The sequence below is a fragment of the Lacerta agilis genome, chromosome 3, assembly GCF_009819535.1.
Source record: "Lacerta agilis isolate rLacAgi1 chromosome 3, rLacAgi1.pri, whole genome shotgun sequence".
NCBI classification, from domain to species: domain Eukaryota; kingdom Metazoa; phylum Chordata; class Lepidosauria; order Squamata; family Lacertidae; genus Lacerta; species Lacerta agilis.
Genome location: NC_046314.1, coordinates 947,266 through 1,018,829, shown reverse-complemented (window position 1 = coordinate 1,018,829; position 71,564 = coordinate 947,266). Strand labels below are relative to the sequence as shown.

At 44.7% G+C, this 71,564-nt stretch overlaps 2 protein-coding genes across 7 annotated transcripts in view; one reads left to right on the top strand and one right to left on the bottom strand.

Annotated features, from left to right (window-relative positions):
* Positions 1-19,604: 19,604 nt before the first annotated feature.
* Positions 19,605-48,241, bottom strand: TNFRSF21 (TNF receptor superfamily member 21). The gene is made up of 6 exons (XM_033145577.1): positions 48,167-48,241; positions 43,168-43,822; positions 39,705-40,211; positions 35,029-35,294; positions 22,115-22,328; positions 19,605-21,003 (listed from the first exon to the last, which is right to left on the bottom strand). Exons 1-6 carry the CDS (start codon positions 48,206-48,208, stop codon positions 20,774-20,776), a joined length of 1,914 nt encoding a protein of 637 aa, XP_033001468.1. The 5' UTR covers positions 48,209-48,241; the 3' UTR covers positions 19,605-20,773.
* A 5,939-nt stretch (positions 48,242-54,180) lies between these two features.
* CD2AP (CD2 associated protein) overlaps positions 54,181-71,564 on the top strand; it is a 37,468-nt gene continuing 20,084 nt past the window's right edge. For 4 of the 6 annotated variants that reach the window (XM_033145576.1, XM_033145574.1, XM_033145573.1 and 1 more), the window contains exons 1-6: positions 54,181-54,280; positions 59,580-59,740; positions 65,888-66,041; positions 68,052-68,152; positions 71,082-71,202; positions 71,558-71,564. The exon at positions 71,558-71,564 is cut by the window's right edge and continues 181 nt beyond it. In XM_033145576.1, the coding sequence (XP_033001467.1) occupies positions 54,277-54,280; positions 59,580-59,740; positions 65,888-66,041; positions 68,052-68,152; positions 71,082-71,202; positions 71,558-71,564 (548 nt within the window). In that variant the 5' untranslated portion in view covers positions 54,181-54,276. Of the gene's footprint in view, positions 54,281-59,579; positions 59,741-64,926; positions 64,993-65,887; positions 66,042-68,051; positions 68,153-71,081; positions 71,203-71,557 lie in introns of those variants that run through there. The other 2 variants (XM_033145572.1, XM_033145575.1) reach the window with 2 other exon arrangements.

The window sequence follows — 71,564 nt, the reverse complement described above, 5'->3', positions numbered from 1 at the left end:
CAAGCAGCCTGTCCACATCCTCAGAGACAACAGATTGGAATTGATCCTGTGCAACTTGACTAGACAGAACTCTAGCACTCTCCCGCCCCGGCCCTGCTCCCACGGTGGAGTCTACCTCTTCCCGAATCTGAGCGACTTTATCTGCAAAAAAACTTTGCAAAATCATTGCAGGAGATCATGTGGCCCATACTGGGCCCCGATGGAGCAGGTGGTTCCGCTAAATTGTGAACCACCTGAAAAAGTCTGCTGTTTTCTGCAGATGCAATAGAGGCGGTGAAGAAGCTCTTCTTTGCCATCACTGTCGCCACTTGGTAGGCTCGAGGTTGAGCTCTAACCTGTGACCGGTCTGATTCAGAATGAGTTTTCCGCTACCAGTGCTCTAGCCGTCTCAACGATTGTTTCATCACCCTCAGCTCCCGGGAAAACCATGGGGCTGTCTGGGCTCCATGCAATCGGAGAGGGCACTTCAGAACCAAACAGTCAATAGCCCTGGTTAACACCACATTCCAGCGGGCCACCAGGGAATCAGCTGGGTCATCAACATGGGATAAAGCATCCCCTACCACTCTCTGGAAGCCAATTGGATCCATTAAGTGGTGGGGGCTTACCATACGAATCGGTCCCACCTCCCGGCAGAGGGGAAGGGTCGCGGAGAAGTCCAGTTGTACCAGGAAGTGATCTGACCTTTGCACTTCTTTAGTTTGGCTTTTACTTAGTGTCAGATCACCAACATCCATAGAGGTGAACACCAGGTCCAAGGCATGTCTGTGTGGATCTAATGAAGATCCACAAATATCAAGGCTGTCGCTAATACAACAGTCTGGGTTTCTCTATCGCAAGTCATGCCACCCAGTCTTCTCTCTTTTTTAGCAATTAGATTTGTTAGATCAAGGAAGGCTTTTTAAATATCATACCAGCGAGGGCTTTGGCAATGTTCTGTGGGAGACTCTTGTTTACAAAATTGACTTCAGTTCTCCATTTGGGTGAGAGACATGGGCTTCCTGTGAAAAGAAGACAGAGGCTTTGCTTGTTTCAGGCCCAATATCCTCTGCAGTTAGATTGGTACCTGAAAGACTAAGGAGAAGTGCAAGGCCAACAGACGTTATACTGCACTACAGAATCACATCAGCCAACAGGAACATTTTTTTTCATGCCCATAGATTGCAGGTTTTAGCCTTTTATGAAAATTATAACAACTAGAGTGATTATTTTTTTTCTGCCTTCTTAGCAACTGACTGAGCAACTATTGAGAACACACTGGATTCTGAAATTGAGCAAAAAAAAAAAAAAAAAAAAAAAAAACCACAATCCAATATACTGTATTGGAGATGAAACTCATTCTGTTACTTTTAATTCAGTTTTATATACACTTGGTACCCAACATTTAGCAAACAAGTGACAGTTTTCATTTCCTTTGACAGGGGTTTGTCCCACAGAGCATTCCTCTTCCTTGCATACCATTCATCATTGTTATGCAACCCAATCTGTTTCCTTCAGCTTCTGTCTGGAGGGAATCTGTAAAACAACAACAACAACAACAACAACAACAACAATTTATTATTTATATGTCACCCATCTGACTGGTTTGCCCCAGCCACTCTGAGCAGCTTCCAACAAATTTAAACATCAAACCTTAAAAACTTCCCTATATAGCGCTGCTTTCAGATGTCACCCAGAGAAGCTGCTGGTATTATTTAAAAACAAAAGACTACAAAGTTTTTTAGAAATGAAAAGTCTGTGTCAACCAACTTTTCCCAAGTCTGGGAGAAAATGAAATAACTTTAAAGTGGGCACCTAATCTAAGTCCCAACCATCTGAGCAGAGGTTAAGCACTCTTAGAGGGGAAGTAAAGGCTGCTCTGTTTTGATTGTTCTGCCTGCAAAAGAATTACAACCCCCTTCTTCCTTATGTGCTGCTCTTGGGGTTCTCCTGCCACCCAGAGCCAATTGCAGAGGGCAGAGCAGGGCTTCCGTTGATGGGATGTGATCAGTGAATCCTTAAGTCCTTAAGTTCCATTGACCTCAGTGGGAAAATGCAGCAGCATCAGACTGACTCCCTTTTGCCAGGGAGACTTTAAAGATGCTTCATATTTTCCTGTTCAATTCAGACGCTCCAGGGGTTTAGAGAACTGCTCATCCACTCCAGGGTCAGCAAGTGGGCAGCTGTTGAGGTGCTCCCTTGGAATCGTTGGTAGAATCTACACACATACACATATGCTTTAAAAAAAAAAACTTTTTGAAAAATACATTGAATTTTGCCTAGCTCACTGTCGCCATCTAGTGTCACATTTGTATATTGCACTTTCCTCTTCTTCGGCGATCACTCATAGCCAAGTGAGATTGTCTTTCATGAACACGGTTTTAACAGTGAGTCTGTAAGTGACTGTAGGGGCCAATTCTGGATCCACACGTCCTTCCACAGTGGGGGCATAGGTTTCCGGGCAGGAGTTAATCACAGTGTTGATTTGCCAAGCGTGCCTTCCCCTTAGCGCATTTCTCCTTTTTCATCCTGAGTTTGAGCTTCTTCAAAACCCAAGACACCTTTGGTAAAGGCTGATCTCCAACTGGAGCGCTCGCAGGCCAGTGTTTCCCAGTTGTCAGTGTTTATACTACATTTTTAAAGATTTGCCTTGAGAGTCTTTGAACCTCTTTTGTTGACCACCAGCATTACGCTTTCCATTTTTTAAAGTTCAGAGTACAGAAGTTGCTTTGGAAGATGATAATCAGGCATCTGCACAACATGACCAGTCCAACAAAATTGATGTTGAAGAATCATCGCTTCAGCACTGGTGATCTTCGCTTCTTCCAGTACACTGGCATTAGTTTGCCTGTCTTCTCAAGTGATGTGTAAAAATTTCAGAGATACCTATATTTCCTTTAAGTCTGGTGTCAGTGCAATATTTTGTTCCTAAGAAACTTCTCCGAAATCCATTCCTGTTGTACTTTTTGTGAACTTCCCTTTAATTGTTTACAAGCTTAAAAAATTCTCTGCTATAGCCCTCCACTGTGCAACTCCACGGTTGGAACAGGCTCAATATTTCCCTTGCTGTTGTTAATTTGTTTCTAATTCTCAAAAAGTTATAACAGTAATAAGTAAAATATTTAAGTTTGTGTGTGTGTGTGTGTGTGTGCAAAAGAAGCTCTCTATACAGTCATACCTCGGGTTACGGCCGCTTCAGGTTGCGCGATTTCGGGTTGTGCACTGTGCCAAACCCGGAAGTAACGGAATGGGTTACTTCTGGGTTTCAGCACTCGTGCAAGCGCAAAAGCACTAAATCATGCTTTGCACATGTGCAGAAGTGCCAAATCACAACCCATGCATGTGCAGATGTGGCGCTGTGGGTTACGGGTGCTGCAGGGTGCTGCAGGTTGCGAACGCGCCTCCCGCACGGATCGCATTTGCAACCCGAGTATCCACTGTACTATATTTGCACTAGTCTGTCATTGCACTGCTTTTATTGGCTGTTTCCCAAGATCCTAAAGGCTGGAGGGGGGAGAGAAGGAGGAGGGGGCAGGAGGAAAGAGGAGGGCTATTTTGTCTGCAGTAGATGACTTGGGTGGTAAGGGGCGGGGGAGAGAAGGGTCTCTCTCTCTCTCTCTCTCTCTCTCTCTCTCTCTCTCTCTCTCTCTCGTGTGTGTGTGTGTGTGTGTGTGTGTGAGAGAGAGAGAGAGAGAGAGAGAGAGAGAGACTTTAATAAATGACTTCTACTGCACCTATATGTGGATTTGCTTTATTGGTGTAATTTTTTCTACTTATAGAGTTGTCTTCCCTTAGGTGCACCTCTCAGAGTTCTGCTTACAAAATGCATGCCATTTTGAAGTCCCGGGAATTTTAAAGCAATTTCCAAGCAATTCGCAGGAGCCTCATCGTCAGTCATTGCAAGCTCTGCTTCACTGCACTGAGAATAAAAAATAATCAGGAAATAAACTCAAATGTACGATATGATAATAAAGGAATGTCACATTTCAGGGTTTGTTTCTGTGTTTATATTGACATCACAATAGAGCTGGCTGACCTTTTTGTTCTGTGTTTTTCCTGTTCCAGGCTGCCTCCAGATGGGGATAGAAGCTCTTGAGACAGAGACCGAGGCGCTGTTGTCATCTTTCCTCTGAGAACTGAATCAGTCAGAAAATATAAAATAATACATCACTATGTGGTAAGAGCACACACATGAACAGAGTGCATCACGAACTCCAAAACGTTACTTCCTTGACACGAGGGAAGCCATGTTCAGAAGCCCCCTTCACAGTACGTGATAAGAAGGGAAGAGAGTAAAAGGCATATTTTCAGCCCAAACCACATCAAACATGCTCCAACCAGGTTTTTAATTGCAGCTCCCTTCATTAAAGATAACATCTGCATAAGGAGTTTAGCCACTTACCTTTGAAGTGAAGTACCTTTTGAAGTGAATGTGCCTCTTCGGCTTCGTGCTTTGGAGAAAAAGTCCAGCCAATGCCCCCCCACCCCCACCCCACAAGGAAACAATTCTGCTCTAATCTATTCTCTTGATATTACGTTTTAAGGTTCTAATGCCTTTTATCTATTCTGTATGAATGTATTTCATTCACTGCAACATGTATATTTAGTTCCTAAAAAAACCCTTTTCTCTCAGTAAGATTGTATTTCTAGGTCCCGCCGAAATAGATGTAACAAATTGTATCCATGACGAATGTATCTCTTTATAATCTTTGCTAGTAAGTGTGACCAAGCTTGTATTTTCGTGTGCCTTGTGAGAATAAGTATTTCTCTTGTTATACGTAGTTAGAAAAGCGCGGGTCCGGGAATGTATTTACTGCTAGGAAATATAGAAATTTATTCAATGCTTAAAACGTTCTCTTCGTGCCATTTGTCGAAGAACTGTCAAAGGAATTCTCTGCTACTGCAGCGCCACCTACTGGGCCTGCATGAATACACAGCAAAGACCCTTCATGAAGAACAAACCATTTTATTTCATGGGGTACACAAACGTCAAAATCGTCTCCAGCCGATAGCAATGTAAAACTTGGATGTGCCCACTAATTGCTAGACGCTCTAGCTCCATCCTGTAAATCAAATGAAGAACAGAGTTAATTAATCCAAAACAAAACAAACGGAAACCCACTTAACACCCGTTGTCCTATATCTTGGCAAAACTTGACACCCCTACACAACCTTCCAAATACTCCTTTGTTGTTGTTGTTCAGTCGTTCAGTCGTGTCCGACTCTTTGTGACCCCATGGACCAGAGCACGCCAGGCACTCCTGTCTTCCACTGCCTCCCGCAGTTTGGCCAAACTCATGCCAGTTGCTTCGAGAACACTGTCCAACCATCTCATCCTCTGTCGTCCCCTTCTCCTTGTGCCCTCCATCTTTCCCAACATCAGGGTCTTTTCTAGGGAGTCTTCTCTTGTAATGAGGTGACCAAGGTATTGGAGCCTCAACTTCAGGATCTGTCCTTCTAGTGAGCACTCAGGGCTGATTTCCTTGAGAATGGATAGGTTTGATCTTCTTGCAGTCCATGGGACTCTCAAGAGTCTCGTCCAGCACCATAATTCAAAAGCATCAATTCTTTGGCGATCAGCCTTCTTGATGGTCCAGCTCTCACTTCCGTACATTACTACTGGGAAAACCATAGCTTTAACTATACGGACCTTTGTCGGCAATTGTCGTTTTTGACGTTTGTGTACCCCATGAAATAAAATGGTTTGTTCTTCATGAAGGGTGTTTGCTGTGTATTCATGCAGGCCCAGTAGGTGGCGCTGCAGCAGCAGAGAATTCCTTTGACAGTTCTTTGACAGATCGACAAATGGCACGAAGAGAACGTTTTAAGCATTGAATAAAATACTCCTTTACCTTATGCAAATCCTCTCCTTCCGTCATCTCTGCCGCTTCGCGCCTTTTTGTACCATTGACCTGTATGGGAAAGAAACTGTATATAAGTAATCCGCGTCATTTGTTGGGGGTTCTTCACTCCGTTCTGTGTTGAGCCGCTGTTGCAACAGCTTTGGGAAATAAACGGGGGGAAACTGCCTTGCTTCGAAACCTTGGTCTGCTCTCTGTTTCTGTGCATGCCGGTAAGAGCCGAAAAACTGTGCGCTCTTTCCGGGGTTCCCGGACTCCCTTCTAGGACTGAACCCATTTCCTTAACGGTCTTGGGGAGACCCATTTAAATTCCTGTTTCAACTATTTGGTGCTAATTTTTCAATAAACATTTTCTGTGAAGAGAACAGAGAGTGCCTCGTCTAGTAGAGGAGAAAAGCGGAGGCAGACGGGCAGCTCGAAACAGATTTACTTTTCCTTCCCTGGATGAACCCTGAAATTTGTTGAATGCACTACTAGACAGTGTCCGTCCAGCTACACTTCTGTTCCTACTCCCTGGGAAGTTAGCAGGACGGAGCTGAATTCTGAGTAGACACGTAACAGCGGACACGAACGACCCTTCTTGGATCTTGAACTGAAACATTTGTGAATCATGCACTATCTATCGAGCTGTGTGATTGTGGCATAGAAATCTCTCTCTCTTTCTGTATACAGTGGTACCTCTGGTTAAGAATTATTTAATTCGTTCCAGAGGTCCGTTCTTGACCTGAAACTGTTAATGGAGTTTGTAACCTGAAATGTATGTAACCTGAAGCGTCTGTAAACGGAAGTGTATGTAACCCGAGGTACCACTGTACACACACACACACACACACACACACACACACACACGACAACTTGAGGGAAGGTAGCATTCACAGTAAATTAAATGAATATAATGAAAAAGTATCTGCTTTCCTTCATAGCAGTGTAAATGGAACCCTTTGTAGCAAAAGTTCATTTGCTTCCTAGGCTCCTCTGAGGTTATCAGTGAATGGGATACTTCTGTTTGTTCTACCAAGGGGTATGGGGGGGGGTCCCCTTATTCCTCTGCTTAACTGATTTATATTTAGAACCATTTTTAACAGGAAGAAATAATAGTAAAAGATTAGGAAAGAAGATGGAAGACCAAGAAATCAAGATCTGTGCTTGTAACATTGATTAATGCAGAATAATTTTTTTAAACTGTCTGAAAGGTTTCGGAAGAATTGACAATATTGAATTAATGTAAAGAAAACTGATTAATAATTTGTATAGATCATAATTAGAAATAAATCGACTGGTAGGGATATCTAGATTTCAGATTAACTGTAAAATATTTGGGGACGCGGGTGGCGCTGTGGGTTAAACCAGGGCTTGCTGATCAGAAGGTTGGCGGTTCGAATCCCTGTGACGGGGTGAGTACCCATTGCTCGGTCCCTGCTCCTGCCCACCTAGCAGTTCAAAAGCACGTCAAAAGTGCAGGTAGATAAACAGGTACTGCTCCAGTGGGAAGGTAAATGGCATTTCCGTGTGCTGCTCTGGTTCACCAGAAGCGGCTTAATTATGCTGGCCACATGACCCAGAAGCTGTACGCCGGCTCCCTCAGCCAGTAAAGCGAGATGAGCGCCGCAACCCCGGAGTTGTCTGTGACTGGACCTAACGGTCAGGGGTCCCTTTACCTTTATAAAATATTTGAGTATTTTTCATTAAGGATGAAGTACTACAACAGCTGAAATGATAGAATGGAATGTAAGATTGAGGAAAAATTGTAGCTTTAAAGATGGAACTATTAACTAGAATTATTTTTTTCTTTCCAATATATACTTATAGCAGCAACAGAAAAAAGAATGCATGTATGGAGGGGAATAATTGATCATTTTGTTTGATATGACAAGAAGCTGAGGTTAAAATCAAATATATCTAATGGAAGAACAGGCAGGATTTAATAGTAAATTCTCTACTTTTCATGGTTTTGTCTGAAGGGCATAAAGAGATGATTGTCTGCAGCATTTGGGGATTTGAAACCTTGCTTTTGATGCATTGATCATGTTTATTATATGAATAATAAAACAAACTTTTCTACAGCAATCAGGGGGGGAACCTCCTGTCTTACTAAATGCATATGGTATAGTCCTCTTGTTTGCTATTTACTAAGGATATCAAGATAGTCTTACAGAGCTTTTTGGGTACTAAGATGGACCGAGGGGGTCCTCTTGGTAGTTCCTCCCCCCCTCGGAGGTTGGGGGGTGGCCCTGGAGAGGCTGTGGTGGCTCCTAAATTGTGGAACTCACTCTCCACAGGGGTCTGTGCAGCATCTTCACCCAGGAAATGCTGAAGACACAACTCTAGCCCCCGTTTTTGGCACACAAGAAGAAAAGGCTAGGGAGTAAAACCTACACGGTTCTGGAGTGGAGTGGCTGCGTGGTGCCTTATATGCCCCCTTCCAGCAACTCCTGCAGCCAAGCGGGTGCCAAACGCCTTGCTCTGCTCTGCAAGGCCAGGGGGCTTGTCATCTCGGCAGCCCAGGACCCCCAGACACAGGGCCCAGACTTGCACCCCACAGAAGTCACTACAGTGCAAAAACAACACCGGAGGCAGCAGTTACGAGTTGCCGGTCTCTACAGCCGCAGTGGGTGCTGTGATTCTCTGAGAGGGGCTCCCCATTGTCCCTCAAGACAGATGGATGGTGCCAGCAACAAGTTGTTTTAAAATGTTTTTAGTATTGTGCTTTGATTGTAATCCATCTTGGGACATCTGGTTGAAGGTGTGATGATAATGATAAGTTTGAAAAGAGCTGTTACCTTCTTCATAACACAAGTCAAGGCATGTGTGTAATTTTATAAGATCAGTGAAAGAATTCTGTTGGAGAGACTTGATTATTTCACTTACGTTGCTTTTATTTTTACAGTGGTACCTTGGGTTAAGAACTTAATTCGTTCTGGAGGTCCATTCTTGACCTGAAACTGTTCTTAACCCGAAGCACCACTTTAGCTAATGGGGCCTCCCGCTGCTGCTGTGCCGCCAGAGCACAATTTCTGTTCTTATCCTGAAGCAAAGTTCTTAACCTGAAGCGTTATTTCTGGGTTAGCGGAGTCTGTAACCTGAAGCGTCTGTAACCCGAGGTACCACTGTATATGCTTTGTTATAGTTATGAATACTAAAAATAGAAACTGGCATAATGGAATTTTAAATTTGGGTGTGTAACTGGTTGTGCTGTATTTAGTGTTTTATTCATTGAGTAAACTGTTGCTTTAAACTCAGTTGGGCTTTAGTGATGCTCAATTCCTTAAGAGCAGCAGAGGGAGCTCTTGGTGCCCTCAGAATTGTGTGGTGCTGGCAGCCCAGGAGAGCACCTCATCTTTCAGCAACGCTGAAGATACACCTCTCTGTCCTGTTTTCAGGACCCACCCCATGCCTGTGAGTGTAATTTTCATTAAACAGTTTTTAATACTGGAATTTAAATTGTTGTAACCTGTCCTGGGAAAACAACAACAACATATTTATTATTTATTAAATACATTTGTATACTGTCTAGATTTTTATACATCTAGATCTCAAGGCAGTTCGCAGCAATAAAATGCATAATAAAAGCAAGAACATAGAATGCTCAGTTCCCTTATTTTGTATTTTATTGGTGCTTCCATACATGGAATTAAACAAGTACTTGCTAACTTATCATTAACTGTCCTTTCCATACTGAGTGAAAGCCACCCACTCACATTTGGTTAGACCTATTTTAGAACCTGCTATACAGTAGTTCCATTTTTTAAAGCAATTCAGGTAGCCTCAGTTTTGTACTCGCTCCACAATAGGCAGCACTTGTGGTCCTTGCAGTGCTCCAGACTGCTGTGGGAAGTTGTTGCAGGAGTTTACTATGTTCAGGGGAGTCGTGGCCCATCTTGCAACAGTTGCTGCCAGTGCAAATGCAACCTCACAGCAACTTCGCCCTGCGCAGGGAATCAAGTTAAAGGAACTTTGTAAATGACCTGCCTGCTGTCTGTATGGCCATTCGCTGTCAGTGCCATTCTATAGCCCTTAATGTTTTGGTCAATGGCCCAAGCCAAAAATGCCAGGGTCAGATTCTAATATTGTAGATGTCTGGTCCATAAATCTCTCTCTGGATGTTTAAGGTCAGCTTCCAATCCAGATCACCACGACCCACATTCTATTTCTGGAGTCATCAGATTCTATGATGGCGTAGGATAGGCTACTGAGACAAAATCTTCAGCACTTAGTTAGATGCAAGTCAATGCCATCTTGTAGAGGACACATTCCTTCCTTTTCATAATTTTTTAATTAAAAGGGAGGGAGGGAGGGAAAGAAAGGCAGAAAAAAAGAAAAAACGGAAAGAAAGAGGAAAGGAAAGGAAAGGAAAGGAAAGGAGCTTTATCCCTATCCTAAATATCCTTCTACATGGTTGGCTGTGTGCATGCTCTTCATTAAGCTGTTGCCAGGCCTGGCTGGATCCTGAGGCAGAGTCATAGCCACAGGGGGACCAGCCAGGTTTTCTGCCCCAGGTGAAGCCCCCCAAAGGGTGCCATTGGGGCTCCCACCCTGTGTGTATGTGTACGCAAATGTGTGTGCAGGGGTCTTTGACCCAGTTTCGCCCCTGCGTTGAGGAGTCATGCCTGGATACTGAGGAGTGGGCACCACAAGAAGGTGGGGGTCAGGACCAGCTTGGAAGAAGGGGTCGGTGAACTGGGCAGGAGAAGCTGCAGGATTGGAGAGAGTGAGGAACAGGGGCAGGAGGAGTGTGAGATGGGTCTGTGCGTGGAGAGTCAGGGGCTTCTCCACCTCCTCCTTCCCTGCCCCCACCTCTCCTGCTCTACTGCCTCCAAGGGTGGATGGAAGCAGGTGACACGCAGGTGGAGTCTGCACTGCTTGTACACAGCTTGGATGGGGGAGATGCACAAGCCAAGGTCTGGGGCAAGAGCCACTGCCTCACCAGGTGCACACCTAGGAGTAGCTGAGAGATGGAGGACTGAGGGGCATGCCTTTCCCTAACTTGTAAGTTGACTTTCCACAATGAAGACTTGATTCCTCCCTCTGGACATTTCTTACTTGTCAGGGCCATGACTGCTCTATATGCATTTCAGTCATCAGCTGCATCTTCTTTCTCACATTCACAGCAAAAGTGTGCTTTTAGAACTGCCTGAAAGTAACTCATGCATAACTCACATCTAGGATTGCACCCTAAAACACAAATATTTTGGTAAATATGTGAGGATTTAGGCAATATCTATAATGTATTTGACAATAGCATTAGTCTGGAGGAAAATCTTTAGGAGCAAAATTAAACTAGCCCTAATCCAGTGCCACCCTGGCATCTTTCAAGGCCTCTAGATTCAGGTTTATTTATATGTTGTATGGGTATCCGACTCTTCCTCCAAAGAACTTCAGGTCCAAAAGCTAACTCACACGACTAACTCACCACACCTTTCATTTTGTCCTTCAGGATATACAGACCTCATCCAGACCTTTTGCATCTTATCCCGTGTGCTCTGTGCTCATTTCACCATGTTAAGATCAGTTTTGTGAATTTCAGATTCTGATGTACAAGGAGAACGAGGCCGCCTGCCACCCAGAACTGACCAAAGTTGTGTCAACAATACCTTACATTAGCCACCCATATTTCAAACTTTCACCGGTATGTCAACATGCCCTCATTTATTTTGGATCACTTGGTCAGGATCTCTCCATCTGAAGCAAACAAGCTGCTTTTTGTGAGGCAATGACCATGGAAAAATATTGCTGGCAGGTAAAAGCAGCCTTGTTACTTGGCACTAGCTGGACCCTGCAAACAAGAGTTTTCACTTTCCAAGCACTGCCTTGTTTACTGAGAGCTGAACAGTCACTTCCTCAATCAGAATGTTGTGTTTTTAATTCCTCCGGGCTGCTTTTTACTAGCAATCTGCTAGTTATTATATGGTTCCACATGTACAGTGCAAAGACTCCAGCTGCCCCAGTAAATATTAGCATTACTGGCAGACTCCAAAATTAGGTCAAAGTCTGACTAGCCTAGGAGAAAGAAGCCAGGCCTTGTTCCTAGAGGGGGTCCCTTTGGACCAAAGGGGGGGGACCATCATCAAGAGGAGGCCAAAACTCAGTCAGCACTGATACTACCCAATCCGTATGTGGTTGACTTGAGCTGCTTGTAAGTTCCATAGAAGACACAATGCAGTTTCGTGTTGCCCACAGGGATCCATAGGCTGAATCAAACTATTGAGCATAAACAGCATACATCCCAATAATGGATTTTGCATTGACCTGGGCAGGATTCTTCCCATGAGCCCAGGATGGAGCTGATTAACATAACTCTTTTTTTTCACAGCACTTTTGTCATTTTCCCTCTGTCCTAGAGTGAGAATCAACAATAATTATGTCAAATTGTTTAAGGTTGGGGTTTTTTCCCTACTGAATAAGGTTTTTCACCATTGCCAGTGTGTCTACGTGATCCAGTGTCTGCATGGCCCTTGCCATGATCTATGGAATGAGGGATCACAACTGTTTGTAAGACAAAGAACTGACCTTGTAATGTGGATCCATCCCTTTTCTGCCTAGTAATCAAGTTATTAGAAATATATTCACTCTCCTAGGGGCCAAATGTTTCTCTTTCAATTAAAAGTAAAGTATTTTCTTCTCTTTATTCTGGTAAACTTTGTGACCTTTCCAATATTAATGCTCAGGAAGCAGTTTTGAGAAGCAGTGATTGAATAATATCTTCCCTAATTTCTCACCCTGTTGTTTTGTTTTCAACTGAGTATCCTTCCATTTCCTTGTCTGTCTTACTCCCATGGCAGCTGTCTCTGGAGGAGTGCTCTCTCTCCTGCCAGCTTTAATACTCTCAGGAGCAGAAGGTCAATTACTCAGAAGGTAGAAATGGGCAAAGTACCAGTCTGATTCAGTAGCGCTGTGATGACGCCTTTCAGCTGAGCCAGGTGCTGTATTGCTGCGCAGACCTGCGTTGCCGTTAATGAACGGGGCACCTTGTATTAGTTCCCTCTTCCTGAAAGGGATATTCAGTGGAAGAGGGCAGCCGTAGGCAAGCAGGGTGGGAGTTACAGGCAACTATTGAGTGGATGCATGCATTTGAAATAGAAAAAGATTCATCTATGTATCCTGGATCTATATGAGGCCAAACTGATGTTCATGGATGCTGTACATGTACAGCAGTTAAAATTCAGGAAGGAAAGAGGAAATCTCCCAGGTGAGAGACGGGGAGGGAAAAGTTCCCATGGGGGAACTGGCAGGCTCTGTCATTCTTTTGTATGGGGTGGGCAGGTGACATTAAGAGCTAGTATATTAATTTCAAAAATACATAAACTTGGTATGAAAATTTGCTGAAGAAAAGCAATGTTCCAAATCTGTTGAGAACATTTGCCTTCCACAGAATTGAAAATCATAGAGGACTGAATTCATCCACTTGCTGTTTCCTTACCTTCATGGTAGATAATGGACATACACTTGTCATATGTGTTGATACAGGCCACACACAACACCAATCTCTGCCTGGCAGTAGAAAGAGTCCAGGGGTCTTTAGACGTAACCAGGGTTTGCGTTCCTTTGGAATGAGACTGATGTCTTTATGAAATATGGCTCATTTTACACATATTTACACCTGAAACTTGCCGCGGAGGAGGTACAGAATATTACGCCCTGAGAGGCTCTCTCGCTGCTCCTCTCGTAGCTTCAGCCAGTTTGGGTCCAAAGCAGCAGCCAGCCTTGTCCCCGTCGTCCCCCCCATCTCTTGGTAGAGCCTCCTCCAGCCAGCCCCCTTCTTCCTCCCCCTTCCCAGCAGCCTTTGCAGGAAACAAAATCCTCCCCAGTCTGCTGCCAGCATCCTCCCTCTGCTCCTGGTCACTCTGGCATCCTCCGTTTCCAAAGCTTCCTGCAAAAGGCACTTTTTCCTGTGGTGACATCACAGCCCCTGTTGCCCTGGCAACCTCCTCAGCTGGGGAGGGACAGCACCTGCAGGTTCAATTGTTCTCAGTTCTCAGTATATTTCTATACAGCTGTATCATAAAAATGTATCAAAATGGCTTACAACAATATAAAAACATAAAACCAAACAATAAAATTATACAAAGTCTTTTTTTTTTTTAAAAAAAAAAAAACAAGTTAAAAGCAAAAAAAAAAACAATTAAAAGCAAACACCAATAGCATATCCTTGTGTGGGATATACTCTTAATTGCCTAGGCTGGAATAAAGCCCTGATCAGATCAATGGCCCATTTTGTCCAGGGTCCAGTTCCCACAGGGGCCAACCAGAGTCCTGTGGGAAACTCACAGCCAGGATTCAAGCCCAGCTGGCCTCCTGGCCTCCTGCTGCCTCAGACTGCTTTCCTCGGGCCCTTCTATTTTCTCCTCATAGCTTCTCCAAAATAGCTCCTCCTGTGTCTAAATATTGCTCTTTTCATCAGTGTCTTGGACTTTGCCATGACAAGTGAAGAATCTGGGAGTAATGAGGAGAAGGTAACCTGGAGGGGTGGCAGCTGCCGTCTGCATCACTCCCAGAAACTCAAGAAGGGCCCATGGCGTCTGCCTCACCCGTGGGGAGGTATTTCTGGAGCAAGGACCAACCTCCCTTAAAGGTTACAACTAATTGCTGCTGCCTTGATCTTTGCTGAAATGATGAGTCAGCGCTTTGGGTCCCTTTGGATCCCAGAAGAGCTGCTTCATTCTGTGAATATCAGACTGCTGGCAAGAGTTTCACAAACAGTGCAGCTGGAAGGAAGTCTTAAAAGAGGCAACATCTCCATTTGATAGTGAACTTGCCAACTTCTCTGCCAAAAAAGAGGCTTTGCAAGCCCCCTTTATTAACAGCTCCCCCCCCCAGTGTTTAATCAAAGCAGCGACATGCTCCTTAGATCGGAAGGCACAGCTGCAGGGCCAGGTCTTGTCATATTAGTCAATGTGAAGTTTCCACTGAATTTCACCTACAGCACAAGTTGAGGAGATTCCTGTTTGCTCTTAATGTCGAGAGAAACTGAATTTTGATCAAGACCAGAGACACTTCCAGTTGGAGTCCTGCAATATGCACAGAATTACAGCCTGCACCAGCATTTATAATTCTCCTAGTAGAACATTTTAATTTTAACTATGTTTCTAGTCCTTAATATCTCAAAGAAAAAACTGAAACAAAGTATCCACCTATTTAATCTAACCATTATTTAAAAATAAATTCAAACAAATTTCTTACTCTTGTGGGCACTCATTCTATGGACTTCCCTCCAGATTTTAATATTATTAGATTTTATTGTTTTTTATTTTAATTACTGTAAGCCCACAATTTACATAGGAGTTGTGTTTCAGGGATTGTTCCTAAAGCCAAAATCATGCATAGTCCAAACCCACTGGGTCCAATGGCAGGTGGGATTGCGCCCATCCCCTTTCCGCCTCCTTTTAAATGTCTTTAAATTTTGTTCTCAAACACATACAGCCGAATGCTCACAAGTTAAAAGTGCGTAAGTTGTGGGCTTACTGTAGTTTGCAACTGGATTTTAATTAACCATGTTTGGAGCCAGTTTTTGACTAAAAATGGGATAAATACATGAAGATGTGCAAGAATGATTAAGGCTGCAATCCGATGCATACTTGTAGCACTGAAGCAAGTGGAATTTATTTCTGAGTAAACATGTATAGGACTGCTTTGTTGGCAACCTGCCTAACTTGAGCAAATCTGTGGCACACGTAGAAATTGATGTTTCCTAGCACATCATCTCTTCCAGCAGTTACTCAACTAGTGAACTTCTAATGCATTTTTAGTATCTTGAGTTAACAAGAGAACTTTGATCAAATGAAATGAGTTAAGTCTCAAAATTGTACCAATGTGCTATGAAGCAGATTTTTCATGATTTGCTCCTGAGAGCATCTTCCTTAACAGATTAACTTTCCCACTCTACCCCCAAGCATTCATGGCAAGAGATCAACTGCATTTGGTCCTTGAAGAGACAACCCTTTTTGTACTATCTCAGTTGGCTCCTCTGTTACTACTTTTCGGTTTTCTTTGTCTCCATCTAAAATCTTATTTCCTTATCCTGTTCAATAGAGAGGATTAGCCTGGATTAATCATTAGCTTCATAGAAGCCTAGAACAATCTTTGCAGACCTTAATAGGTTTCCTTTACAGGAAGTCACCAGCTACTGTTTTCAAAACTGATACGTCACTTCCTTTCTGCCTTCTGTAGATAATAACAATGATTAGTTACAGGTAGGTAGCCGTGTTGGTCTGCCATAGAATTTTTTTTTTTTTTAAAAAAAATATCCTTCCAGTAGCACCTTAGAGACCAACTAAGTTTGTTCTTACGAAAGCTCATACCAAGGACAAACTTACGGTAGTTGGTCTCTAAGGTGCTACTGGAAGGAATTTTTTATTTTTTATTTTCTTTTAACAATGATTAAAAGCTGAAAAAGATAAACTACAGGTTTGAAATTGTTCTGGTGAGCAGCCCAACATATGAAGCCATTCAAGGTGTCTGAGAAATAAGGCTGGGGTAGTTCAGAAGCATGATATGCAGTGCAAAGAGTTTTATTTTACATAGCACTCGAAACCAAAGTTAAAACTAAACGAAAGTTTAGTTGGATGCAGAGTGAATGCAGAGTCAGAAACAAACCTACTGCTTATGGTTTGTTTGGAGAGAAACAAACTGTGATTTTGGGTTCAGTCATAATGCTAAGCTTTTTTGGGCAGCACAGCAGCAAGGAGGAGGGAAGCTCCTGTGATTTTAGCACAGCCCCATTAAACCATAGTTCGTTTTAACTGTGGTTTCAAGTGATATGCAAACCAGGCCACAGTGTGCCAGCCACAGTGACATTACTTGCATGGTGCAGCATGTTAAAAGCAGACAGCCAGGCTAGATGTATGTAGTTCACTCTCTCTCAACAACCTTGAGGGTAATTTTCAAGGTCATACATCACTGCACAGATGAAATGCAATATGGTATCTGTTAGGGGAAATGTCAGATGAGCAGTTAACGTGCCTAAAACCTGGCCATTGAGCACATTATCTGTCACAAAGAAGCATCTATAATTCCCAAACCTGGTGAAGACAGTACTCACCATGCATAATAGAGGCTGTTTTTCTTAATGTACATGCCAAGATACTAACAGCAATAGAGGCTAAAAGGTTGTTACAGCAACATTAGTACACCCAGGTCAGGTGAGTTCTATTCACCATAGGCAGAGCACAGATAATTTAAGGCTAGTAACAAATTTAGTGGCTTCAAACAATAATTGATATGGCACAGCTGCAATTATGTCTCTTGATGCTGAAAGTTTGGGTTTCCTCCGGATTAGACTATTTTACTTCTACGCTGGACTAAATCACAGATGAGGCCAAATGGCTTTCTCTTGACTGGTTTAGAGATGCAAGGTTTGCATTAGGTTTATATCCATTGGGATGTGCAGTTAGGCACTAAAGACAGGCTGATGGTTTTGTACCTGAATGAGTGGAATTTAAAATAGCCATGCATGCAGATGAAGAGTTTATTAGTAGGCCTGAATCATCTATATCAGAATTTCTGGCTAGGTGATTAATTGGTCAAAATCCAAATTAAAGCCAATGGGCACTATAGAGTTAGCTAGTTTATATTCTAACTGGCAATTCTGTTGGTGCCCAGAGGTGCAAGTGTCTCTTTCTGCTAATACCCTTTCATGGGTAGTCCTGGAGATGACCTACTTGGCAACTCCTTTATGGATGGCATTATATAAATTATGTATGTGATGACCAGTTCCATGTGCACTTACAACAGCTAGGGAGGCCCTGGTTTATAGTATCACATCACTTAGTTTGAGTCACATGCTCATGCCAAATTAATTTCATGGGTAATTCTGATTAGAAAACAGAGAAGCAGCCTTTTGTGCAAGGCGGCGGCTGATTGTAGGATTTATGTCCCATCCATTAACAGAGTCAGATGGAATTTTTGCCATTATGAGTTTTGCTGTTCAGATAATACTTTTCTGCTAACACTGAATGGCAATGCTTTTTGGAGTCTATCTTTAGACTTCTACTGTACCTCTGAGATTCTCGGCATCTCCTATACTGTATTGCTGGAGGAAATCATTAGTTCACAGATTAGATTATAAATACTTATTGGAATACTGTAAAGCTGATGTTCAGGATCTTTGAGATGAACGCAACAGAGTTACAAATGTTTCATTCTGCAAAGTCAGCGGAAAGTTGCTTTTGCATCCACATGTAGTGTCACTTTAGATTTAAAATTGAGTTTGATTCCACAAAAACGGATGTTTTGAGTATATTGTACTCCACAGCAACTTGATCAGAAGAGTATAGCTAGGTTGGCAATGTAACACAGAAAATGCCTTTTGGAGTCTCGGGCTGCCTCTCTGGGCATCCCTGCCTGCCCCCCAACAACTCTTCACTTCTGACACACCAACCAAGTCACCAGTCTTTTTACGTCCACTGAACAGGAATTCACCAGGACTGCAAAAGGCAATCTCTAAAGCAGACGGACACGCCTGGCTACTCTTAGGTTCCCATTGGCGGCAAAATTAATTCAGAGCATGCATGCCTCTCTAATTAATACTCTTGTGGAGCATGTATGAGAATACCTTTATTTTAGAAAGTGCAGGAAAAGCTGTGTTTTCTAGATGGATATGCAGGGCCAGGACAGAATAATGGGGGAAATGAGGAAGCCTGCCAAAAGATCCCTGTGACTCAGACACAGGAAACAATACGGAGACTTTGCCTCCACATTCCTTCCAGTTGTGCTCACTCTGCTCTTTGTTCAAGGATTGCAACATCCATTAAGCCCGCTAGCAGAACCTCCAGTGACACAAAATAGTTCTGGTTTCCTTGCCATGATTAGCAGCACAAAGAATGTGTAACTGCTCAAACCAAATTCAACTAGTTTAGGGCTAACCAGGTATTTGGTTTTTTTTTAATGGATACCTGAACTCATTCATGGTTGCAGATGTAGATAGTCTTCAAGGCACAGCAGAAACATTTCCCAAAGGATCTAAAGCAGGTTGGTCCAATGCAGCCCTTGAGGCCTTTCTGGTGGCCCCCTGCAACATTTGCCCCCCACCCTGGCTTCCCAAAAGCAGATCAGGCGGTGCTGGGCTTGGGGAAGGAGGTGTCTCTGACAGGGTCCTGGAGTCCTCCTGCCTCCTTCCCAAAGTCTAGTTAGCACTATCCCAGCTGTGGGGAGGAGATGAGAGAGCCCCAGGACTCTGCCAGAGCCTCACACCTCCTTCTCAAAGCCCAGGGCCTTGCTTAGCCAGCTTTGGGAAGGCAGCACGAGGGCTGGTGGAAGCGTTGTCAAATTTAGGCCTGTGGGTTCTGCGTCAAAAAACTCTTGCCGCCCACTTGCTATGAAAAGTTGGACCACTTTGATCTAAAGCATCCATTTTCATTCATTTTTGTAAACATTTTCATTCAGAATGGGTTACACCACGCTCAGTGTGGCTTACTGCACAATGAACTGCCGCCATCATGTTCCTATGTTAATTTAAGATGCCATTTTGTGGGAGGTAAAAATCAGAAAATCCAAGGTAATTCCAGTCTTTTTTTTACTACAACCCCCACCTCTCTGTCTTGTGTGGATTCATCACTGACCCAACCACATGCAATCCTACACGTATCTACCCAGAAGTAAGTCTCACTGAGCTCAATGGGGCTTGCTCCTAGGTAAGTGAGTACAGGATTGCAGTCTCAAGACTGGACAAGTTGGGGGGGGGGAACAGGACACATTCAAATCCCAGCCACTGCATTGAGAACGCTGTTTTCAAGGTATTCAACAAAGGATGGTGGTTAAGACAGAAACATCTTCACATAGCAAACACCTATTTATTAATAAATTAGTATACCAGAAGGCAAGTTTCTTTCAACGTCATCCTCTCCTTCCCCTCCCCATGCAAGGTAGGACATTCCACCTTGCAATATCCTCTCCAAAGTAAGCATTACCATGGACTGGTTTATTACTGGCATGGTAGTTGCAAATATAATAGAGGCAGATTTCTTACAATGCAGCATTTTTAATAAAAAGTGATGTCTGTGTGGAGGGGGGAAATGCAAAGACCAACTGAGGTATTTGAAACCTATTGGCCATATCTGTATATATAGATTTTTTTAAAAAACACACACAAAAAAAAGACAAAAAAATTGAAGCACAAATCAATAAGTCTTGTAGAATGAGAAATGTGGCACTGCCAGGGTTCTTGTTTACCTTCCAGAGTCCAGCTCCAGGTGCTACTCCAAAAATGACCCAAATTACCAAGACCACTGAAATCCTAAAATGGCAAGGCAAAGTACTCCTCTTGAGTTGAGTGGACAGAATTACATTCATCTGCAGACCAAAATGTCATTATCTTGAAGGCTGGAGAAGTTACATGTAACATGTTTTGGAGGAGTCACCCACCAATATCTGCTTTGTCCACGTGGAAACCATACAAGGAGCTCAAAAAACATCAACAATTGGAATCATCCAGCAGTAAATGTGCTTTTTCTTTGTATCGTCTTAAGAAAAGCTGATCAAACTGACAACCGTTTTTCACATAAGCCTCCAGTTACGAGCAGGGCAGTAAACGAGAATTAAAATTACCTGCCATGAGAAAAAATATATGTATTTCAAGTTGAAGTTAAAAAAAAAAAAACCACACATACAACATCAAAAGCAGAACAAAAAACACCCCTAACTGATGATGAGATTAGAAGTAGATGAAGCCGGTCCAAATTCAACAGATAAAATTGAAAAGAATATCTGTGGTTGTTGTTTTTAAGTGGTTAGAATGACAGGTTAAAATGTTGTAATTAAGAGGGGGAAACAAGACCTTTTAATTCAGATAATAAACACATTGCCCCTCCCTCCTCCGGCAAGGAAGAAAAAAGCAAAACCTACAAGAAAATACTGGCCACAAGTTCTACAAAATATCCTGCCGGCGAGCGCAAGTAGCAGCCAGAATGTGTGTGCAGCGTGCAACCATTTGGTGGGCCAGCCTAGAGCAGATCAGGCAGGTGGCTATAGACCGAATCCAGGAGAGTCTGGCTTGCTTCCTGGCTCTTGACACCAGCAATTTCGAAAAGCCTGTCCAGCTTATCTTCTGCCTGTGGGATCTCTTCAATGGCAAGCAGCTCTTCCGGGTTCAGTATGTGAAGCATGTCGTCAAAGATGGGCTGCAGGTCACAGGGGTCCAAGCGCACCTGTCGCAGCACAGTATCCTTCTTTTCTGTGGAAAGAAAGAGGGTGCTTTGCTATTAACCCAGGATTTGCCGGAAGTCCCTTGGCCATGGCAACCTCTGCAACTGCAAACTGAAGCCTCAGCACAGAGCCAAACTATAAGTTACACTCCTGAGGTTGGATCCAGGCTCTCAACATGCTTAGAGCAGACACTGTTTAATCAATGGAAATTCTACTATACTATAAAGACTGCCATATTTCTCTTTACACCTGCTTTCTGCCTAACCAGAAATCTGTGTGTAACTGCAGCAACAGGTGGGCATAATGCTTTGAAAAATGGAGACCACCCAGCTCTTGCTTATCCCAGAGTCCTAAGGGCAGCCTGATAGCTGCAAGTACCTAACAGAGGCCAAGGATGAAACAGTAAAACCTCCAATGGCACAACCAAGCAGAACTGAATGGAAGGACACCTCCACTTCGTCCCAAACCCTCCAGTATGGAATAACAAGGGTTTGCAATGATCTGTAAGTCTGGATCCAACCCAACAGGGAAGTCTGCATTCTTGCAGCAAATCAGCCCACCCGATCCCTAAACTTGCTCTGCAAATGCTGCTCATTAATCCATCCATATCTGGTTCATGTAGAATCCTGCTTCCTGCGAACTTAAAGGCCTGTTTGCAAGACCCCGAGCTTCTTCTTATTTCTATCATGTTTTCCTGTCAGCTCAGATTCCAGCATTTTTGTGGCTAAGGTTCTTCCAAGCCCTTCTATCAGGGTAGCTCAGCATCCTCTTGCCTGGCCTACAGAAAATGTTACCCCAGATGACCCACCTGGGCCATACAGGTTTGTTAAGATAAAGTAGTGGGAGGGAATTGTGAATTGCACCTTGAGCGATGACAAGAAAAAATGGAACTAACCATTGCAGTTATTTTAAAATGTTTGGCATAGCATAAAATCAACAACAGAGCTGCTTTGTAGAAAGCTTGCCTTATGGGTGATAATCATCAAAAGAAATGTTTAGAAACAAACACTGCTGTATTTTGGGCAACAAAATCTAAGTCTGCATTCCTAATACGTTACTGTTGTTCCGTTTACTTTGAAATCTGACAAAAAAAACACTACAAGCATGAGATGAGATTTCAGACTGGCAAAATTCAGTACCTTTGGTAATAAAGGAGCCTGTTCGGCTCAGAGCGGAGCAGCCGCTGGAAGTTGAATCACAACGCAGAAGCGGTTCTGACTCATCCACAAAAAAGCACTTGTTCTTCTCCAAGGGAGATGGATCCACAGGGATAATGGCTGTATCTGGCTGTGGAGCTGGGCTAGGACTTAGAGGAGCAGCATTTGCAGGAAGAGCTGATTTGTCAACTTCAAGCTGAAAGACAAGGACGCAAAATGCATTGGACATGAGGAGTCAGCAGTATTACATCTCTGCAGTGCAAGAGGTCCCACCCTGCACGGCTGAGAAGAAGCGCCAGCCAATCCACTTCTAGGGGAACTTGCAGAGAATTATTCGGCATTAACATGAAAAGCTTATTAGCTAAAGAAATTCCCCGCTCCACAACTGAGTGTGGGGCCAATAAAAGGACATTGCCAATCTTTCCTGTACTGGTTTTTTTGGGGGGGAGGGGGGGTTGTTGTTCATTCAGGGGCAGAAAAAATGCGATGATTGATCCTCATGATGAAGCAGTTACAGCAACAGGGCTGACTTCAGAGCATACACACAAGATGAGTCAGTGCAGGTTCTCACTCACTCAGGTTTAAAATCACAGGCCAATAAATACTGGTTTTGGGCAGGAGTGGAGAACTTTTCTGGCCTGGTGGGCCAGGTCATTCTCTGCACCCACCCCCGCGGTCTAACATTCACAGCTGGGTGGAACAACCTTAAGGAGAACCCCTTGCAAAGCTTCACTGCTGAGCATGTGGGCTGGGGGGCTGGGGGCTGCACTCTGCAAGGGCTTCTTGCCCCTCCCCCATGCTGGGAGAGGGAGCGACAGACAACCCTTCGCTTTCTGAAGCTCCCTTCCTGTTGCCTTGTCTGTTGCTGCTGCCTGAGGCAGTTGCTTGACCCTCTTCAGGAGGGCAAAAGCTCTGGTTTCATTGCACTATGAAACTGCATGCCATCTTACAGTAGTTTACAACATTTACTTTTGAATGTACAGGTACTCATTTGGGTTTCCGTTAAACACTAAAACTAATAAATGGCTTTGAGGCATCAGTAACTTGCACAAAAGTGGCCTGTGTTGAATAGTAAGCAGAGGCTGCCCTTTCCCCAAGAAGATACAGTCGTACCTTGGTTGTCAAACGCCCTGGAACTCGAGACATTTTGGCTCCGGAACGCCGTAAACCCGGAATTGATTTTCCGGTTTGAGAACGTTCTTTTGGAACCTGAATGTCCAATGGGGCTTCCATGGCTTCTGATTGGCTGCAGGAGCTTCCTGCAGCGAATCAGAAGCCACAGTTTGGTTTTTAAATGTTCTGGAAGTCGAACGGTCTTCCGGAACAGATTCCGTTCGACTTCCAAGGTACGACTGTACTGTCTTTTAATTGCCTGCAGGCAACATTAAAGGAGGGAAAGGCAAGCACCTCTGAATGCAAGGTTGCTTTCCCATGTATGTGTACAAGGCGGTGGCTCCCCTCCCTCTGCCCCTCCCCCCTCCCCTAGGGCACACGCCGATGGTCCCATGTATGTGGCAGAGAAGAAAAAGGTTTTCCTCCCTCTGGCCTCTTCCCTTCCGCATCTATGCAACAGTCTCTCTGTGTGCACAATCCAGAAGAAAACATTACAGAAGAATGTCAACTATAAGGCAGACATTCAAAACAACATAAGGGTTGCTCATGCAAAAGCTTTCCTGGCATAAGAACCTAAGAAGAGCTGCTGGATCAGGCCAAGGGACCATCCAGTCCAGCATCTTGCTCTCACAGTGGCTGAAGTTGCCCGTCAGAAAGCAGCAAGCAGGATTGGAGCACAACGCTCTCCCTTCCTGCAGTTCCCTGAAGCTGGTCCTCAGAAGCATGGCTGCCACCAGAGCCATCGTGGCTGGCAGCCATAGACCTCTCCTCCTCCTCTTCCAGGAATCTGTGTGATCCGCTGCAACCCTGAATGAAGTCCCCGCTGCTTAGAGACACTTGCACTCTATGGGTGGAAATCGGGAGACAGGTGCATGCGTATGGCTGGGGGGTGGCTACCTGGCGCCACCTTGCTGCTTCCTTCCACCTGGCTCAACACAGAAGAACTCCCCACAAACCCTCAGCAGAGCCTCTCGCAGAGGTGCTGGGATTCAAATCTGCTCTCAGAATCCAGTTCTTCCAGGAATTCTTCCAAGCAAACAACAGAAGTGTTAATGACCAAACCACAACCTTGCTTTTAAAGAAATATACTTTTAAGTGAATTTTTAAAGAAGTGCACACAGCATAAGTTGGGGGGGGGTTAAGCAAAACTGTGAATTATTTAACCACTAGATGGGCAAAGAGCTTCTTAGGATCCTCTGTGGATGCCAGCAACCTGCCTAATGCTCTGACATCAAGAGCAAGTCTATTGCAGCAGGGGCTGAACACTGACTCACTCACAGAGCCTTGCTTTAAAGGGGGGGGAGGGTTCCCAAGAACAAAAGGAGAATAAACACATGCACACACAGAGTGTGCTCAGCTAGCCGATTCAATTCTCAATTTGAACAAAGCGGCATTTATGTAGAAGTGTCTTAAAACTCAAGTGAACTCTGCTGAGCACGTGCAGGTCCCACATGCAAAAAGAGGGAAGCAGAAACAAATTTCCTATACAGCAGCTGTTTGGGCTTTAATATTTGGTAGCTTAGACGATTGGAAGCTCCGTCCTCTTCTTCTTCCCCCTTTGAATGTGCGCCCTTGTGCACGGTTTTGTGCTTGAGCACACGTAATGGAGGCTAGGTCTACAGAGGCAGCAGAATGAGGTGGAAAGGTGGACCAGATCGCAGGAGGGGCTCATAAAATTGGAAATTCCCTTTGTGGGTGGGAAACTGGCATGCTAAAGAATGTGCTAGGCTACAATCTCATTACCTGTTACAGAATACTGTGTGTGAGAGAAGCCATGCTCAGAGACAATGCCAAAGGCTGAGGCTAAAATGCTCCTGCGGCTACATGTACCTCCAGCCATGCTACCAGAGATGTTTTTAATGGAAGGTGTTGGGGGCAATGGATGTCAGCATCAGATATGTGCTTTGCTTCTGAGCTATGGCCAGTATGAATATGGCATGGAAAGAGAATTAATAGGAATTAGAACTGTATTAAACCAAGAAGAAAAGCCACTTGCTCAGGCTCAATCGGGATCAAAGCCTTAAAAATGCATTCCCGCTAAGTAGCTACTGCCTTCCTTGCTGGAAACAGGAATGCACAAGCAACTGAACTGCTCACCCCAAAAGGGGCCATATATTTGTCAGTGTTCAAACAAAACAGTCACACAAAGTTGAAGGACTGCTCCCAAAGCCCAGTACAGTGGTACCTCTGGTTACAAACTTAATTCGTTCTGGAGGTCCGTTCTTAACCTGAAACTGTTCTTAACCTGAGGTACCACTTTAGCTAATGGGGCCTCCCACTGCCGCCACCATGCAATTTCTGTTCTCATCCTGAGGTAAAGTTATTAATCCAAGGTACTACTTCAGGGTTAGCGGAGTATGTAACCCAATGTGTTGGTAACCTGAGGTACCACTGTATTCTGCTGCCCGTCCCTTCCCTAAGGTCCAGGAACTGACACGGGGCAGGGAAGGGAGCAGCAGATACTGGTGGAGGGCCTCTTCCTGCCGGGACCACTAGTCACAGAGCCCCAGGTGGAAATTAACACTATCCATGTCATTTCCACTGGGGAGAATGACATTTGAACCCCAGGTCGCACCCCCAGGAGAAAACTCTGCTCTACTTGGGCTCAGGGAGTATCTGCCCGCCTCCTTTCCATTGAGGGCCTTGCAGTGGTGGGACTCATTAGACCAAGGTGAGCACAGGACTTGCTTGCCTCTCTGCAGCTCGCAAGCATTCCGTCAAGGGTGCTAGGTCTTGCAAACATCCAAATACTTACTGCTTCGCTAACTAGAGATAGCTTGCTACTTTTTTGGTCAACCCAACATTCATAGCTGTGGCGTTCCTGGCAGTTTGAGTAAAGAGAGATTAATAGTGCTAACCACCAGTAAAAAGGCCTCAATACATGGCCCAAACATGAAATGCAAAATCAGTAAATATTCCACAATCAGTCAGAACCATCAATATACAGAATCATTGCTGTTAAAGTGAGTAGGTTTAATGGCAATAAAAACACATTCTGAGCCATTCGTTCAAGCAGTCGGCCCAATCTCCACTGGGCTCAGAAGCAGGTTCCTAAACTGCTTCTCAGCACTGTGGCTTCCCTAAATTGCAGCACGGAGCATCTGGGCCCAGAGCAGAACCGGGTTGGCTTCCTAGTCCTTCCCAAAGAAAGGGTTGGCTCTGTGCAATGTGGCTGACTGGGCTTGTGTCAGGAGCAGCTGGCACTGGCAGGAAATGGGAAATGAAAAGGGGTCATAGGAGGACAGAAGAGGACGCACAAGAGAGCAGATACTGTTACTCTCAGTTACTCAAGGCAATTAGCTCCCATGACTGCTAATAAAATATTTCCATGAACCCAGTATAATCCACCACAGCACTCCAGACTCTGTGTGTCTCCTTCTAGGCAGTCTTTAGGCTAAACAATCAGATCCCAGTCATGCAATTCTCTGCTAAAATCCTGTATTTTAAAAAATATTTTTATTTATGTATTTATTAAATTTGCACACCACCCTTTATCCATAGATCTCAGGGCAGTTCACAACATAAAAAATACAAGATAAAAAACACGAAACACATAATTAAAAATGCGAACAAAAACAAACCAATAACCCCACGAGGGGGTGCCTGGACATGTTTTTGCCTATGCTAATCTTGTACCAAGGTCTTGTCTGGACATGTTTGCCAAGGTTGAATTAGTGTAACCTCTGTCTACCCCTTCACTTTTGTGACATGTCAGTGATGTTAAGGTGATGTATCAATGATGCTGTACAAACTGTATTCTGGGATTTTGTGGGAAGTTTTAAAAGTCAATGTCGCCCCATGCTTGGGGTTCCTTACTCCCGTGGGGACCTGTTGCGCAACAATAAAGATCATGGTCTACTGACCGCTGTTTTGCTCCAAATTACTTGGCTAGAATTTCCTTCTTTTACTGACCACATGGACCTGCGGTCTTTGAAATGTCCCAATTTCACCATGATTGCTTCAATTCATTGTCTTATGCATTTGTAGAAATTGATTTTTCATGGAAATATACTACAATTGAACATTTTCTGCAAAAGAGAATCTCTTTGCATAACTTCTTGAGCCTTTTCCAAAATTGCATTTGTCCTCAATTAAATTCCCTTCTCTTTCCTAATAGGGCAAATTCAAGAAGATGGTGTATAGTTTAAGTTTCAAGAAACAGGCACCTGCTGGCTGCTAAATCCCTCCAGCACCACTGCCACACACACACACACACACACACACACACACACAGCGGCTACTTGCGAGGTTGTGCTGCCTTTGGTGATTGAGATTTCACAGAAGTCTAGAAGGCTAATCCTGCTTTAACCTACATTTCTTCATTGATGCCTGTGAGAACAAGCACGGCTGGAGATGCTCTCTGAAGAGCCAGTGCAACTGTGCTCATTGTAAAATGCACCTCAAATCTGAAAAGCACTTTGTCCTTGAAGGAAACCTTTTTCTACAGCCAGGCCATACAGATGCCGATTGGGCCAGCTGTGTTATAGAAGTATACTTTGTGTTCTAAGCAGGAATTCTCTGAGTTCCAACAACACTGAAAAATAAAAGGGAAAGTGCTCCATATTTGCCAGTGTAATACCTTTCTTTTTATGTTTTTTAAGACTTAGATTTCTGGACAATTTTAATGACCAATAATCATTTGCAGGCATTACAGATGTAGGATTAGTAAATGAAACAACTGATCTATTCAGTTTTTATTGTTATACGCTCATCACGCTTAATGGAGACTGCAGCATGCTTTGCACAGCCTAGACAACTGCCACCTCCTTTGCTGGATTAAGTGAGGGGCCCATCCAGTCCCCATTTCCTGTTTTCACTGTAGCCAACCAGCTACCTATGAGATGCACAGAAGCACAACAGCAATCTCTCCAGCTGTGATTCCCAGGAACTGGTACAGGAAAGTTGCCATTTACGTGAGTTCAAGGCACACACATGCAGAAGTGGGACTTAAAAGCGGCAAAAACGGCCCTAAAAGAACATGAAAATGGCAAAAATGGCGCAAAAACAGTGTTTTGAAATTCTAGGAGCCCTTGCACTGATCTTCGAGGCCAAATTCCACAACAATCACTCCCCCCATTCTACCAGGTTTTGATTTTGCCCACTTTATGCTGTCCTCTAAAACCAGTTTCCACACAACTAAATTTTACTCAGAGCTGAAATGAGGGTCTGGTTTGGAACAAATCTCCCTTTGAATGCATACGATAAAATTCAAATGGAGGGGAGTAGATCTAGTCATTCTGAGTGTGGGAGCAGAATAGCAAGGGAGCGAGGCCAATGAAGTGCACAAGTGGCAAAGTCACTGGAAAGATTTCTTTATTCCCCAAGACCTGGAGCCTTCAAATCAAGATGTATGAACTGGACCGCTCGTCTCCCAGCCTTACACTCTGAGCGCCACCAGCGCTTGAGACAGAGAAGATGCTATATCCTTGACTGAGGAAGATGTGGGGGGAATTGCTTTCATGGAAAATGCAATAAAATAAACTGGCATTTTCCCACTAAGCTGATGCTACTGCTTGAACTGGAGAAATACTGTGCAAGTGTCTGAAGTTATCATAACCAAATGGACACCTTCCACGGGTTCACTTTTCGTGGTGAGCTTACAAAGGAAAGACCTTGCTGTACTTCCCTGAAGCTATTAAGATGTGCGTGGAAGTGACTGAAAAGACTTAAGTACAGCTTACTAAAGAGATTAGTGACCCAATTCCATTACTTTCTAGCATAAGCCACAACTTGCTCTGCTGGTAAGGGATGAATGCAGAGCTGTAAAAAAAAAAAAACCTTCCAACTTCCCAGCTGTCACAGCTGCCCAAGAATAACATGTCCAGGTTTTTTTTTTTTTGCCGCTGCTAGGGAACTTACATTAAAATGATATAGTCCTGCAATATCACATATATTTTGTTGGGCATCTTGTTTTCCTACTTAGCCAGCTTCCTTTCTCTTCTGATCATTGCACCACTTCCTTTAGAAGGTAGCATGATATGAATTACCTAAAGAGATTCTCCTAGTGTGATATACAAACAGAGTCTCCAAAAGTTTTGGACACAGAATGCACAAAGGAAAGAAACAAAGAGCATAAATATGGCAAAAATGGAGAACACTTAGTTCCCACTCATTTTATGGGGAGACTGGAGGACATTCTTAACTCTGCCATTGCTAAGATAAATAAAACTGCAGTTACAGGTGGGTAGCCGTGTTGGTCTGCCATAGTCAAAACAAAATCGAAAATTCTTTCTAGTAGCACCTTAGAGACCAACTGAGTTTGTTCCTGGTATGAGCTTTCGTGTGCATGCACACTTCTTCAGATACACTGAAACAGAAGGCAGTGTATCTGTTTCAGTGTATCTGAAGAAGTGTGCATGCACACAAAAGCTCATACCAGGAACAAACTCAGTTGGTCTCTAAGGTGCTACTAGAAAGAATTTTCGATTTTGTTATAAATAAAACTGTGCTGCAAATCTTTAGAGGCATAACTATTTTGCCAACACAAACATGCTTTGCTAACACATGCATCATCACAAAGAGCTCCACCAATTTTGCTGGACTTCTATTACCAAATGGCCAGGATACACTGAAAGTAACAAGGAAGAATGAACAAGAGGTCTAGATACATATTTCAGTTCCTTATGGCCAACCTTCAGGATGGGTTCCAGGTTTCAGGGAGCCTTGACATTATACTTATGGCCAGCACAGCACAGAGGAATGCCTCCCTTCCTCTACCTTCCTCTCTGGAACTACAGGAGACTAGCCTTTTTAGCAGGCTAGTAAAATGTCTTCAGGAGTCTGAGTCTCCTGCTGGTTTGTGGCCCAGTTCCTGTGCACCCCTGTTGGTGGTTTCCACATGTTATATCACATAGAACAGTGGTTTTCAACCCGGGTGCTGTGGCATCCTGGGGTGCCTTGAATGATGGTCAGGGGTGCCTTGGGCAACACTGCCCTCTGCCCCTCTTTCCTTCCCTCCCTCCTCAGATGCCCTCTTGTGTCTCTGCCTCCCAAAGGCTTCCACAGCTGTTTGTTGCACCAGCCCTGGCTACAAGCTCCCCAGGCAAATGGTGCCTCTGGGAGGCACATCAGAGATTAGGGGTGGCGGCAGTCCCAAGGAGAAGGGAGAGGGGAGGAGGCTGAGGGAACACTCTACAAGGGAGGGTGTTTGAAAAAGAGTGAAGGGCTGCCAGCTCTGCATGCAAGGGGTGATGTAGCTGGGCTCCTGAGTCCCACGGGGGTCCTGCAGAAAGAAGGTCGTTGGTCAAGGGAGCCGTGGACCCAAGAAGGTTGAAACCCTCTCACATAGAATGAAAGCTTTCAGAAGGGTGCGGTGCAGGGAAGCCCCCATAATGCTCTTGGCTGGTCGCAGCTTGAACAGGAGCATTCCTGTTGGGGGCTTTGTCACACTGCAGCATTTTGTTGCAAGCCCCATTTGCTCTCTCTAATACCAAACTTTGGTGGTTGGGAAGCAAAGCAAGACCACCCAAAACAAGCCAGTCATTTCTGCATACTTAGGGCCCTTTCTCCCTCCTCCCAGATACACAGAAGTGTATTGGTTTGCAAACAAGAACCAGAACAGTCTGACAATACCAATATTTCAGGACTTTTGAAACATTGGGAGTGTCAGTTAAAAAGGGAGGGGAAGAATTAGGGAGTATTAGTCTATTTGAACCCCTAACAACTTACAGTATCCTGGGGATGGGGACAAGGGTCTGGGAACACAAAGAGCCAGCCAGCCTGATGCACTCAAGGGGACTGCTTTCCTTTCCTTCAGTTTTTTGGCATTCGTGCAATAATAGTTTTTAGAAGCCCAATTTATGCAGGAAAAATGTCATGCAAATCTGCTGACTGTACATGTACTGTAAACAAAACACTAGGAGGCTGTTATGAAACACCGTTGGCTTTCTGCCAAAGAGTCAGTCAGTACTGTACACACTTAGATGTTCTTGGACAAACTGCAGCTGTGGAGAAGGAAGGGCCGTAGCTCAGCAGCAGAGCACCTGCTCGGCATGCGGAAGGAGGTCCCTCTTGGCAGGGATGGGATTATCCCCTCTGAAACCCCAGAGAGCTGATGCCAGCCCAATATTGAGCTAGATGAACCAGCAGCTGAGCTCAGCAAAAGGCTGCTTCTCCTGTTCCCATGTACTACTGCACCAAGTGGTTTTTAAACATGCCAAACCAGAGGACTCAAATGAACCTTGTCCAGAATGGTGCACTGGGACAATGGAATGAAAAATCCAGATCAGATGATGACTTCTTATCAGATATCGTACTGGAGTAGGAATGGATACTAACGGAATACAGTGGCACCTCTGGTTACGTACTTAATTTGTTCTGGAGGTCCTTTCTTAACCTGAAACTGTTCTTAACCTGAAGCACCACTTTAGCTAATGGGGCCTCCTGCTGCTGCTACACCGCCAGAGCACAATTTCTGTTCTTATCCTGAAGCAAAGTTCTTAACCCGAGGTACTATTTCTGGGTTAGCGGAGTCTGTAACCTGAAGCATCTGTAACCCGAGGTACCACTGTACTGAACACAACACCCCAGACTGTATGCAAAACTGTTACCAAACTTCTGCACCAAGTAACCAAATTCTGCAGCTGGCTTGAATTGGGCAAATCTACACACTTCCTCATTTTGCCTCATTTATTCTCTTTCCGGTAGTCATAGGGATGAGCCAAGGAATTAATTACACACAAGGCACTGAAGCCCCACCATCTGCCCCATGGAAACTATTCCTTTCACTTTGGAGGCATGGGTGAGACACTGAGCAACAGTCAACACCAGAGCAGTGCACAGAAACACCGTTTACCTTCCCGCCGGAGCGGTACCTATTTATCTACTTGCAATTTGACGTGCTTTCAAACTGCTAGGTTGGCAGGAGCTGGGACAGAGCAACGGGAGCTCACCCCACTGCAGGGATTTGAACCGCTGACCTTTTGATTGGTAAGCCCAAGGCTCAGTGGTTTAGACCACAGCGCCACCCGCATCCCACACAGTAAACCCAATGTTCACAGTAAACCCATTGAAATCAATGGACTTAAGTGAATTACTTTAAATACTCAGACTATGACTTAGCTGGATATCATCCACTGAAAATGTACATTTGCAACCAGAAAAGCTAGAAATTTGCTCACCCTGTCTAGCACCAATGAAAGCCAAGACCAAGACCACACCTTGTAAGGCTACGTTGCAACCTCTGGCTTCCTTGCCCTGTGCTTTGAACTGTGAACCATCTGTTTCAAATCTATCTGTTTTTTCTAAGAAGCAGTAAGAATTTGTTGTCTGAATTTACTTGTTTTACACTTCACCCCATTCCCTTTTCATAGAAGGGGCATAGTTGGAAGAGACCAGGAGGGTCATCTAGTCCAACCCCCTGCAATGCAGGAATCTCAGCCAAAGCACCCCCCCTACCTGACAGATGGCCAACCGAGCTCTGCTTAAACACATCCAAGGAAGGAGAGCCCAGCACCTCACAAGGCCGTCCATTTTCCTTGTGTGTCCAGGTCTTTTCACACTGCTAGCCTGAGGGCAGGGACTTTGTGACGCGCAGCGGGAATTATTTAAGAAGAGTTTTCATTAAGTTTAAGATAAACTTCTTCTGAAAAATAGATCACATATAGAACACAGGCTCTTCTCTATACAGGCACACACTCTGAGAGAAACTAGTCACTACAGTCAAGGTAAGTCACTCACACGGCACCGACAGACAGTTACAGACTAGAATGGCAGTTAGGCATCAACAGCTGTTCCTTCTCTCTTGCGTCTTTGTCACATGACACTTTGTTCATCTTATTGATATGTAAGCTGCTCTGTGACGCTCTGAATGAACAAAGGCATGAATTCTTAAAATACAAGTTGAAGTCTGCACCCACCACCTCATTCTGCAGTTCCTTTGAGTTCCCACAGAAACACAACAGACAAAGAATCATATTCATGACATGATTTTAGGTAAGGTGATGTTGCATGAAGCTTTCAGACACAAATATTTGATGCACAAGAACTCATCTAGCACAGAACACAGAGACAACAGCTGTATGTGGCACAGTTAAGAAGAGGTTAGGGGGAAATGCTTAGCTTTCTGCTGCTTAAAATGAGAACGAGAACTGCAGCGCATACATAACATGGTGAGACAAAGGTATTCATTATTTAAAACAATGAATCAGAAGCCAAGCCTGGTGCCCAGATGACTCTCCTCAGGTTACGGCTGAGAATCCTGCACCCACAAGAACGAAGCCCCGGAGAGCAAATTTCCGACAACACATAACAGACTCGAGGAGGAGTCACTCATGCAGCACCCTGTTCATAAAAAACTGCCCCACTGAAAGTAACACAATAACACACACAAAACCCTTTGAAACACCATGATCTATTGCAAAGTATATTTACTAGGGAAAACAGGAACAAGAACAAAAGCTCAATGTTGTCAGAAAAGCCTCCGCCTTTGGACCAACTACCCACCTATTGCATTAGTCAGGTCTTTCTCAAGAGAAAAGGAAATATTAATGCCCATAAGTAGTAACAACAACAATTATAATATATTATTTATACCCCACCCATCTGGCTGGGTTTACCCAGCCACTTTGGGCAGCTCCCAACCGAATGTTAAAAACACAATACAGCATTAAATATTAAAAACTTCCCTAAACAGGGATGCCTTCAGATGTCTTTTAAAAATAGGATAGTTGCTTATTTCCTTGACATCTGATGGGAGGGCATTCCACAGGGCAGGCACCGCTACCAAGAAGGCCCTCTGCCTGGTTCCCCGTAACCTCACTTCTCGCAGTGAGGGAACCACCAGAAGGCCCTCAGAGCTGGACCTTAGTGTCTGGGCAGAATGATGGGGGTGGAGACGCTCCTTCAGGTATACTGGGCTGAGGCCGTTTAGGGTTTTGAAGGTCAGCACCAACACTTTGAATTGTGCTTGGAAAAGTATAATTCAGTTTAAAAATAAAAGGCAGAGGCAAACCTGATTTAAACAAATGTGTAGGAAAACACCTGCTGCTGACTTGGAGTTATGAAATGGTGCACTCTCTGTGGTATAATCAGGATCTCCATAATACTGAGAGATTGCTGGAGCTAGTGGTAAAGTCCCACTTTGCTGCTTAAGTATAGGACATTGGCCATTGTTTCAGAAAGCAACTTTAAACTACATTATGCACTGCTTAATTGGTAGGTACTAGTGTCATTTCAGGGCTTCCAATTGCTTACAGCAGCATGGAGTGGAACAAGGAAGAAGGAAACAAGGGGAAACGGGATTTCTTCCGCTAGCTCCCTGTCTTTTGCTTGTACAATTCCTGCTTGACACCTGTAACCAATACCAGGATGTTTGAAGGAGGCGAAGGTCTGGTCCAAGGGGTTCCTATTGGCACAGCCACTTCTCAAAACAGGAAGTATGATCTCCTCCAGGTTTCATGAATTCATGGAACACAAAATAGTAAGTGGAGATCCATCAGATCGTTGAGGAAAATCTTTCAGGCCATAAGAAACAGGCAACATTTTGCCAGGAATGTAAAGATATGAGTTAAGATTCCTGCATTGCAGATGAGCACCAGTCTTCCTTCCAGTTCTACAATTCTATGGTGCTATGAGAAGAGTTAAACCCTACAAAGGGCTATCCTGTTTGTAGGCCTCAAAATCAGCAGCAGGGACCGAGCCTTAATTGACTAATGCTGCAGCTCTAATTCCACTTACCTGAAGGTAAGTCCCATTGAATCCAATAGGCCTTACCTCTGGGCAGACATGGTCAGGATTGTGCTGGGTGTGAGCTAACAGAGCCAAGCATTACATGTGTAGCTTACCTGTGTTGTGTCTTCCATTAAGCCCCTGATCTTCTCCACCACATCCGTGCGCCGGTGCTGCCGGAGAGCACTGATCAGCTGGGCAAGGCTGGCTTCAGAGCCCCTGATGGTCCAGTGCTGTAGAGCTGCGTAGGCCCTCTCGTGGTCTGCAGAATAGCTGCTGGTGAAAGCAGCCACCTCCCGCTCGCTTGCATTGCAGAGGAACTGGTAGATCTCCTTCCACTGGCTTCCAACTTGGGCTGCCACCAGCTTCAGAATGTCAATGCCTGTTTGACGTGTGATAAACCAAAGAACACTGAATTTCACTTAGTATTCCCAGGGGTCAAATCGTTGCATATTCGGACCAAGCAACAAGGTCCCTCACAGGGGTATTTCAAAAGCTATTTTGTAGTCTACTGGTTAATATTTTTTTCTGAACCAGAAGGTTCACTGAGAGGCAAACACCAACGCTCTAGTTTTCTTAATATTTGAGGATGCCATATTATTTCCTCCAAAAATGTGCCAACTTGGGGGTCCTATGAGTAGTCCTGATCATTGCCTCATGCAGTTATGGCCAATGCCACTTTGGCTGAGGTACTATGGTTGACCTAAATTTGGAGGATTTTAAAAAATGGGTATTATTGCTTGTGCTTCTGCAATCCCCATACTGCACAGATGGGCAGACTTTGGACTTTCAAGATCTACTTTGTTTTTTTACTAGAACCCCAAGCTCTATCCACTGGAGCCTGGCAGTGGTGAGTTGGGCCCATGGGGAGCAACATTCCAAAATGACTGAAAGGATAATCGGGAGAGTATTGGGATTTGAAAAGGATGGATGAACTGGGCCACCTCTGGAGAAAGCTGAATAGGAACTGTCTCACTTATCTATCCATACAGACCCTCAGGGCTCTACGGACACGCTACTACTTCCCATGAGATTATAGATTTATGGATCAACTAAACCAAGGCTATAGATCTTAAATAATAATAATCATCACATATGCTCCAATTCATTTCCTCCTTTATCTAAACCCTCCGTTTTCTTTCCCAGTTAATTTCCACGATTCCATCTTTATCTTTTGGGGGGAGGGGGGCTTGGGAAAGATGCCCTCTGCACCCCTGCTCATTGCCCCCTGTCAGCCCTGCCCAGTCCAGCTTTCTCCTTCAGGGCTCAACTTGCATAACTGCCTAGAAGGGGCAAATCAATTACTAGAAGAAAAAGGTAACAAATTGAAATTGAAAAAATATGAGGAAGTAAAGCATCACCGAACAGGGGTGGATTCAGTACCACCAATTAAACGAAGTGTTCAGAACAGATAACAAAAAAGGTTTGCAAAAGAAATTTCAATATTGGACAAAGAATTGTTACAAAATAAGACAAAGGTAATCTCTAAAATGTATGAACTTTACTAGAGTGGGAGGTGGAGGATGAACAAGTAAAAGAGGTAATGATTAAATGGGCAATGGGCATAGGCAAACCTATTCAATCATCATCATGGAGGAAATTATGGAAAGAATTGGAGATTTAAAGCTTGTGAGGCGATAAAGGAAAATTTGTTAAAGATGTTTTATAGATGGTATTGTTCGGTCCCTGCTCCTGCCAACCTAGCAGTTCAAAAGCACGTCAAAGTGCAAGTAGATAAATAGGTACCGCTCCGGCAGGAAGGTAAATGGCGTTTCCGTGCGCTACTCTGGTTCGCCAGAAGAGGCTTAGTCATGCTGGCCACATGACCCGGAAAAACTGTCTGCGGACAAACGTTGGCTCTCTCGGCCAATAAAGCGAGATGAGCGCCGCAACCCCAGAGTCATTCGTGACTGGACTTAACTGTTAGGGGTCCTTTACCTTTTTAGACTGGTGGTGAGGATGAAGGAAGTTAATTAGAAGAAAACAAGAAGTGAAATATGGGTTATATGTTTATTATTTGTTTTGTATTTTTATGTGTATTCGTACTTGTATTTGTATTTTCTTTTTAAGTTTATTCTTTTAGTGTTGTATGTGTTTGTGTTGCAACAATAACATTTATTTAAAAAAAGAAGGGGCAAATTAAGGGCAAAGGGATCAATTAAGAGCAACAGACTGAAACAACTAGGAAAAGCAGCCCTTTCTGGCAGTGTGCGCCACAGTGACCTGTTTTGCTAAGAGCGGCTTCAGTTTGGTTCACAGCCTCCAGGGGAGGAGTGAGGCAACAAGCAAGCAAAGGCTAACAGGTAGGCCCCCCCCCGGCATACTTGCATATCATCATTAAGCATTAGCCAGTGTGGAGGCAGCTATCGGCAAATTCCAGAGAAAGAATGCACTGGCAGGGTGACTCAGGTGAAGACCCGATAAGTTGCTTGAAAATCTATATTCCGGAAACTAGGCAGTTCAGGTTAAACAAGGAGCCTCCCCTAGATACGTGGATACAGCTGAAGGGATGCACTTAAAATGTCAAATGCTTTTTATTGCAGTGGATAATAACATAAAATGCATTACAGGTGGTCAGAATCCCACCAGAGGCGGAGCTAGCTGCTCCGGCACCCGGAGCCGTGCACATGCTGTTCACCCGGGTAGGGGGCTAGCTGCCCATGGTGAGTGTCCTGGGGGGTGGTGTGGCGGTCACCCCCCTCAGGGATGACACCCGGGGCAGTCCGCACCCAGCACACACCCCTTCCTCCACCACACAACACAAAAGATCACTCCACCACAACAGTGAGGGCAGCGTCTATGTTCGTTTAAAAAGAAAAAGAAAAGAGTACAGCCTCTAGAGAAGCATTTGAAGTTGGGGAAGATGCAGTCAGCACCCCACTTTCATGTCATAACTTGGAAAAGCTGTGTGTTCCCATTTGCCAAAAGTAACCGGAGGCAGAGAGAAGAGCCTTGGCTTTGTGAATGAACGCAGAATTCTCCATTCACTTTAATGGGGGCAAAGCTGCAAGTGGACATGCCAAAAGGGGCACAAAAGTGTGCTAGAGGTAGAATTTTCTTATTATAAATTTTAGAAAGGAAGATTTTAGATAGAATTCCACACCTGTTTTTGCCAAAAGGCACATTCTCTTAGGGTTTTTGGGTGGGGTCACATGCCAACTGTGGGCAGGACTAAAACTAATGGCAATGGTGGGGTATCACATGGGGGAAATGGGCAGGAGCATAGCGTCTCTCTCTCTCTCTCTCTGAAGCTCCTGCTGCAAATATATAAAAGCGGTGGAAGTCTTAAAGCCATCTGTGATGTATAATCACTGATTCTGTATTTAAGTTTTGTGTAAGTTTTCCATGTATGAATGTTCCCCCACCTATCTGTCCAATATGGTCTCCCCTTCCTCTTTTTCTAAATTAGTTACGACTAACCCTTGTCCAAAGTAAATAGTTATCTGTGGAAGGGCGCAGCCTTGCTCTCTCCTGCACACCAACCCTTTCCTTAAAGTGGCACCTCTCTTGCTATGTAGCATAATATGTTTCTGAGGAAGATGAAACCTGCTGAGGGGTCCATAAAACTGTGGCACGGTTTAATGGAGGGCTGGCTAACCTTTCCTGACCCAAGAGCTACATTTTACCTTTGCCAGCATTGCAGGGAAAGTCTGGCTGGGGTAGCCAGAAGTGGGGGCAACCACCCCCCACAAGCCCGCTCTCTTCAGCTGATCTCCACCCAACTGTGCAAGTCCCAGTTGCACTGCAGGCCCACCCCAGCACGACCAACTTTATTTCTTTTTCCTTTTCCTGGGAAGGGGGCAGATTGGGTCCCTGAACTGGGGCTTAGCCATCTCTGAAGACAGTGTTGATAGGTGGTGGGAAACGGTAGTAGACGAAAGGATGTAAGGAAGAGTATGATGGAGTGTTGGTTTTTAAGAAGAATGTCTGTATGTTGTGTATGTCTTGTCTGTAACATGTGAATGTATTATAAATTGTATTGATGAACAATAAAATAAAGTTTTATATATATATAAAAGACAGTAATTCAAAGTAGTCCTGGGGACTTCTTCACAACCTTGAGCATATTTCTATTCTGCTGAATAAGAAAACTAACTTGGAAGCCTGCATACCTTTTCGGCTGACTGATCTATCAACTGATCTATCAATTATGATAGCCATTCTGGGCTTTCTCATTTTATTCTCTGCTAAAGACAATGGAAATGTTATGCATTCATACTAGTATCCTTATGGGAACTATTTGAAGAACTGTGCCTTAAGTAATGCAAGAATACACCCGGCACAGACACAGGCAGATAAGCCAGCAAACTTGCAAGAGAAATGGACCACAATGGCATTTGCTTTAACCTGCTGAGCCATTTTGAGACAATTACCACATCACAGAGGCTCAGGAGTTAATAGCAAACAGCTTTTAAGAATACAAAGTTTGTCAAGGCACACCATTCCACTTCCATAGTGCTTTAAGTTTGGGATCAAACCAGAGGCAACTTTTAAGCCGCTGTTTGGGAATGGCCATGCCTCTTTCCAAAAGGTAGCCACGGGAGATTCCAGTCTCTAGTTCTGGGGCAGGTGGAGGTGGGAAAGATCCTATCCCCACTGCTTGTTTTCCTTCTCCAAGCTGCCACCCCACCTTGTCACAAAGCTGTTTTTCCCCAACTGAAAAATGCCAGCTTCAATAGCGTGGTCTTTAATGTGCTGAAGAATCTTGTTTTAAGTTAAACAGGATGAACAATTTCAGTTATGAACAGAATTCTCTAGGTTTCATTTGTGGAATTTGCTCGACATCACTCACCATGGCCATTGCAGTAGTAGATCCATTTCTCCCTGTTCTGGGTCAGAGTGGAAGATTTTCTCAAAACGGACTTCTCAACAATGGCACTGGGATCCTGCCTTGGTCCTTTCTTTAGAGTTCGTGAACTTTTACGGACACTGCACACAACGATCACCACCAGGACAAGCAGCAGCAGCAGCACGATCATCCATGGCAGGTGCTCGTTGATATCAAAATGCCTGTGGGCAGCCTGCCTTGGAGAGCCTCTCTTGGGGGGGTTATAGGGAACGCTGGATTTTACACTGCCACTCATTTCCAGCGCTGGCTGTATTTTCAGGATGGAAGTGGCATGCTTATGGTAATGGGTCTGCTGGTGATTCAAAGGCGTAGCATATCCCATAGCAGTCACGCTGACAACTACAGTCTCGTTCTGTGAAGTTCCATTGTAGCTGTTGGTTGGCTCCACCATGTCAATGGATACGTTTGGGGTAGGGGTGGCAGAAAAGTTGGAAACTGAAGCGTTCACACCTGGAAAACAAATGTGATGTTAGAAGCAAAGCAGCAGGTATAGACCCTACCCACTCTTACTGTAGCTCTGGCCCAAATGCCCTTTAAGTATGATTGATTCCTAGAGGACTTACAAAGGGGGTTCTCATTTATGTTATGTGAGTGCAAACAAATATACATATAACAGCATCCACTGGAAAAACTGGGTGGAAGGAGCAAGCTGAACCTATACATTGGTATCAACAACAGCCCCAGATTTGGTTTAATAGGGAATGTGCTTCTGGGAAAGGGGAGCTCTGTTGCTCCACTGCCCAGAGGCCAAGACAGCCGGACTGAATAGCTTGCAGATAATTGCAAAGGGCAAAGGAGATAGTTCTAGGATGGAAGATCTGTATGTGGAAGCCTGTCCACAGTTTGTCCAGTTTGCAAGCTGTTTTGATGATCTAAAAGTGGGGGGGGGGGAGGAAGCTACAAATAAATAACAGCAAAAATAAAACCAACACCTCGCTCATGGTTCTGACAAAGTGTAGCCATTGTTTTGCAGGGATCCCCATCTTGCAAAAATAATCAAACATGCACACGACATTAAGCATGTTTTTTCTCCTTGTTCTAGATTAGGCATGACCAGATGTTACGGTGAAAGCCATTGATAGCTCATTACAAAGAAAAAGTGTCAGAAATGAATTAGTTTTCTAAACATGCTACGCTGAGACCAAGAGAATATCTTGGTTCAAGTCTGCCCACGTCTATTTGCTTCACCTCTTTCAGCTTGGCAGCCGTGCTGTGTCAGAATGTATCGCACAGCAAAGGACCAGCGTCTTACTTTAACAACCTTGATTCAGTCCCTCCTATTTTTGATACAATACTTTGTTACCACAATCAGATCCGACTTCAATAGCTAAATACAGTATCGGTGCTACGATGGATCCACTAAAGCCATTTAAAAGTCCCCGACTTCCTTCCTCCTCTTTCTGCGGTTCCTTAAATTTATTTTTTTACATTTCCTACATATTCTAAATTAACTTAAGTTATTCGTTTATTATAAAACTACAGGTTATTACAATAATCCTGCCAATGTTCTTACCTGTTTACAGTTTGTAGATATACAATAAACCATTTCCATTCTTTTATTAAAAGTTTGTTATCTTGATTTATTATTTTTCTGGTAAGTTTCAGCAAAACTGATAAGTAGCTTATTAATACTAAGATGAGCTGTTCCTACATTATGTCAGGTTGAAAGTTAACAAAAATACATTCTATCCCTCCAATACAATAGATTATGTATTGAAAAGGGCTGGAAAAGTATCTGATGAACACTGGAAATATTCCAATTGCATGTCAACCCAGTTTTTAGTTCATTCAAAAAAAAAAATAGCTTATATAGACTTAGATAATAAAATTATTCCAATTATGATTTTTATGCTATGGCAAACATTTGCAATAATGGTGTTTTGATCTGTAACAGTGAATGGACATTGAGTACAAACTGATTCGACAACCCTTGCTATGCAAGAGCTACTAAGGTTGCAGTTTTGATTGTATCCAAAGGAGGGATGCCCACCTGTGTGTCCATGGAGGTGTCTCCTTAATAATATATAAATTCCAAAACGAAATGGAACAAGCCACCATTCAAATCAATCGGCACCTACTCTCCTGACTGCTGCAAAGCAACATGACGGTGCTAGTCTGAATTGTTTGGGATAAAAGAAGTTCTTATTTGATATAATCCTAGGCATATCTACCCAGACGTCCCACCAAGTTCCATGAGACTCCCTGTAAGGGATGCAGGCATAGGAGGATTACAAGATAAAATGCCTTTCTCATCTTCATGGCTTCAGACTGCTCAGAAAAGTCCTGGCATGGGATGCTAAACACAGAACCACCACGAGGGCAGAAATAGACCCTGACCAGTGTGGAGCTAAACCAAGAGACAATTGCACCGCTTAGAAGCTGGGTAAAGGGTGTCTAATACCATGTAATGTATAAACTGGAGGCGCCTCTGTGTACAGAGGCATTCCAAAATGCAGCTAATGTCTTAAAAGGTAAAGGTAAAATAAAATGATAACACCAACAGCATTTAACAAAATACTTGCAATGTGAGAACATTTGACAATAGATTTAGACAAGAATAAAATAAGAATGTATATATTAATGGTGAATGGACAATAATTAAAGCGAGAGAATGATGAGAAGATTGAAACCCAGAGATGGAAGGGAGGGAAGTCACAATACTCGGCAGAGTATAGGGATATACAAAGAAAATGTTTGAATACATAGTCGTTTGTAATAAGTTTTGGAACCATCTTTCTTATCTTTATGTGAATTCGTTGATGTAATTAACAAAAGCAATAAAAAACACTAAAAAAAAAGGTAAAGGTAAAGGTACCCCTGACCATTACGTCCACTCGCAGATGACTGTGGGGTTGCGGCACTCATCTCGCTCTATAGGCCGAGGGAGCTGGCGTTTGTCCACAGACAGCTTCCGGGTCATGTGGCCAGCATGACTAAGCCACTTCTGGTGAACCAGAGCAGCGCACGGAAACGCCATTTACCTTCCCACCGGAGTGGTACCTATTTATCTACTTGCACTATGACATGCTTTCAAACTGCTAGGTGGGCAGGAGCTGGGACTGAGCAATGGGAGCTCACCCCATTGCAGGGATTCGAACCACCGACCTTCTGATCGGCAAGCCCTAGGCTCTGTGGTTTAACCCACAGCGCCACCTGCATCCCTCCAGCTCCTTTCTCAGAAAACCACACTTAATTTAAAAAAATAATATTAATATTTTATTGAAAGAATTTCAATTCTAAAGAAAAATTGATACAGAGGAAAAAGGGGGAAGTGAGGGGATGGGGGGGTAACAAAGATGTGTCTAATAAAAATATATATAAATATATACAAAAATGAAACATACCATACTTCTTGCCCAATCTTGCATGCCCTAGCTACAGACGTTTGGCAATGCTGTACACTTACCTTTGGAAAGAAAAGTAGAAGGAACTTTGTAATGTTCTTCTTCATCCTCTTCCAGTCGTGACAAAAGCCCAGCTCCAGTCAGAAAAGCTGGCGAAAGTCCACAAGTGTTGTCTCTCTCTTTTGTCCCTGGTTTGATCACAACCATGTTTGTTCGTGAGCAGTCAGTAAATGTTTTGCATCTCAGCACGCTAGAAGGCACATCAGAGAAGCTGCCACGAGGGCAAGGTTTACACCTGACATCTTCCGTTTCAGTTCCTTTCTTTTTTAGGCCCCACCCAACGCGGCACACGGAGTAAGATTTGCAAGCATCACCGTCTCGAAATTTACCAGGCGGACAGATGCAGTCACGGTCCGTCAAAGCAGTGCAAGGGGTTTTCTCAACCATCGGCGGCTCACACAGCTTTTGACATGGATGGCATCTCTCTATCCCATTTTCATGCTTTGTGAATGTTCCACTGGCACATGGGCTGCACTCTCTCAAGCTGGTCGTTGTGCAGTGCTTAGACACATAGGTTCCTGCGGGACATTTGTCACAGGTCAGCTTTGTGTTAGTGGCACGATCCAAGTGGCTGTATGTGCCAGAAGAGAGGCTTATGGCATTCTGTTCAGATGTCAGCTTTGACTGGGCATCCGTGCTACCAAGGAACATAAATCCCTGAAACACAGACATAAATGCAAGTTAGCTACAGACCATAAGGCAGGTCACAGCAAGCCACATCAGCTTTACTCTATTTAGGTAACTGTGTTTGAAAGACATGCTCGGCTCTCTTGCCTGGAAGAGTTTTTGCCAATCTACCAATCCATGAGCCGAAGTTTACTGCCCTGATCCCTAGGCAGGTCATCAGTTTCTGAAGGGAGAAATACGCAAGCTGCTAAAAAGCTGCCAACAAAATGTCTACTAATGGCACTTTAAAGATTTTCCATAGCATCCTGACAGACAAGGATAGACCCTGTGGAATTCTCTCTTACAGGCAGGAGTAACCCATTCCCTCTGAATTGCCTTTTGGAAAGCCTCTGGCAGAGGACTGGCAGAAGATTCTCCGAGGAAAAGCTGCCTTTGGCCCTTTGAGCTGCCCCCACCCCAGGAACTGTTGTCCTCCTCCTCCTCTAGCGCTAAAACAGAGGAGTTTGAAAAGGAAAACAGCCTCTCCAAGTGTCCTCATCTGACAGAGAACATTAAGCAGCCAATGCAAAAAGGATCCAGGAAGTTACAGGCCTGTTAGCATAACTTCTGGGTAAATTGGTGAAAGGATCATTCAGTTCTGTGACAGGGTCAATAAACACATGGAAAGGAATGATCCAATAGAACGGAAAGACACAGTATACTTGGACTTTTAAAAAGTGTGAGATAAAGTTTCTCAGCAAAGACTCATGGGGTAAGAGAGGAAGCCCTCTTATAGATTGGTAACTGGAAGCAAAGATTGGGAATTAATTGATAACTTTCCTAATGGAGGGATGTAATCAGTGTGTGTGTGTGGGGGGGGGGTATATTAGCGCCAGTGCTTTTTAGCTTGTTTATAAATTATCTGGCATTAAGGGAGTAAACAGCAGGGTGGTCAAGCTTGCTGGCTGCATCAAATAATTTGGGGGAGTGGGGACACACATGACAAAATGCGGTAGGGAAGAGCACTAAACCAATTTCTCCCAACTAGAAGGAAGGGCATTAAAATGGCTATGCAGGCCATAGTAAGCAGGGGACTCCCTCGGAAGGTGGTGGATTCTTCTTCCTTGGAGGGTTTTAAGCCAAGGTTGGATGGCGTTCTATCAGGGATTCCGTAGCTGTGATTCCTGCATTGAGGGGGTTGGACTAGATGGCCCTTAGGGATCCCTTTCAACTCTACAGTTCTATTATTCTATTCTCTCCATGGATTCATCAGTAATGACTGTTGATTCAAATATCCATTTTATTGTGCACTGGATTCAGCTAATGAGTCCTTATTGCAGCAGCCTGCAGAAAGACTTCTGCTAGTACGATGGGACCTCCCCCCCCCCATGCCCACCCCCCATATGAGCATCAGCTTGGGGTGGGGGTCAGGAGAAGCCCCAATGCCAGCACATCAGATTTAATGCTGGCATAATAAAATAGATATCTGAAGCAGTGTCAATTCAAAAAATTCAAATCTATTTTGAAATCATACTTTGCAACATAAGATCTTCGCTGGTAGATAACAAAACAGAGTTGCTAAATTAAACTGGCTCAGTTTTCAGGGCTGCAAAGTTTAAGTCCACTCCACATGGTTACAGCAACTGGAAATTAAGTGTTCCTGCATTCTTGCTCTTGTTAGGATCAGCTGCAGTTAGCCTGCACATGCAAGTGGTTAGCACTTTTGTTGAACTCTTAGCAGTCAACTAAGTGACTGCGATTTTGGGTGTGCAGCATTCTGAGCACGGTATTCATTGGAAGAGCAAACAATTGTTTCCATTATATCTTCCCAAATAAGTTTCGGCACAAAAATAATACTAAACTACCACAACTGCCTGTGAAATTTAAAACCTACAAGTTGATCAAATGAAAGGCTGTTCACATCTTAGCAGCTACGCAAATGCACTGGAGATTTCCAGAGATTGAAGAGTGGAATTTCTGTACCAACAATGGAAGGTCATTTTGTTGCTTTTGTCATCAAGGCCCAATGAAGATGTGACGTACTTATGGCTCAGAGATGGGGAGTGGCCCATGGTTAATATTCTGTCAGTATTAACCCTGATTAATGGTTGCCCAGACATGGCATCTCAGGCAGGGCAGGAAAGTCTGTGGAAAGCCACCGAGACGGAAATTTAATAGGGAGCCCTTCATGAAGTAGAGTTATAAAAGCTTTTCAACTATAGAGAGGAACATAGGAAGCAGCCTTACAACATTTCCTCTTCTCTCTCCAATCTCTCCCCAGTACAAAATGCCTCCACCCCAGATATTCACTTCATCCTGCCCCACAGATGGCCTGCCTTCTTCACCTGGTTCTCCAGTAACAACCACAACCTCTAAGGAGTGTTTTCTGCAACCACTCCTTCTCCCAGGAGCAAGAATTGAGTGGGCTTGCTCACAGCAGCAAGGGTATCTTTTAGGCAGCTTGGGGAGGTGGGGCTGACCACTGGGATCAACCTCAAATGGTCCTGGGGTCTACCACTAGATCCCAGGAGATGTTCTGCCCACCCCTTGAGTACAGACTGCTGCACTAGGGTAGGAGAAACCTGGGCTCAATTCCCCTGCTGAGCCAGTTAAGTTCACTTCCAGACTTAGGAGGTCTGTCACGGCCCACTGCAGAGGCCCATGGCATGGCAGACAGGCCAGCCCTGCAAACCGCCAGGCACACTCCAAAGTGGCAGGGGAAGCTCCTCCCCCAACGCCCCACTAGCTGAATGGAAAGGGAAATGTACTCAAAGCTGCCCCCCCATCAACTACAATCTCACTCTGACAGAAAACGTAGATAAGCACAATCACAACCACGGCTGGATTTGGTGGGCTCCTGGGGGTGGGTGCAGTGGGAGTGCTTGCCATTCCCCCATCATTTTTTGCTTTTCTGCTTGGGTGGGTGTTGTCCCCCCCTTCCCAGAATGAGCACACAATGGATGCAGTTCCACCAGGGCACTCATCCTCCACTTCTGCAAAACCATTGATTTGTCATTGTTGTTTCCTTTTAAGACTCATGCTGGAGATTTTGGCAACCAGATTGTTTTTAAAGAATGGGAGAAAACGTAATAAATATATGCCCCAGTATCTATCACAATAAAATAGTATTTTTCTATGCACACAAGATTAAAATGAATGATAGCATGGTGGCAAGAACCATGCAAAGTATAAACTGGAGTTCAGAAAGGCTCTGCCTGTTGGTCAGGAAAACCCTGAGAAGATATTGTTTGCTATTTTTAAAAAAAGCTTTTGTACAAATGGTGTATCCGGGTGGCAGTTTCAAATCTTTTTGCTGGACTTTCAGGATTACTATTTGCACACAATCAAAATATGCACAAGTTGTACACACAAATTACAGAGAGATTCAGTTGCAAAGATATACACGTGAAACCCCAAACACTTATGCTTTCAATATACCCAGAAAAAACATCATTCCAAGTTGTGTGGTGGCTAGGGGCACCCCATTAAGAATGGAGAGCCCTGGGTTCAAATCCCTACTCTGCCAAGACAGTCTATGTGACAGTCACATTCTGTCAGCCCAGCCTACTTCACAGTGTTTGGGGGGCGATTGGGGGGGGGGGGGAGAACCCTGCATGCTGCTGCCTTGAGTTCCTTGAAGGAAAGGTGGGATATAAATTACTGAACATGAAAGTGTTCTGCTATAACAGTACTAGACACGGTCAGAATAAATTCAGTTCCTTGGCACCTGGACTATGGACATGCAATGGCAGGATCCAGGGTCCTGGTCAACAAGCGATCTTTAAGGGGTGCTGCATTTGAGGGCTCTGCCCACCGGCTGCTCCCACTGCAGCCAAAACGTGGAGAAGATCCTCTTCTACCTACTTTACTCCAATGCATCCCCACCAGAAGCTTCCCAACGGTACTTCCAGCTGCACCCTAATGCTGCCTGCATTATGCTGCCTCCTTATGCGCAGGAGCAAGTCGGGGAGATGGATTAGGATGAATATTCCTAACTCCAGGTGTTCCTTTTGCTGCCGAGAAGGAATGGAGGAGCAGCAGCCCTTGGCGGAGGTCTCCGCACGCCGGGTCCCGACCCGAGACTGCGGGCGCCTCCTCGCCGGGTCCCTGGTCTCTTTCCCACCCTCGGGAAGATGCCCGCCGCACCTCGCTCCGTCTTTCTCCGCTGCCGCCCCCCTCCAGTGCCGGAGTCCGCCCCGGGAACAGGACCGGCCTCTCGGGCAGGATGCGTCCCTCGCGGGCGGACCCAGATGCTCCTTCTCCCGCACCCAGGGTTGTCTTGAGGCAAGGGCCCACCCTGGTTCCCAGGCTGGAGGCGGCCTCTGACCATGTGCAGAGCGCCTCTCCTCCCCCAGAAGCCCCCGCTCCGCGTCGCCCCCGCCCCGCCCGACTCACCGCGACGAGGCTGGCGACGAAGGCGGCTCCGGGGGCGCCCATGGCTGTCGCGGGGGCCGAAGCCGGGGCGGCGCGGCGGCGGGAGAGGGCCGGGGGTCCTCTAGGCGCCCATGGGGGCCGGCGCTGGAAGCGGCCCGCTAGCAGAGCGTCCGGCACCGCATGGCCCGCGGAGGGAGCGCGCTCGGGGGTCGAGCAGCGAGGGCGCGGAGCCTCAGCGAGAGGCCGCCTCCGGGGCGACGAAGGGCGGCTGCGGCGGGGCAGGAGGGGCCGCCGGGCGGCGCGGCGGCAACGGGTGCGGGGCTGGCGTGGTTTGCGGGCGCGGCCGGCTTCCCATAGCGACCCAGCGGAGGCCACGGTCGCCTCGCTCCTGCGCGCCTGCCTGCCTGCCTGCTTGCCGCTCTCCTGCGGCTGCTGCTGCGGAATGGGCGGAGAGCAGGAGGCAGCCGGGGGGGGGGGCTTCTCTCCACTCCCCATGACGTCACTCCGCGAGAAGCCCTGCCCGGCGCCTCTGACGCAGCACAATCGCGTTCCTGTGTCGTCATGGGCCGAAACTGGCCCGCGGCGAGGGGGGGGGGGCACGGCTCGGGTCTTCCTTTCCGGATGCCTGGGATGTGGCCCCAAAGTCATCTCCGTGAGAAAAGAGGCGGGCGGCGGCGGAGCATCCCGAGAGAAAGCGCCCCCCCCCCCGCCTAGGGCTGCGGGAGAGGAAGAGCCGCTCACTGCCCTGCTCCCATTTATGCCGCGAAACACAGGGAAGCGGCGGCTTACTCTCAAATGGCAATCGATGGCTATTCTTTGCCACGATAAATTTTGACATCATGAAATGTGTTCAGTTGCTTTTCCAGATCTATGGGGATCTCATACTGTCAGAATTCTATGGAGGGAGCAAGACGGCCGGGGGGGGGGAGCAAAAAGGGAGAACGTAGGAGTAGGATCGGGATAATTTTTGGCGCAAAACCCTTTTGCCTCCTTTGACTTCCGAAACCTGGTGTTTTTGGATATGCTTGGTTTGGGGCTTATTTGAATGTTTCTCTCAAACAAAGCCTATTGTTCATTTCTCAATCAAAGTCTTGCTGTTGTTTTTCGAACTGGGAGATTGCTTCACACTTAAAATATTTTATTGTCTGTTGAGGAGAGGTGGTTCTATCTACATGTTCTAAGTTGCTGTTGATAAGATTATCCGAAACTGTAAACAGCCTGTAAAAAGCTTATTGTTTGGACTTTGGAACTGTGGGTTAATTTAAAGAGCGCTGTCAGTGCAAGTTATTGCTTAAGGCAGTGGTTCCCAGTTAGGGGTCCAGGGACCCCAGGAGGTCCGCAGCCCCATCTCTTGCCTCCCCCAACTAATTTTTGTCATTTTTGCATGGTGATATCACAAGTTTTATTATCTGTTTTAACGCTGTGAGATTTTTCAATATATTGGCCAAAATTGGTTTTGAAATCACACCGTGATAACGATTTTGACCCTGCAATACACAGCAATATATGGCTCCTTGTGTGAGGGAGCGCAAGGCAGCCGGTGGCAAGGCACCGCTGAGATCAAACGATGATCTCGGCCGATAACGCTGCTGATCTGAGCTGCTGCAGCCTTCCCTCACGGGGAGGGAGAACAGGGCAGCTGGTCGCCCTCACTTCAGCTAGCAGGAAAGCAGCAGCCGCCACAGTGGACGTGCATCTTCGCTGGCTGCAGCCCCGCTGACTTGATGCGCCCACTCCCAGCTCCTCCCACTCAAACCATGGGGGGGGGGTGACTCCACTTCCTCTAGTCTCCTCCCCCACCACCACCCATCTAATCTCCGTGACTGGTCCTTCCCTCATCCCCACACCTGATCTCCAATTTCAGACATCATGGTATATTGGAATATTGCAATGTTTAGCTGCTAATAATACATCACAATGTTGAAAACCATATATCAATCAGCCCTAGTCTGTTTTTTTAGTACAGTGGTACCTTGGTTCTCAAATGTAATCCGTTCTGGAAGTCCGTTCCAAAACCAAAGCGTTCCAAAACCAAGGCACACTTTCCCATAGAAAGTAATGCAAAATGGATTAATCCGTTCCAGACTTTTAAAAACGTCTAAAACAGCAATTTAACATGAATTTTACTATCTAACGAGACCATTGATTCATAAAATGAAAGCAATAAACAATGTACTGTACTATAAAATAAGACAGTATTGTAGATGATAAAAAAATATTATTTTTTCTTAGCTGCACTGATTGGTTGGGACACAAGACAAGGCCTTTTTGATAGGGTTTAGTTGCTCCCTTTCTTTTAAAATCAGGAGTGCTGTAATTTAATGCTTTTGCGTGATATCTGATATTAATCATAGGTCAGATGTGACCATAGAGTAGACCTATTGAAATCAGTGGACTTTCTCTATAACAAATAGCGGACATTGCCCTGTTTTTAACCTTTCTTAGTCTTACAATATGGTACTGTTTTGAGTGATTTTGGATTGTTGTGTGTGTTTTGGAAATCTAGTATGCTGCTTTTTTGTTTTTCAATAAAGAAAAGTAGGATAGAAATATGTAAGTAAACAAGCAAACTACTAAATAAAATAAAGCTGTCAAAATGAAGTGGTCTAGGACTGGTAATGGTTTAGCTAGAAACTGCAGTACTAAATCAGAACACCGACTTGTATTATTTCTTACAGTACCCCTAGGTGGCAATAGCAGCCCAGAAACGACAAACATTCTTACAGGCTATGGCAGTCTTCAGGAATGGCACCAGCAAGCCTCACTGGAAGCGAATGAACTTGCCATATTTTAAAGAGCTGAAAAGACCTTCAGTCAGAGGCTTCTACTTTTGAGTCTTGTATGTCTCATGTGCCTATTTACCGTACATCTCAGGAATGTCACCCAATGGACAAGGATGCTGAAAAATTCATTATTTAGATGTCAAGAGTGTTGTTGGAGGGCTGAAGATTAAAGGCTCCAAAGCTGTCAGCTATCACTCCTCAAACATTTCCAAAAACTTGCTACACTAAAGTTCTAGAGATTATCTTGAACCTGAGTACAGCTGAGGAGGTAGCAGCAAACACTTAATAACCAACATCTCATTGCATTTCCTTGTGGAGAAAAATATTTGGTTTGAACAATGCAAGGAAAACCCCACCTTCCTGTGTATAATAATTAACTGCACAACCAGTTCTACATCTTTTGATTAAAATGTTCCTATTAATTCTCTTAAACAAATGGAGCCTGCTAAAGTTCTGTGATCCCAAAATGGAGATTATAGGAACAGCTTTGTATTCTGTATAAAGAAAATGTCTGGTGTTGCCTTCATATACAGGAGCCCACTTCTAAGGGCTGAGGTCCCTTTACCCCCCTTAAAATATTTGAGGGGGCTGCCTCCCAAGTTGATGGGCATTGCCATTTAAATGGTGTCCATGCACTGCATCATGTGATCGATTATGCAGGGTGGGGCTTGCCCCCCAATATTTTATTAAAGTTGCCCCCCCTGCTTTGACCAATAAATCATAGACTCATAGAGTTGGAAGAGACCACAAGGGCCATCCAGTCCAACCCCCTGCCAAGCAGGAAACACCATCAAAGCATTCCTGACAGATGGCTGTCAAACCTCTGCTTAAAGACCTCCAAAGAAGGAGACTCCACCACACTCCTTGGCAGCAAATTCCACTGTCGAAGGAAGTTCTTCCTAATGTTTAGGTGGAATCTTCTTTCTTGTAGTTTGAATCCATTGCCCCGTGTCCGCTTCTCTGGAGCAGCAGAAAACAACCTTTCACCCTCCTCTATATGACATCCTTTTCTATATTTGAACATGGCTATCCTATCACCCCTTAACCTTCTCTTCTCCAGGCTAAACATACCCAGCTCCCTAAGCCGTTCCTCCTAAGGCATCGTTTCCAGGCCTTGGACCATTTTGGTTGCCCTCCTCTGGACACGTTCCAGCTTGTCAGTATCCTTCTTGAACTGTGGTGCCCAGAACTGGACACAGTATTCCAGGTGAGGTCTGACCAGAGCAGAATATAGTGGTACTATTACTTCCCTTGATCTAATATGGGTGGAGAAAAGGCTACATGAAATAAATAAAAATCACCCATCCGCTCATTTCCCCTGCCCTTTGGATTACTCCAGCATGATTTCTGTATTACTCTTTAAGTGCCATAAGAGGCCAGCCTGCTTGTCTTCTGCTCAAAAGGTATGCCTAGCAAAAGTTGAAAGTTTCCTTCAGAATGGTAGGATGTATTTCTGTGAGCTGCTGAAATAGTCTCAAAATGGCGGCAATTTCCCCCCCCCCAACCTGGTTATTAAGGCAGCAGATCTGGAAAGAGCACAAAGGGCCTTGGGCTAAATCCTTCTCTACCATCAGGCCCAGAGTTGCTATCATTTCTTTTGAGAGGTTCAGTGTGAAAACTGAACCGCCTATGGCTCACCTCTACTGGCATTGCAGGATGTGAGCTCTGAAACCTTGACACTGAACATTGCTGGTCTCAGCAGATGATGTATCTAACTTCATGAAGCCAAACTGCCTTAGAAACAAATGGGGCTCCTGCTCCCTAGTTAAAGATGATGGCACACAGTGCTCAGCTGTCCCCTGCTCCTTCCTGGGAAGAAAACCAGGACAATGATATTGAGGAAAGGCTACAGCATACCTGCCCAGAATGGTCTATGGGAGATGGCAGGATGGCTCCAGGTGAAAGATGGCAGAGTTTTCCTTCAAGTCTCTGCTGGAACCATGCAGAGCTTCTAATCACTGTTCAAAATGAGACTGAACAGACTTTGGAGCAATCAAATGAAATAGCAACAAAATACAGGGAAATAAATGGGAACAAGCTGTGGTGGGGGGAAACCACCTCCATTCTACATCTGCTAGAATTCAAGCAAATGTGGTTGAAGTCTTATGGTGCTAGCACAACACACCCATGTGTCTTTGCAGATTAATGGGACTGAGCTCTCAGCTGTGCTGGAGGGAATGTGGGTTTGGAGGAACCCTGGTGCTTCTGGTGGGAATGGCCAGCAGTGGGAACCACCTGAGCCTTTGCTGACTGAGGTCTACCTGTAAATGGAGCTCCTGAACTATGCTCATCTTTCATTTTTATGGACAGAAATGGAAACTTGATAAACTTTATGTCAATGGCTGCCGGTCTTACAATTCCACACCTTTGGAAGGAGGCAGACAGATTAATGGTACAAAAGCTTGGGACCTTTGCCCTTCTGGAGGAGTTAACCAATACTACTAAGAGGTAAATCAACACCTTAAAAGGCATTATGTGGTTTGGCATCCATTTATTTTGTACACCACAAGGCCTGGACACATGAGGCATCCATCTTCCTACTGGAAAATAACCTGGATTGCTTGATTTCTTATCTTTGATTCCCCTCCCCCCTTGGTGGATCATGTGTTCTGCCCAGATGTAATTAATAGCTTGGAGCCATTTATCCCTCACAAACTCTAAGTTTTATTGTCTCCAAGTTCAAACACTTCATATGAAGTAAGACTTCCAGTCTTTACATAATTTCTAATCTATACTGTATTTCAATGTGCCTTTAATAAACCCAACCATTTGAAGAGCAAAAAAGAGGACACATTTGCCGACTTTTAGGCTGACGCCTCTGCCAATGAAAAAGAGGACCTATGGCAAATATTCCGAAAGACAACAGCCTCTCTGCGGGAGGGGGGAGGCAGGGCGCTGCCATTCACACGAGGAGGGGGGGTCCGTTTTGTGGTGGTTGCCCCCTCCCTCCCTCCCTCCCTCGGCGGCCGTTCCCTCTGCACCTGCTGGGCGGCCTTGTGGCCCCCTGGCCCGGCTGCCGAGCCCCCCCCCCCCGCTCACGGCCCGTCTCCGGAGCGGCGCGGCCTGGCCTGGCCTGGAGGTCGGCGGCGGCGGCGGCGCGGGCCGGGCGAGGAGGCGGCGGGGGGCGGCGCCCCAGGAGGGCGGAGGCGGAGGCGGCGGGGCCTGCCGGGCTTCCCGCCCGCCCTTGCTCTCTCGCTGGCTTCCTGGCGGCGGCCAATCTCGCCTCGCGACCCGCCGCGTCCGGCCTGAGCGTGGCGGCGGCGGCGGCGGCGGCGGCGTTGTCGGGCACCGGGCGAGGGGCTCCGAGCGACGCGTCTCGCTGCCTCCGCCCAGCCGGGTCCGCGCAGCATGGGTAAGGGGGCGTCCCTCGAGGCTGCCGGGGGGGGGGGGGAGAGACGCCGGCCGGGGGTGCTCTGCTGCCCCACAGGCGGAAGGGAGGAGGAGGGGGCGCCTCGTGGAAATGGCGTGTCCTCCCCCTCCCCCCCGCCTTCCCTTCCTCACCAGGGACTGGCGGCGTGAGAGGGCAGCTTGCCTCGCCTTCCGGGTATAATGGACGGGGGGGGGGGGCAGGGCTCCCGGGGTTGCTGCTGCTGCTTCGATTCGGGAGCCAAAGGGGCTCAACACCCCCCGCCCGCCATGCACTCGGAGCCGGGGGTCCCGCCGGCCTCGGGCTTCGGCGTCGGAGTGGTCGCCCCACCTGGGAAGCGACCCGGCCGGGGCGGGAGGGGCTTCCTCCGAAGCGAGCGCGGGAAACCAGTGGACGGGCTTCCCGGTCCCTTTGCAGCCTTTCCTTGCCCTCCTCCATTTTGGAAGTAGGCAAAAGGCTTCATCCTTCGTCCTAGAGATGGACGCCCGTTGCTCGGGGCCGGGAAAGCCGCCAGGTGCCTTCCTTGCTGCTTCCCAGCCCTCCTGCCAGGTACTTACTCCGAGTCTGATTCTGGCGCCTGTTCAGACGAGTGGAAATCGCTGCGTTGCTATGCAAAATCCCTGTTATCGTTAAGCAATCCCCCAGACTCGCACTTCGCTGGGTTACACTTTTAAGAATATTCTGTATGCTCCTGTGGACACCACGCTTTGTTTTCAGATTAAAATTTCAGGCAAAGTTGCTGTAGACTGCGGCGGCGTGTTAAAGGATGATTTGGTTTTCTCTGTTGAGTATAAGGGGTACTGTCTCTCATCAGTTCCCTTTAAGATTAAATTGGAATTACAAGGGACAGTTGGGAAATTTCATGTAACCTGATCCTGGGTACAATTTATAAGTCAATAATTGCTTATCCAGAGGAACCTAATTCCAAACAAATGTTTGTGTTTGCTGAATGTCTTGATGGTTTTGGAAATAAACCCACAAAAAGATATCAGCAAAGCCTGAATCCCCCTGAATTTACCGAGGAATTAATAACAGCACACTTGCAACATGATGCATGTTTTCAAAATTGTAAAAGGGGGGGGGGGGTAATAACATGCAGTTCTTTGGAGAATACATTTGGGAGGTGGCAGTAGAAGTTACAGAAGGCTACAAATCAAAAGCAACTGTATATGGTTATTGAAAATAATAAAATCCACGTAACAAATGCCATGTAATAACTGGAAGAAGTGCCCAATGGCTTGTTTTTACTCTTTAATTACCACTTGCTTTAAACTTGGCTCAACAGTGATTCTGGCTTTTATATGGAAATAATATACGGTAGATGTTGTGTATTGTAATGTTGCTTGATAATACTTAAGATTAGTTTTCTTCATTGGGAAGAGGATGTTGTTGCCTGTGGGCTTTGCTTTACATTTGACTACCTCTAAATTGGTACCTGGTGTATCTGAAGAAGTGTGCATGCACACGAAAACTCATACCAAGAACAAACTTAGTTGGTCTATAAGGTGCTACTGGAAGGATTTTTTATTTTTTATTTTTATTTTGTTTTGACTATGGTAGCCCAACACGGCTACCTACCTGTAACTCTCCAATGCAAGAACAAGATACATTTATTCCTTTAGGAGGTGCTGTTGTCACCAGAAAAGAAAAAGGTTTCAGTTTGGTTTCTGCATGTGTGTGGTTCTGTTCCTCTTCACTAGGCCTCAAAGCACTGGAAGAAAATTTAGAGCTCAGGATTCTGATTGAATTTCATGCCCGTTCATTGAAACTTAGTCCCACTTCCTTGTTCAGTTCTTTTTATGAGAAGGTTTTTTTAAATACTGTGGAGAGGAAATATGCATAATTGTTACTTCTGGATTTTTAAAAATTGTTTTGTGGAGTTTTTTTGTTCCACACAGTTCAGGAGATTGTTGCTCCATTTGTTACAAATACAAATAAATATTATTTTAAAAGTAAATTCTGTTTGTAATAATTGTTTGGATACACTATATTTTTAATATGCTAGTTGTGATAATTTTATGCCCATTAAAATTGCCCATAGTTATATTTTATGTTTCTAAAGTAACAGAATAACTTTCAATTTGGAAAAGAAAAAAGAAGTGCTAATGTAGCATTTCTTTTCAATTTTTCCAAAAAATTCCATTTTTTCTGAGCTTCAAAATTTCCAGAAATTTTACATCTCTAGTTCAGAGGTAAATTTGTTGTCCGTTACCTCTTGCATAATTTTAATTACCTTTGTTGCCTGCTAACTGGGCAGTTTTCGAATATGAAAAGACCTGGTTTGCACATCATGCTAAACCATGGTTTAACAAGATGAGTGTGAGGAGGAGGAAGCTGACAAGAGCCTCAGGCTTCCATGTTCTGCTTTCTTCATCCCGCACAGCTTGGGAGAATGACTTGGGAGGCTTTTTTTCCTATGTCCCTGAATCACATGTGATTGTTCAGCCATCACTTCCTTCTGCCTGCGAAGCCAAAAAAGGTTGACCGCCCTTGATTTAGTGTGACAGGTGAACTAGGCTAGAAGTTCTGATCCAGAAATTCTTGCATATTATAAATGTTTGTATCTTCTCTACCAAACAGATGTTTAGGACAGCCTGATTTCTGCTGTGATGCTGGGATGAGGTGGGGAAGGAATTTCCTGTGTGTTACAAAGTATGTTTTGCTATAGTCACATGCCTAGACACATCAGAATGCTTCTAACATTCTATAAATATGTAATGAGTAGGAAACATTTTCAAAACATACTTATCTCATCTACTCCACAATAGTCTTGTGCAAAATTGAGTAAAGGTTTCCTTTGATTATCCTAATTTAAAGTCATCCTTTTATAGTCATTTGGGCACAAAATAGTTTAAAATGCAGTATGTGTGTATGTACTGTATGTGTTATACGTATACATATTGTGTAACATCTCTAAAGCTTTTCCACTAGCCATAAGTAGTTGAATGTTACTTCGTGAGTTGGAGAGAGAAATAAGCAAGTAGCAGCCGGGGGTGGGGGGAGTGTGTAGTGGTGGCAAAGCAGTTTGCCAAGTTCAGCTCATAAGTTTATTGTTCTAGCCAAAAGCCATGACAAACTTGTATTAGGCAATAGTATTAATAAAATAATGTAGAACGTAATCCTTATTTCCCTTGTGCATAGAATGAAATTAAAACCTTTGACCAATATTAATAATTCATATTTTTATCTCCAAAAGTGACTGAAATGATAATTGCTGTGCTTGAACTGTTTAGCCAGAAGCCTTTCTTTCCATTTTATTCTTGTTTTTAAAAAATTGCCTGTTGCTGAAATGGGAAATGCTGGCATATGTAAAAAAAGCTTGTGGTAGTGTGGGTGACGCTATATCAGTATTTATAGCCAGAGAGGAGGAAAAACAGCAGACACACAAAAATGGCTAAAATTAACTCTTGATTATTGACTTGCTGTTAACCTCCAGGTCTAAATCTGTGACTTTAAAAAAAACAAAAAACTAAAATAACAACAAAACCTGTCTTCTGGACTTGCACCCTAATCCTATGTAAATAAAGATTACTTCCATGTGATTACGCACAGGATTGTAGCCTAAATTCTTCATTGTGGCTTTGTGTGGGCACACATAGAGGTCTGCCACACCAGAACAAAGCAATATTTGGAAGGGAGCTACAAACCTCTGGGTACAAGAGGCCTCCTCCCCCCCCCCCCCCGAGAGTGTACAAGACTCAAGGGGCAGGAATTACTACCTTCCCATTAGGTTCCCTTCTGGCCGCCACAAGAGCGCTATTGTCATCCAGAGAGCTCATCCTCCCTTTTACTGCCCTTTCCTTTACCTCTTTGCTTTCCCTTTTCTTTTGTTTGGTTCTCTTCTTTCTTGAGTGCGTTTTATTCTATCTCTTCCCCCCCCCCCCGCATTTCTTTTTTTGCTGCTTTATTGGCCTGAGGGCCTATTGGAGGGCTAGCATCTTGCTACGGGTGAACAGGAATGTTCCTTATTCTGTCTCCCTCCGGAGCATGTTGGATTCCTATTCCCATTGTCCAGTGTTTACTAAGCAGTCCTGTGTCAGTGATGTGTGGCTTTGGGGGGGTGGTGGTTAGCCGTTAATCAGTTGATATGTGATTTATTTTGTTTTGTATTGACTTAGCTGCCAGTCCAAAAAAAAACTGGCCAGCTTATTTGGGTGCCTGTTTTCCCAGGTTAGGTAGACTGGAGCTTTGATAGGAGCAATTGCTTCAGTCTGGGAGCTTCTGTAGGAACTGGGGGCTCCACCCCCTTCCTGGCTTCCAATTGGGTTCTGATCCAACCAAGGGTTACTGTGTGCTTTCCCATACTCCTGGGGAGCCCCATGGACACTTCGCCAGTGGCTCCGAAGGTCTTGCCTGGCTCTTAGTCTCCTCTTCTCCTCATCAGATACATATCTGATGGCTCCTTGGAGTGAGGACTATGGCCATGGTGGATATCTGCTGGAGGGCCCAGCTCCTCATCTGAGGAAACCTCGGGTCTGCACAGGGTTCAACGCTAACACTGGGTGCCATGGTGGGCCGTGGAGCCTAAAAGGGATACAGATTGGAAGGGCAAAGGCAGGTTCAGGAATGGTGTGGGTTGGTAACAGACTTGGAAAACAAGCCCTTGCAATTGCATGGACCGATGTAGGCAAAGCCACACACTTCACAATCTTGAATATGAACTTAGTTACCCTCTCATTTCAGCCTCTTTTTTGTAACTTACAGCCTTGGTGTGTTCAACTCTTCTTTGGTTTTGTGAGTGTTGTGAGTATTAAAGCAGTTTTTAAAAGCACACACAAGTAGGGCTTGTACTTCCATGTGCCTGAACGACATACAGTACATTTCCAAGCACAATTCAAAGTGTTGGTGCTGACCTTTAAAGCCCTAAATGGCCTCGGTCCTGTATACCTGAAGGAGCGTCTCCACCCCCATCTTCCATCCCGGAAACTGAGGTCCAGCTCCGAGGGCCTTCTGGCGGTTCCATCACTGCAAGAAGTGAGGTTACAGGGAACTAGGCAGAGGGCCTTCTCAGTGGTGGCACCCGCCCTGTGCAACGCCCTCCCACCAGATGTCAAGGAAATAAACAACTATCTCACTTTTAGAAGACATCTGAAGGCAGCCCTGTTTAGGGAAGTTTTTAATTTGTGACTTTGTATTGTTTTTTTCTGTTTGTTAATGTTTTTTCTGTTTAATATTCTGTTGGGAGCTGCCCAGAGTGGCTGGGGAAACCCAGCCTGATGGGTGGGCTATAAATAAATTATTATTGTTATTATTATTATTTATTGACTTCTCTTCTCCCTCCTAGTTGAGTATGTTGTGGAGTATGACTACGATGCAGTGCATGATGACGAGCTGACTATTCGAGTTGGTGAAATCATAAGGAATGTGGCAAAACTAGAAGAAGAAGGATGGCTGCAAGGAGAGCTCAGTGGGCGAAGAGGCATGTTTCCTGACAACTTTGTTAAGGCAAGTTCATCGCAATTCTTCGCTATAACAGTTGTGCAACTTCAAACATCCAATCATACCCGTACTACTTGACATTAAGCTTGGAGATCAGAACTGTTTCAATAATGATACAGCTGAAATTCTAGAATGGTGTGTGAAAACCTTTGTAGGAAGAAATACCTTGATTAGTTCTAGAAATTGACTGGGAAGATTCTGAAGAGTTGTAAATTTAAGGCTGTGGTTTGTTTTCTTTCGTATTGCAGCTTACTATTCGACTTTCCTTATTTATATTTTATGGCATTTTCGTCTTAAGGTTGCAACTTGCAAAAGCTCTGAATTGGAACCCATTCTATTCTTTGATGCCAGTTGTATTCCTTGCTGCAACTGACATAACAAATGTGCAAGGAAAAAGTTATGCATCACAGTGGGCCAAACTTGACATTACGGGTGGCTGATGAAAATTGTATCCCTGCATCTAGTTACCCCCTTCTCAGCTATTATGTCTGATTGGTGGAGTCTCCTTCTTTGGAGGTCTTTAAGCAGAGGCTTGACAGCCATCTGTCAGGAATGCTTTGATGGTGTTTCCTGCTTGGCAGGGGGTTGGACTGGATGGCCCTTGGGGTCTCTTCCAACTCTAGGATTCTATGATTGAGCTTGTACCAATATAATGACATCAAGATGATGTACTAGATGCAGTTGGATGGAAAAGGGATAGTGTACAGGTCATTTATGTTTGGTACCTCACTAGTGGCTTTTGGTCCAGAAATAGATTTGGGTCTTGTCTCCCTCACTGGTCCATTTGAATGGGTCTTCTCTCTGCACGGAAGCTTGTACAGATTGGTTTTGGAGCTAAAGTTCAATGGCTTTTTAAAAAACGCATATCTGTGGCCAAGATATTTCTCAATCAATGCAGTAGAGATTCTTCTGCACTGTATAGAAGTTTTCATCCTTCTGGAATATTTACCTACTTTGTTGTTTGCAACCACCACCTGATATTCTGCAATTTGGATTGTATGAGTTACTTGTTATTTTGCCTAACATAATGACTCCTTGAAATCTCATAATATAATATAAATTTAAAAGGAGAAACATCTGGTGGTGAAATGGGATGGAGAATATTTTGATCCCCTGGATACCATGACTTGAAAGTGTGGTGAAAAGAGCTGTTAAAACAGAATTGGATCTGGCCAGGTGGCCAGATCCTGATCTCTTCTACCCCTTGTGGGCCAGATGAGCAGGTGGGCAGCCAGTCACTTGACACTGCCATGATGACAGATGATGAGGCCTTTTGGTGGGTCCTGACAATTGCCAGGACTTCAAAGCACCATGCAAAGAGCTGAGCAGGGCTCATTGCAAGGAGCAAGAGGCTTGCAAAGGGCCCTGCTCCATAATGTACAAGCCCCTTCAAGGATTGCACAGCTGATGTCACCTAGCTCCCTTTTACTGCCAGTCTGCTGATGGGCAGTGAGAGCAAGCCTCCTTTACCCAAACACAAACAGGAGCTCAATTTAAGGTTCCTGATTCTACACTAGTATGATGGGGGAGGTGGCATAGTTTGGGGAAACAAAACTGCAAGGCAGATTGGGACCGCTGGTGGGGTCTCATCAGGCCCGTCCCTAAACTAAAGGGATTCGAAATAAGGAAACAAAGCCAAACTTCCACGTTTTCAGGATATATGTAGAATATTTTTCATCAGGGCTGAAGGGCACAATTTTTCAACAGCAGGATGACATGTTTGATGTCCTATTCTGAGTAATGAAATGCTGTTGATGTTGTTGCACTGAAACAAATTGCCTGCCAAGTATTAGGAATGTAATGGATTCAGAAGGGGATTGGACTTCAGAATACCCTCAACAATTCTACAGTACAGAAACCTAAACCTACACTTTAAAAATTCTTGCTTTCACATTTGGTACTACTGTATTTTAAAATTTGAATTTCTAGAGCTGTTGTTGGCCTGTCAGGATGAGTGTGTAAGTTACCTCAGCTGCCAGGTGAGGTGATGTTAAATAATGAACTTAGCAGCAGTGGGCTTTCTTCGTTCTCCCAAAAGCTTCGTTTAGCTCAGGGGTGAGGAACCTTCTGCCCACATGCCCGTTGTGCCCCTCCAGGCTTCTCCATGTTTGTCCCCTGAGGCCGTTTCAGGCAAGCCACACCTACCTACTGCAATGCGCTCTACGTGGGGCTACCTTTGAAGGTGACCCGGAAACTGCAATTAATCCAGAATGCGGCAGCTAGACTGGTGACTGGGAGTGGCTGCCGGGACCACATAACACCGGTCCTGAGAGATCTGCATTGGCTCCCAGTACGTTTCCGAGCACAATTCAAAGTGTTGGTTGTTGACCTTTAAAGCCCTAAACGGCCTCGGTCCTGTATACCTGAAGGAGCGTCTCCACCCCCACCCTTCAGCCCGGACACTGAGGTCCAGCGCCGAGGGCCTTCTGGTGGTTTCCTCACTGCGAGAAGCAAAGCTACAGGGAACCAGACAGAGGGCCTTCTCGGTAGTGGCGCCCGCCCTGTGGAACGCCCGCCCATCAGGGGTCAGAGAGATAAACAACTACCTGTCATTTAGAAAATACCTGAAGGCAGCCCTGTTTAGGGAAGTTTTAAATTTGTGACTTTGTATTGTATTTTGGTATTTGTTGGAGGCTGCCCAGAGTGGCTGGGGAGACCTGGCCAGATGGGTGGGGTATAAATAATAAATTATTATTATTATTATTACCTGCCCTACACCTGGTATCATACAGGTGAGGATGGGGCTTGCCCAAAACCTGCTTTGTGCAGCTCCCAAAGTGCCTGGCAACCAGCTGTTTGTCAGGAGCCTTTCACTGACTCTGACCATTAGCATGTCACTCCAATTTTAACTGGGTGTTAGAAACAAGCCATGTTCCCCTCTCCCACCCCAGTACAGTGGTATCTCAGGTTAAGAACTTAATTCTTTTTGGAGTTCCATTCTTAACCTGAAGCACCACTTTAGCTAATGGGGAAGCCACACTGCCGCCACGCGATTTCTGTTCTCATCCTGAAGCAAAGTTCTTAACCCGAGGTGCTATTTCTGGGTTAGCAGAGTCTGTAACCCGAAGCAACTGTAACCTGAAGCATCTGTAACCTGAGGTACCACTGTATTTCATTTCCAGATTGAAACTGACTAGCCCCCCTGTCCACACCCCCCCCAGCATTTTCAGATCACCATTATTGCCCTGCTTCCTCCTACACCAAGAAGGTGGGTGCCTTTTCACATAAGCAAGAGTTGTGGGGGTTTCATCTTGGAATTTCCTGAGTGCCACATGCTGTACACATCGTTTTATTGTAAGTACTTCTGGAGAAAGCAGCTTTTGGGCTGCTGGGAGTTCACCCTTGTAAAACTGCCACTTTTTACTCACAAGCTGATGATCTGAAGAGCAGTACCTATTCTGATTTCTCAATCACTCCCAAGATTACATACAGCATACATACATCATTTTAGGTATTTGTAAGCTGCCTTTCCATAGTCTAAACCATGCTCAAAGAGACTTACAAACACAATTACTGTCAGGGAACTGTCCCCGGCGCAGCGCAAGGTGGTGGAAGGGCTCTTGGGATGCTACAGAGAGCCCCGGTCCCACCTGGCCAGCAGCACCTCCTCTGGCAGCCGAGGAAGCAGTGAGGCTTCGAGCGGGGAGGGACAGGCTTTTCAGGGGATGGAGGGAGAAGGCTCTGAGGATGCTGAAGAACCCTCGCACTCGTCTCGCTCAAGGGGCAAGGAAAGAGACATGTAGCTTCCGGCACCCCAAAGGCGTCGAGGAGTGAAACGAAAGGATGGGAGGCAGGGTTTCCTTATACCGAAGCTCTTTTGTTGGGTTCAGAACCGGAAGGGGCCATTCCTGGATTCTGACGATGCTTGATACAGACATGAACTTTTTAGCTCTGCACTGTATATGTTGTTGTTCAGTCGTGTCCGACTCTTTGTGACCCCATGGACCAGAGCACGCCAGGCACCCCTATCCTTCACTGCCTCTCGCAGTTTGGCCAAACTCATGCCAGTCGCTTTGAGAACACTGTCCAACCATCTCATCCTCTGTCGTCCCCTTCTCCTTGTGCCCTCCATCTTTCCCAACATCGGGGTCTTTTCCAGGGAGTCTTCTCTTCTCATGAGGTGGCCAAAGTACTGGAGCCTCAACTTCAGGATCTGCCCTTCCAGTGAGCACTCAGGGCTGATTTCTTTAAGGATGGGATAGGTTTGATCTTTTTGCAGTCCATGCGACTCTCAGCACTGTACATAGTTTGCACAATAAAACTCTTAAAGGAAACTCGGAGTTTTGCCTGCTTACTCATGAGCAACCAACAGAGGACCTTACAATTACAAACACAACAAAAGTCGCCATTAAAATAAAGCATCAAAAAGTACACAGCCAAATTGAACCATTTCCATATAAATCATAATAAGATCTAAAATACAGATACAAAGAAATAACCGCAGAAACAGCAACCATCTCCTCCCCCTCCCCAAAAAACACTTCTAACCCATTGCAAGGTTACTGGCCTGTACTCCTTCCACTATCAGGCAGCAACACAGAGTATGTTTCTATCTGCAGGACGTCATTCTTTGTAAACTATGGATTATATTCCTATTTCTGCCCCTCCACACCCAATTCCAGCAACATCCCTGTGGTCCCTCAGGTAATCCAGAAGCTACCTTAGGCCTGGAAGATCCAGTCCAGCCTCCAGAGCAGATTTTGGGGGCTGTGAGAAGGAGGAGACCTTTTCTGCTCACATAGGAATAGCCTTGGATTCAACTTGCAACCTTTAGCTTCCCAGTAAATAGGTCATGAACACCCCACCATCTGTTCTTTCTGCTAGTACTCTTAAAAATATTTATTTGGACTTTGTAAAGCAGTTTATCAAGTAAATGAATCTTTTGCATATTTTTTGATATTAATATTGCAGACTGAACTGTTACTTTGATTATCTGTTCAAGGCATTTGGGTAAATGAAAGAGCTTTTTATTTTTTTATTTTAAAACTTCTTAATTTTTAATTGTTTGTGCTCATGAGCTCTGTCCGAGTGGAGCTCCAGTTCACTGCTGGAGAAAAGGTTGGTGATCTCCTTGTGCTGGTGTGTGTGTGTGTGTGTGCAGCAGCAGCAGCTGCTACAAACATCATATGAACCAGGAAGCTTGCTAGTTGATACTTGAACTTTGGCCAGAGCCAGAACTTGGCTTGAAACTTGGTTCAAAATACACAATACACACAGACATACCTGGGTGTGTTCAAGCAAATATGTCTTTAGAACCAGTAAGTTCGTTTTCCCCTTGTTAAAAGCAGTGATATAGTATGAGAATCACAATCTTTTATGAGTAGTGGGTTGAACCTGGTTAAACTGTTGTACTCTGATTTTTTTAAAACAATTAAGCTGAATGTTTAATTTCATGACCAAGTCTGATGTAATGTCTGTAAATTATGTGAAGTTTCCTAGGTTTACATAACTGCCTATTTTAGTTCAATTTTATTATGCTTGGATTCAGATGCTGCTTTTAATTTTTTGGCAAGTTGTTAATAATTTTTTTAGTGAAATGAAGATCCAGCTCATCTGAATGTAAATACTGGGGAGTGGAGCTCCTCACAGCGTTCCTGCTTTGTTAAGGAAGCTTGCACTGGGTTTGTTGGTAAAATTTTGCTTTGGTGCTGTCATCTAAAATGAAAATACAAATAGACTCTGGTTGTCTGTTATTTCCTTAACTCTTGAGCCAAATGTGACAGTTGCTGTAAGGAAAAATTTTACTTCTCTACTTTTATTGTCAGTGCAGAAGTTCTTAAATGTGGTTTTGCCTAAAAAGTCAGTCAGTCCTTTAAAGTGTTTTCAAATCAAATCTCTCCTATTTTTGTTATGGCAAAGCAAATCTTAGATAACTCTGAGTTTATATAGAGGTTTAAATAAACAGTTTGGACCAGGAATGACCCTTTTCTGGTTCATTATGAGGAATGGTTGAAGGAGCTGGGTATGTTTGGCTGAGAGGAGATATGAGAGACATCTTCAAATATCTACAGGGCTGTTCCATGGAGGAGGGAGCAAGCTGTCTGAGGCTTGCCTTCCTTCAGTGCAGGGCTATAGCTTGTTATGTATATTTTAGGCTCCTGTAGTCAATCTCTCTTCTCACCCCCACTTCCCCCCTGTTCTTACCTTTTCTAGGAAGTTAAGAAAGAGACGGACTCTCAGGACGATGATTTGCCAGTCAAGAAGGAAAGGCATGGGAATGTTGCCAACCTTGTTCAGCGCATGAGCACTTACGGGCTTCCAGCAGGAGGATTCCTGCCCCCTTCCCAGTCTAAAAGCTTCAAGAGGAGTATGTAATCATTTCCTTGATAGCTAGATAAGTCTCTTGTTAGGTGGCGATATTATTGGGGTACTCTCAGATCATGTGCAAATAGGTCTTGCAGGTTGTTTTCCTAACTTATTTCGGAAAAAATAATGCAAGGATATCTGTTTAATATGTGACAACATTATCACTCCAATGACAGGTATTATACTGCCCCTCCCAAACCATTATTATTCAAATACTATCATACTTTTCTTATTCACATGTTGACATGTTTTTTACATTTGTTTTTTAAATTCAGCTGGTGGAAGAAGTTGAGATCTGATCACAAATTCTAACAGCCATGCCCCACTGCTGTTGGAATGTACAGTTACTACAGGAAAATCCTTTTGTACATGCTGGTAGTTAGATAATAATTAACAGGATCCTGGCAAATGGGCTCCTAGCCTGATACAGCAGTCTCTTCTTACATTCTAGACTCCAATCATTTTCCATCTGCTTGGCAGCATCCAGCAAGGGTGTCTGCTTTTTCCATCATGCTTTCTATTGAATTGTTAGCAGAACTCTTCCATGCCACTCCTTCTACTCTTAAGTGTGTGTGGTGCCATGAGAATAGTTCTTAAGAGATCTTCAGCAAGTTTCCCAAATGTCTCTACAAATATCCCTTCAAATATCTGCATTTGGCCTATATTAGTGCTGATATCAGGAGGTATTTCTTGACATTGTTCTGAAATGCCTTCCTCCGGAGCCTAAATAGGTATGCCTCATGACTAGAGGATAATGATGGCACAAATATGGCTCACTGAATGAATGCATCTTCAAATGACATACAACTTCGCAATAGGAGGGTAGAAAATTTCCCCTTTGGCAGTATGTTTGTGCAAATTCTTAGTGGGATCCCAAACAAACATGTTTGTAGTCACACTTTGATAAGATCATGAACTTGTTTCATTCCATTTTCAACAGATACAGGTGAAACTCGAAAAATTAGAATATCGTGGAAAAGTCCATTTATGTAAGCAATTGTTTTCATTAGCTACTGGAGTTTAATATTTGAGATAGACTCATGACATGCAAAGTGAGATATGTCAAACCTTTGTTTGTTATAATTGTGATGATTATGGCATACAGCTGATGAAAACCCCAGAGTTGAAATTGTTAATTTGGGGTTCTCATCAGCTGTACGCCATAATCATCACAATTATAACAAATAAAGGCTTGACATATCTCGCTTTGCATGTCATGAGTCTATCTCATATATTAGTTTCACCTTTTAAGTTGAATTACTGAAAGAAATGAACCTTTCCACGATATTCCAATTTTTCGAGTTTCTCCTGTACATGAATTATGCTCTACATCATGGAGCCTTGTAACCAGATACTATGTGCAGCAAGTATCTGCTTGTTCATGTGGATTTACTCACTTTCTGTTGAAACTGCTGTCAGCTAACTCATCTATAATGATTTTAAGGACACCCATTTCTGAAAATATTTATGTGTTTCACTAATAAACTGACACACAACACTTCCCATAATAAACCAACACACAACACGACTACCTACCTGTACCTGTGCTATGTTTTAGCATTCACAAATTAATTTCAAACTGATCCACACAAAAATTGCTTGTTCTGGGCAACCAGAAAGAAGGCATGTGTATAGGATAATTTCCAGAGGGTGTTGCTACAAGGAAGAGTTTACAAGCACCTGCTTCCTGCTTTTAACTAACTGGTTTATCATTGCATGTGAAAAGAACAATTCATCCTTTGGGGACATAATGACAAATCACCGTTAGTTTAGGACAGGAACCCTAAGGCTTGCTGTTGCTTGTTCACTTAATGTTCAGCCATGGTGGACATCTAGATCACAAAGCCTATGCTATAAACAATATGTTAGGCTTTAAGCTGCCATGCGAGTCCTTGATCATTCTACAAGAATGCATATCTTAATGAATTACTGTAATTCCGAAATATAACATATAAAACTGTTTTTAAAGGTAAACTTCACTTTGAGTTAATTTGTTTCTCACTTTCAACAGAATCGAAAAAGCGGCAATGCAAAGTTCTTTTTGAGTATATTCCTCAGAATGAAGATGAGTTGGAGCTCAAGCTTGGAGATATTATAGACGTTAATGAAGAGGTAAGCCATTTTACAGAATAATGGGGGATAAAATGAAAGTTGTTTCTCACAGAAATAAATAACTGAACTACCCACATAGACATTGGGAAATTAACCAAATGGGATAGTCAGAATGAAGATGTCAACAGCTGAAGATAACCTAGAAATAGATACTTAGAAATTAGAGGATTAGAGTATTTTGGAAGTATACATAGTGAAATAATGAGGAAGCTAGATTTGATAAGAGAACGATGTGAAACCTTAAGCTGCCTATTTTATAAAACAGACTTGACTGAGAAGGTGGTAAAGGATTTCTGTCTGAAATGCATTTCGGGATATAAAACGTCATGGGAAAATAATGGAAATAACTTGCTTAGTCTTCAGTCGTGACAGATTCCAAGTACTTGGCAAAATGCAGGAAGGAAGCACTTGTAATCTGTTTAAAATCACCAGATTGGATAATTCCACTTCTACATCCTCAGGAAGATAAATTGGAGCCCTGCAAAAAACCTCAGGCTTATCTATTTTATTTATTTAAGACATTTATATACTGCTTAATTATTCATATTTCTAAGCAGTTTGCATAAAAACAACCCACAGAAAATCACACACACACACACACACTTACCATGAAACTGAACACTAGCTTAAACTGCCTGCTGGAACAATACAACCTTAGTTGTGTGCCTGAAGTTCAGCGAGGAGGGTCCTTGTTTAATCTTAGTAGAGAGGGAGGGGCACAGGCTTGGGGCCTCTACATGGAATATACAGCTTCTAGTAGCTTCAGGGGCATGCCCCACCCATGCAAACAAGAGCCCCGGTCCAGTTCAAGGCCCATTTGAGGTAGACAAAAGCAAACTGCGAGGGCAATAGCTTGGAGGCAGGGCCTAGGGAGAGCCTCCAGGCCCAGAGAGAGCAGCCGGGAGGACCACGTATAGTCATGGGCCTGAAATTCCCCAGCACCTGGCTGTTTGCTTCACCCATACAAGTTGTGGCAAGGTATTGCTGGAAAGATTCTGGTGTAACATGTGAACGGAGGAAAGGGGATGGGTTTGGTGTGTGTTAGTTACAGTATCCAGCTTTGAAAGGGTGAAAGTGGAGACTCTTTCCCCCCAGGACAAAGCAATTTCCTGCTCCCCTTGCTAGCCAGTGTGGTCTAGTGGTTAAAAGCGGTAGACTTGTAATCTGGGGAACCGGGTTCGCGTTTCCGCTCCTCCACATGCAGCTGCTGGGTGACCTTGGGCTAGTCACACTTCTCTGAAGTCTCTCAGCCCCACTCACCTCACAGAGTGTTTGTTGTGGGGGAGGAAGGGAAAGGAGAATGTGAGCCGCTTTGAGACTCCTTCGGGTAGTGAAAAGCGGGATATCAAATCCAAACTCTTCTTCTTGGGCTCAGGCCTTATCTCACTTCTAAGTACTTTGAGGTAGGAGTTGCCAGTGCGGTGCCCTCCAGCTGTTGTTGAACTCCAGTTCCCATCATTCCGGATACCTGGGCCACACTGGCTTGATGCAAGCTGGAATCCAACATTTGATGGCACCATGTTGGTGGGCAAGAGACACTCTAGTCTTATCACTTAAAAAAGCTTACAGAACTTCAGCCTTAACTTTCGGAACTGCCTTTACAGATGAGTAGATCATGGTGACCTGTCTGAGCAGTTTTATACATCTCTGTCTCCGTGTTTTGATTTCAACCTGGCCACTGCAAAATTAGCTTCTTTGCCTCAGAGGAAGTTCATTTTCTGTCCCCCACTTCCTTAGACCAACCACTGCCCCCTAATTAGAATGCAACTGTGATGCACCTGATTATTTGATATCTGACATAAAATGTAGAATAGGACATTTGTTACTTACCATGAGGATTCCTTCTGGTTAGGTGCGTGGATGCATCCAAGGCGCTGGCATAAAACAACTTGAAATGGGCCTTTGATGCTACTCTTTAGCACAGGGGTCAGCAAAATTTTTTAGGAGGGGACTGGTTCACCATCCCTCAGACCTTGTGGTGGACTGCATGTGAACGCACGCGGCGGAGAGGGGCTTCTCTCTCTCCCCCAGCCCCACCCCTCCCCCTGCTTTCCTACGTCCTCCGCCACTCTGCCTGCGGTTTGGAGCTGGTGGTGGTGGCGGTGCCTCTCCTTTCTGGGCCAGCTTTCCCGGGCACCTGGTGCGGGTCCAGAAAGTGTGCCAAGCTCCAGCCGAAACCCCGCAACGCCCATCACAATGCCCACAGTGCAGCCAGGGACGGAGAGGCCAGCGGGTGGGTGGTGAGTCTGAGACACGCCTCAGCGCGTGGGCAGTGAGGCTTTGGATAGACTGGCACCAATCAAAGCCCAGCTCCCTTCCTCTGTAGGGTGGGGAGAAGCCAGGAGGGAGGAGGTGCTGCCGTGGTGTGTGTGTGGGGGGGTGCGCCCGGGAAAAAAATGGCGCAGCCCAAGTGATCACACAGATGCAAGTAGCAATTCCAGGACCATCCATGGGCCAGATCCAGAGGGCTATTAGGCCTGATCCCGCCCACAGGCCTTAGTTTGCTGACCCCTGCTTTAGCACCTTGCTGTGAGCAACCTGTGTTCTGTTTCATCCCCTATTGCTAATATTGGATACATATTATCCAATATTGAATTCCTGACGATCTTCTATACAGTGGTGCCTCGCAAGACGAAAATAATTCGTTCTGCGAGTGCTGTCGTATAGCGAATTTTTCGTCTTGCGAAGCACCAATGGGAAAATAGCAGTTTGACGAAAAAAGAATTTTTTTTCCCGTCTTGCGAGGCAGCCCCATTGACAAATTCGTCTTGCGGGGCAGCCTTCCGCTAGCGAATGCCTTTCGTCTAGCGAGTTTTTCATCTAGCGAGGCATTTGTCTAGCGGGGCACCACTGTAGTTGGTATATTACAAAAGCTGTGAGTTAATTTTCCCTTTGTGTAATAAGTAATGTAAGATCATCCTTTCTACAGGTCGAAGAAGGTTGGTGGAGCGGAACACTAAATGGCAAATTAGGACTATTTCCTTCGAATTTTGTAAAAGAGCTGGAGGTCATAGATGACGGAGAAACCCATGAAGACCCGGATGATGCAGGTAGCGTGTCGTCTGTTTGCAGACAGTTATATGGTAGGAGAAGAGGGCAGCAGCTCCAATCTTCACTCTTGCAAAATGGGTCAGTGATAAAAACAGTATTTCAATAGACTAAAGGGAAAGGGTCTGCTATTAATTTTCTGAGGTTGCTCGGTATATGTAACAATTTCTGCAATATTTTTTGCTGTTGTAATGTATGAAGGTGTCAACTGTAATTCTATTTTAGTTAAAAATTTAAACCAGGTTAAAACAAAAAGTACAACTTGAAACAAGTCCTAGAAGCAGGCTTTCACATACGTATTAAAGCATTTTCCTCCTTAACATTGCTTGTTAACTATTTCCACACATTTCCACACAGAGCCTGT

Bases quoted from the DNA above. Each gene is read 5' to 3' on its own strand.
- TNFRSF21 (XM_033145577.1), bottom strand. From the start codon at position 48,208: ATGGGCGCCCCCGGAGCCGCCTTCGTCGCCAGCCTCGTCGCG. The intron at 43,823-48,166 runs GTGAGTCGGGCG...TCTGTGTTTCAG, and splicing joins TCGTCGCCAGCCTCGTCGCG to GGATTTATGTTCCTTGGTAG. The intron at 22,329-35,028 runs GTAAGCTACACA...CTTGTCTTTCAG, and splicing joins TAATGGAAGACACAACACAG to CTTGAAGTTGACAAATCAGC.